The 72089-nt window shown below is 38.4% G+C and overlaps 1 protein-coding gene across 1 annotated transcript; it reads right to left on the reverse strand.

The window, feature by feature from the left end:
* Positions 1-31966: 31966 nt before the first annotated feature.
* Positions 31967-38010, reverse strand: LOC107769368 (uncharacterized). The gene is made up of 3 exons (XM_016588579.2): positions 37402-38010; positions 33652-34067; positions 31967-33034 (listed from the first exon to the last, which is right to left on the reverse strand). The coding sequence occupies exons 1-3, from the start codon at positions 37853-37855 to the stop codon at positions 32084-32086; spliced, it is 1821 nt and encodes a 606-aa protein (XP_016444065.2). The 5' UTR covers positions 37856-38010; the 3' UTR covers positions 31967-32083.
* Between the last annotated feature and the right edge of the window lie 34079 nt (positions 38011-72089).

Here is a 72089-nt window from a genome sequence, read left to right on the forward strand (position 1 = left end):
TTACAGTTATTTTATGACTTACCGAGTTAGTTGGTTCGGGTCCGAAAGAATTTCGGAGCGAAATAAGATACTTAGTCTCTTAATTAAAAACATAAGTTGGAAAAGTTAACCGGATATTGACTTATGTATAAACGACCTCGGATTTTAATTCTGATGATTCCAATAGCTCCGTATGGTGATTTTGGACTTAGGAGCGTGTCCGAAAAATTATTTGGAGGTCCGTAGTGGAATTAGGCTTGAAATGGCGAAAGTCAAATTTTTGGAAAGTTTGACCGGGGGGTTGACTTTTTGATATCGAGGTCGAAATACGATTCTGAAACTTTTAATAGGTCCGTTATGTCATTTATGACTTATGTGCAAAATTTGAGGTCAATCGGACTTGATTTGATAGGTTCCGGCGTCGTTTGTGGAAACTTGAAATTTCAAAGTTCATTAGGCTTGAATTGATGTATGATTCGTGGTCCTAGCATTGTTTGGCATGATTTGAAGTTTTGACTAAGTTCGTATGATATTTTGGGACTTGACGGTATGTTTGATTGAGGTCCCGAGGGCCTTCGGTGAGTTTCGAATGGTTAACGGATCAATTTTGCACTTGGCATTCCAGCTGAAGAATGCTGGTTTTCTGTCACTGGTTTCCTTCTACGCAATCGCATGAGAATGTCCGCGATCGCGTAGGCTTGTTTGAGGCAGTGATGATTTTGTTCTTCGCGATCGCGTAGATATGCGAGTTTGTTATTCGCGAACGCGTGAAGAAGGTCACGTTCGTATAGAATAAGTGAAGCAGAAGTAGAGGTCACGCGTTTTGTGTTTCGCGATCACGTGGACGAGTTCGCCATCGCGTAGGCCTGTGAGAGTGAGTTTCCCGATTGCGTGAAAAAATCCGCGATCGCATAGGGTTAAATCTGGGCAGTGGAAATTTGTGCTTTGCGATCGCGTGTGGTTGTCCGCGATCGCGTAGAGCAAATGACTGGGCAGAGATTTTTACCAATTTGGAGCTCGGAGAGAGAGAAATTTCAAGGAAAACAACGGGGTAAGTGTTCCTAACTTAATATTGGTTAAATTATCCGAATCCATTGTTGTTTTGACATTTAATTAGTGAATTAAGTTGGAAGATTTAGAAAACCCTCTTGGTTTAAATTGAAGATTTGAGGGTCGAGTTGATGTCGGATTTTGGTAAAATTGGTATGGTTAGACTCGTGGTTGAATGGGCTTTCGGGTTTTGTAACTTTTGTCAGATTCCGAGACGTCGGCCCCACAAGCGATTTTTGAGCTAAATTTCAGATTTTGTTGAAAAATTAGTATTTTCTTATGGAATAAATTCCAACAAATTTTATTGACTGAATCAAATTATTTATGGCTAGATTCGAGGCGTTTGGAGGCCAATTCACGAGGAAAAGACATTGCAAAATAAAGAATTGCACGGTTTGAGGTAAGTAACAGTTCTAAATTTGGTCCTGAGGGTATGAAACCCCAGAATATGTATTATGTAATTGATTTTGAGGTGACACACATGCTAGGTGACAGGCGTGCACCGTAGGAATTATGACTTGGTCAATTTTATGGAACTGTGTAGTTGAAAAATCTGTTGATATCCGTACATTTTTCTCCGTATTAGAGAAATTAATCTATGAATCATGTTTAAATCATATGTTTACACTGTGGGTTCCACAGAGGTCGTGTACTTGTGAAATTATTTGCTAAATTACTATTTTGCACTCAGTCACAGTTCTATTTGCACATTTTTACCTCAGTCTCTCTTATTCATTATTGATGCATCATATCATTGTTGTTGGGCTGCTTATCATGATTTCTGAGAGCCCGAGAGACTAGAGAGGTTGATGACTGAGTGAGGCCGAGGGCCTGATTGTGAGGATATTTATGGATCGGGCTGCACGCCGCAGCATGTTTCAATTGACTTATGCCATGATTGGCTAGATATAGAGCTTGGTATGAAGGAGCGTCTGTACACACCCCCAGTGAGCGCAGGTACCTACTGAGTACGAGTGCCGAGTGATGAGTGACTGTGACGAATGAGCGACTATGAGGAAAGAGTGACTGTGAGGAAAGAGTGACTGTGAGGTTGGAGTGAATGGGAAGACTGAATGACTGTTACTCTGAGAAGATGCATTGATTTCATTATTTGCTGCATTTCAGCTGTCATATTTCACTATTTTGGAAATTTTGGAAAAAAAACATTATTTTCTGTTCCGGTCAAACTTGATATGAAATTTCAGTGAAATCTTAAATGTTGAACTTGAGAGCATGCCTACTCTTTTATATTGGAAAGTACTGTATTTGGACTTAGCTGAGAAGCTCGTCACTACTTTCAGTTCTTTATTTATTATTATTACTTACTGAGTTAGTTGTACTCATACTATACCCTATACTTCGTGTGCAGATCCAGGTGATCCCGGATACAGTGGGTGTTGATTCTTTCACACAGTCAATTTTTTGGAGATTCAGAGGTAGCCGCCATGTTTTGCAGACCTTGTCCCTCCTTCCCTATCCTTTTGTTTATTGTATTTGGTCTCAGATTATTATAGACCACATTTTCCAGACTTGTAATGTATAGATGTTCATGTACTCAATGACACCAGATTTTGGGAATGTGTGTATCGGTATTTGCAAGACTTGTGGATTGTGTTTAAATATTATATTTTCAAACTTAAAAGAAATTGTGGCTTATTGAGGTTGTTGGCTTGCCTAGTATCGAGATAGGCGTCAGCACGACAGGTTAGGATTTTGGGTCGTGACATAGAGCTAGTAGAATAATGATTAGCTAGAAGTCTAATGCTTTACTCTTCTTTGGTAGAAGACTTCTAGTTATCTTCAACTTATAACTCTTTCCTTATCTTGGATAGAGTTCTCTTCAAGTAGTGAGTCCTGCTCCTTATTAAATACGCAATCTTTTCATTCAGGGATTATGATTAATAACAACTTATACTTATCCCTTCAATATGCATGCCTTTTGCTTGATTCTGATCGTAACATGTGTGCAGTGTCCATGGACCTGGTTCATGCATGTGTTTCTTTCTCAATCATCAAAACCTATACCGCTTAGGTCAATAATTTTCCCCTTTTTGGTAATGACAAACTATGTGCTTTTCAAAAGCATGGAACATGTTTCAACTCAGCTCAACATCATACACAATGTCATAACACTTTTCATTTAAAGTCACAAAACATCAAGGACCAGGTTCATCAGGTTATAAATATCACAGTCCAAATCAAAAGCATACTTTATCTTCCCCTTTTTGGCATCATCGAAAAGTTACATAATTAATTCAAGTAACCAGATTTCAACAAATATTACTCATGGCCACTGGGCTACTTCAGATGCAATCTTGGATTCAATATTCTCTTTTTCAATCTAAGGATATTAGCTATATAAGAAATATCAACGTCAAACAATTTGAGCAAAAGCATTGAATTTCATTTATTGATAAGATCCTACCACAAAGCATAAGAGAAATTAAAAACATAGAACCATGAGCAAAAAATAGCAAATTCCCACTTGGGTCATAGAAATGGACTGGTTACAACTGGGCTAGGAAGGGTTTAGGACTGGAAAAGACCAGGTTCTTAGCTCTTGGCTTGAAACAGTTTTAACATATCTTGAAGAATACCATCATTCTTTTCTTTCTCCTTTGCAAGCTCAGACTTGAGAGAGTCCCTCTCACCTTCTACTTCAACCAATTATTTCTTTAGCCTTTCAATCTCAACATCCTTAGCCCCGCTCTCCTACTTCAATGCTCTGACATTGTTGTTATTAGGTACCCTCTTGGATGAACCAGGTTCTTTGGGCGTAGTTTGGACCTTGTAGTCACAATCAGTCAATGTTCTGACCCCAAAGTAATCTTTAACATTACATACATCCCATAGGGGATGGCATGAGTCTTGATACCGCAAACAACCCTATGAAGGAGCTGAATTATGAAACCTGGTCAGTTAATCTGCTTCCCACTATCTAGGAACTCCATAAGGACCAGGTCCATAAAGGTAGCCGCATGGCTTCTTTCCTACCTGGGCAGAACCACTTTATTCACAAACTCAAAGAGCACTTTTGTGAAAGGGCTTCATCTCACTTTTGTATACAGCTCTGGGTTCTTGCTCCAAGTCACTATCAGCAAAGTTCTTGGTGATAATCAGTGAGGTGGGAAGATCATTTAGACTAGGCTATTTCAGCTTTGTGTAGTCATTATACCCCTCAGCAGGTATACCTAAAATCTCTCCAAGATCTTTATCATCAAAGATTATTTTCACTCATTTCTCCTCACTGGTGACCCTTCTATTTTAAACCTCACAGTTGGCACAAAATTCCACAATTTCAGCTTTGGCCAACCTTTTTTCCAACTGAAGGACCATGTCTTTCCATCCTTGTAACTCCAATTTTTCTAGCAGCAAGACCATTCCTTCTTCCTCTACATCTAGAAGAAGCCTAACCTTCATAATAGTTCTTTTCTGGAACTTCACCAGCTTATCTTGCTCATTACCAGTCTCTTCTTCACTTTCTTGCTCCAACACTTGAATTTTTTTTGCTTTTGTAGCAGACCTGGTTCTTTTTGAAAAAACAAAGTCTTCTACCGCAGAAGCCTTTTCTTGAGACTTCTTCTGAGAAGTCTTTCTTTTCTTAGCACTAGAGTGGTTACCTATACCTCCTCTATCTCATCCTCATCCTGAAGGTCCAGGTCCATCTCGTTTATTTGAATTGCCTTACTCGTTTCTCCAACTTTCTTCTTCTTCTTGGCAACAACCCTCTTGGCACTTTCAGCTAAGGCTTTTTTCATGTTGGCCTCACTCTGCTTTTTCTGGCTCCTTGTAGTTCTTTCTCTCGTGGGAGGAGTCTCTAAAGGGATAGAAGAGGCAACCTTTCTCTACTTGTCACCCATCTTCTTTCCAAGGGTTTAGCACCAGAACTCTTTTTCTGTTTGGGGTTGTAGCTAGCAGATACTTTCTGTAGCAAGTCATGAAGTGGTTCTTTCCTAGAAGGTACATGTTCTTAGAACTGTTTCCTCAACCTGACCAACCCTTCAACCGCAGTAGTGTCACCAGATCCACTACCTCCTTCCTAAGTCTCCCTTTTAATAATTCCTTCCTCATCAACTTTGTCTTCACTCCATACCATCATTGCCCCAATTTCTTCATCCAACCTAACAGAAGTGGGTGAAGTATATCCAGCCAATCTTTCTTCTTCCCCTCCCCTTACATTTGCTTTAATCCCTCACTCTCTTTTTCTATTTCTTTTTTATTTTTACCACAAATATTTTCAATACCAACAGTTTCTACACCAATAATAGAACCAACCAACACAAACCTGTTTTCAAGATGTTTTATATTTTCTGACCCAACAGTAGAGGATTTAAACCCAGAAGTTACATGTTCAGTTTAAGAAGAAACTGGTTCTTCCCCCTCAGTCGTAGACTGGAAAGAATCATTAGAGTTTTATGGTTCTTCTGCTTGACTAGCCTTCAATATTTCATTCAACTTCTTGTCTTGTTCTCTGCTTGCTACTCTTTTGCATGCCATCATTTTCATATGTTTTTTTATTGAGGGTTTGAGTGGTTGAAGGTGTGGGTGAAAGTTCTTTGGGTGGTGAAGAACGATTCCCAGAATTCTTGGGGTTTTCAGTTGTGTTTGCCATCTAGTTAGTTTAGAGAGTTGAAAGAATCTGAGAAAAATTTAGGGGTTTGGTGTTTTGATCTTTCAAAGGTTTGGAGAGAAGAAGAAGAGAAAGTTGAATCAATTTAAAGAGGGAAGAGTGTATAATGGCATCTTTTGGAGGTTAGAAATCTTTTCGCCTTGGGAGTGTCAGTTTGAAGAGATGTTGGACTCTTCCCCAAATATTTCGGCAATTATGGCGCGTGGGTCATGTAGTGAAACTGGTTCATTTATAACTGATTTATTTAAAAAGAGTTTTAGGATAAACTTGGACTCTTTTTCAGATCATAGTTCATATGCAATTATTTCAACTTATGCGGATTGTAGAATACATACCTTATAAGCTCGATGAACCAGGTTCTTCACTGAAAGTTCTCTTTTTTAAGACTGAATTTTCCAAGAAAGAAAGGGTAATATCATTAGACATCAATGGGACATTTTGGTACATGGCACAAGAGTATAATAATAAAAGTATGAGACTGAGCAATATCAAATCTAATTATTTACAAAATTCATAAATTTCTAACCAATCATTGAGTTAGAATCAGTATCTTTTAGGTGATCTTAATCATCCCTAATTCTAACATGTTCCTTTCAAAGTGATCCCTACTCAAAGCTTTTGTGAAGATGTTAGCAATTTTTTTATTAGTAATATAGAATTCCACAGTGATCAAACCCTTCTCAAAAGTATCCCTTAGAAAATGATGCCTAACATCTATGTTCTTAGTTCTTTTATGATGGACCGAGTTATTGGTCATACTGATTGCACTTGTATTGTCATAAGAGATAGGGATACAACCTACATCAATTCTGAAATCCATTAATTATTGCTTGATCCACAACAATTAAGCACAACATGAGGCAACAGCACTATACTCAGCTTCAGCCGTAGATAATGCCATAGAATTTTGCTTTTTGGTAGCCCAAAATACAAGACATGAGCCAAGAAAATATGTCATACCTGAAGTACTCTTTCTATCCACAAGAAAACCTGTATAATCAGCATCAGTATATCCTACTAAATTAAAATTACTACCTTTTGGATACCATATGCAAAGATCAATTGTGCCTTTTAAGTATCTCAAGATCCTCTTGACAGCCTTCAAGTGAGACTCCTTTGGACTTTCCTGAAACCTAGAACAAAGGCCTACACTGAAAACAATGCCAGGTCTACTAGTAGTGAGATATATAACAAAGAGCCAATCATTCCCCTATATATTTTCTGATCAACAGATGAACCATGTCCATCCAAATCCAATTTTATGGTTGTTGCTATAGGAGTGTCAATTTCTTTTAAATCTTCCATCCTAAACCTTTTGAGCAACTCTTTGACATACTTTTATTGATGGATCATAGTTTTATTTTAATTTTATTTAATTTGTAAGTCTAAAAAGAAATTATGCTCACCCATCATACTTACTTCAAATTCACTCCTCATTAGCTTAGCAAATTCTTTACTTAACCTATCAGTTGTTGCCCCAAAAATTATATCATCAACATATATCTGAACAACCAAGAGATATTTACCTTTTTCTTTAAATAATAAAGTATTATCAATTTTATATCTCTTGTAGCCATCCTCAATCAAAAATTTGGATAATCTTTCATACCATGCTCTTGGAGCATGCTTAAGCTCATAAAGTGCCTTATCAAGCTTGTACACATGCTTAGGACATTCTTTGCTTTCAAATCTAGGAGGTTGCTTGACAAACACTTTTTTCCTTTAGATAACCATTGAGGAAGGCACTCTTGATATCCATATGATAGAGAGTGAATTTCATGTAAGCAGCAAAGGCTATAAGGAGTCTAATTGCTTCCAATCTTACAACTGGAGCAAAAGTCTCACTACAAAACAAAACTGGAATTAGCTACGAACGTCATCGCTAATCTGTTGCTAAAACGCTCGTAGCTAGCAGAATTTTTTGATAATCCATTGCTAATCTGTCGCTAAATGAGATTAGCGACAGATTTTTCTGTTTAGCTACAAAATTTGTCTGTCGCTAAAACCTGATTTTTTTAGTAGTGTCTCGTCATAGTCTATACCCTCCTCTTGACCATATCCTTGAACTACCGATATTGCCTTAATCCTTGTAACTGTTCCTTTTTCATCAAGTTTGTCTTTGAAGACCCACTTAGTGCTAATCATTGTTATGTCGTTGGTCCTTGGTACTAGAAGCCAAAATTGATTTCTAGCAAACTTGGTAAGTTCATCTTGCATTGCATTCACCCTATTTGCATCCTGCAAAGCCTCAGAAATATGTTTAGGTTCAATAAGAGACAAGAAAGCATCAAACCCACAAAGATTCTTTTTTAAAAATTGGGTTTTAATTCCAAAGGTTAGATCAGTAATTAAGTTCCCAGGAGAATGCGAACTTTGATAATTGTAAGGTTTCACAACCAACTTGTTTTCTCTAGATGTTCCGGGATTGTTTTATTGCTGATCAATAGGTTCATAGACAGGTTCCATCGAGGTTTGAGGCTCAGTTCCTCTCTGGTCAGTTCCCCCTGTCAGGTTGCACTGGGTAGAAGGACCTGGTCCATCACATGTTCCTTCTTGTGATGCAGCTCAGGCTAGACTGTGGTTTCATATTTGAGTTTTTTATCATCCCAATCTCTTCATCATCTTGTTCTTGCCTCTCAAAAAGAATCTTAGTTTCATCAAAAATAGCATGTACACTTTCTTCTACACACATAGTTCTTTTATTGTATATCTTATATGCTTTACTATGTGAAGAATATCCCAAGAATACTCCCACATCACATTTTGGATCAAACTTTCCTAGGGAGTCTTTTCCATTATTGTGAACAAAGAACTTGCATCCAAATGCCCTAAGATGGGATATATTTGGCTTTCTCCCTTTAAGTTACTCATCGGGAGTTTTCTAAACAAGAGATCTAGTCATGCACCTATTTATGATGTAGCATGCAATGTTCACAACTTCTGCCTAGAAGCTATAAGGCAACTTACTATCAAGTAACATGGTCCTAGCCATTTCCTCCAAAGTCCTATTCTTTCTTCAACTGCTCCATTTTGTTATGGAGTTATAGAAGCGGAAACATTATGATATATGCCATGCTCATCACGAAATTCAGAAAACTTAGCATTCTCAAACTCAGTACCATGATCAGACCTAATTGATGCAAGCTGATTACCTAGTTGTTTTTGAGTTTTTCTAACAAATGAAGCTAACATGTCAAATGCTTCATCTTTAGATGTTAAAAACAGTATCCAAGTAAATCTAGAGTAATCATCAACAAGCACCACAACATATCTCTTACCATCTCTGCCCATTGTCCTCATTGATACACACATATTCATATGGACCAGTTCCATCGGCCTGGTAGTACTCACCATTTTGTTACTTTTGAAAGAAGATCTTACATGCTTCCCTTTTGCACAAGCCTCGCAATCTTTATCTTCCTTGAGCTTAATATTAGGCAACCCTATCACCAAGTCCTTAGAGACTAGTTTGTTGAGTTTACTTAGCATGTCCAAGTCTTTTATGCCAAACGAGGGGATCAGTAGGGGTGGGCAAATCCAAAATCCAAACCGAAATCTGAATTTTTTGGATTTTTGGTTTGGACTTTCAGATTACGGATTGGATTTTGGATTTAATTTTTAAAATTTTTGGATTTCGGAGTGGATATTGGATTTGGTATTTTGGAATTTTGGATATCAAAAAATCCAAAATTTGTATACTTTATATTTAGTCCATTATCCATATGCCAATAGTAATACGTTTAATACCTAACCATTATATATTATTTCATATATTCAATATTAATTGCTAAGTTACTGTCAGAATGCTTTCTATTTGGACATGATTTTACTATTGCTACATCTTATCGTTGTATTAATGTCTTTGTTGTATTTTTTGATAAATATTTCATTACTTGAATACTTTATTTGGATGATTGCGGCAAGAATGAGGAACTTTTCAGGCAATTTAACATGAGTACTTCATTTGGATATTCTTTTATTGTTAAAAGTAGAAACATCTCAACTTATATGCTCAAAATCAAAAATCCATAATATCTAAAGCGATTAATCTAAAACGAACTTAAAAAATTCGATCTAATCTGAACTTATTTGGATTGGATTTGGATTGTCATTTCTTCAATCCAAAAACTAAAAATCCAAACCAAAATTATCATATCTAATCCGAACTACCCGAATGCCCACCCCTAGGGATCACTGTCCTTGACACTCAAGAAAATGAGTTCATTATCTGAAAGTGTGGACAGATCCACTACATATATATTGTTCATTCTTTTTCCCTGCAAAGCTATATTGTCAATGGTAAGATTAATCACAAAATATTTTATAGAGGTGGAAGCTACCAAGTTTTCTCTATCATACAGTTGTGAGATACTTATCAAGATGTATTTTAGTCCATCTATCAGGTAGACATTTTCAATTGAGTGAGAATCAGATTTTCCTACCTTACCAACTTCAATGATCTCATATTTCTTTCCGTTTCCAAAGGAGATATTACCTCTTTGAAAGGCTGCAAGTGAAAGGAACTGGTTCTTATTCCATGTCATGTGCTTTGAGCAACCACTATCCATGTATCATATTTGGCTTCTCTCCTTCACTTGGACCTAGAAAAGAATATCAAGTATTAGTCTTAGGAACCCAAACTAGTTTTGATCTCTTTCTATAAGCAAAAGGATAAATCAGATTTTTATTTGCCTAACTTGGCAGCTTATTCTTCTCTAGAACAATTTTTTTGTTTGTTAGACTTACTTTTTCTTTTGCTAGATATTCACTCTTATAGTGTTCAGTGTTACCATAGTGAGTGCAAATCTTATTCCCAAGAAGTGTGAGTTACTTCCTTTTGGGATCCCATTTAGAGGAAGAGTTCCCAAAGCCAAGTCTCTTTCTGTTGCTACTATGATGTTCTTGTAGCCATTAAATTGCATCAGATGACTTGTTCTATTTACATACTCGATCAAGCTCATGTTTAACCTTTGCCAAATCCTTTTTCAAAAATCTTACATGTTCATCCTTTTTGTATAGCTCATCTTTTACCTTTCTTAATTCTTCTTCTAGTATGAGTTATGTGACAGTAGTTATTTCTTTACTTGTTCCTAACTTCTATTTAAGATTTTCAGATATAAGTTCTAAGATAGTTATATCAAGTGCATGAACTTGGTTCTTCAAAATAGAATTTTCTTTTTCAGTTTCACAAGCCTTAATTTCTAGGTTTTTGCACTCTGCTTTTAAAATAACACACTCCTTTGATAGTTGTTCCTTTTTCAGTACTTACATCTTCAGACTAATCAATTAACTCCAACAGTAATTAAGATAATCTCTCTTTAGAAAGAAATTTGATCTTATCTTTTAATTGAAGAAAACTTACCTCAGGTTTTTCTTCAGATTCTTCAATATCCATAAGAGCTCGTTCATTATCATCGTCATCCTCATCAGAACCCTCATCTGAGTTATCTTCCTGTAATGACTCGACCGGTCGTTTTGAGCATTTGCACTTCGCTCGGTAGTTTGAGGACATGAGTAACTTCGTATGATGTATTATGATTGGTGTTTATCATCGGTTTTGGTTTTTAGGTGATCCGGGGTTTGATTTTGAAGAATGAATTTCATCGCTAAAGCCTTAAGTTGGAAGAGTTGACCAAGTTTGACTTTTGTGAATTTGACCTCGGAACGGAGTTTTGATAATTCTGTTGGTTATGTGCAAATGGGTTTCGAAGAGTTCTCAATGGTTTTCACCATGGTTGAGATGGATATTTCCTACCGACGTGAGGAGCATGTTGCATATTATGGTTTTCTTCGGGATGGGATCAAATGGAAGGTTTTTGACTGACCGGGTATGTATTCTGCTGGTGACTCAGAGTTGATTATCAGATTTTTGTACTTTTCATATGATGGTATGATAGATGCAGTGTGTTGTGTGGGGTTGAGATTTGTATATGCAAGGTCACTATTCATATTTGGAGGGAAGGTCATGAATTTTGGACAGCATGGATAGTTTCAGATATTTAGATGAATATTATAACTACTTGGTAATTCCTGAGGATGGTGTGCATTTCAGAAGGTACACTGTGTTCAGACTTACGGATACTTCATTGTTATTGAGGTACTCGCCTTGTTGATCGGCTGCTAATATTCAGATTTTGCTATGTGGCACGGAAGAATTATGGAAGTATTCTTCGTAGAATGATCGTGTATGACAGATGGGTCTGATATTCGGGAAGTGGAGTTAGGATTAGATATGGTGATTCATGTGTTTTATGGACTTGGAGACCATGAATTCTCAAAAACAGATTGTTTTGTGGTTGTGAAATTTGAAGATGTGGTCGAAGATAGCCAGATGATAGTATGTGTTATGGTTCAGTCATTGTGTACTTTCGGAGGGTTATTTATCTATTTGTGGGTGACCAGAGTGGATTTTGGGTCCATTAGCATGCCCAATGAGGATGTGTATTCTACACCGGGTCGGATTGATTGACTTTGTACTGATGTTGCTGAGGGATGTGCCATTTGTCTAGAGTTGAGCTTATTCGTGTTCGGAGATGTTCTATGAGTTATTTTTCTATGCTACGAGGGGTTGGGATCCGTTGGTTATAGGCACACATGGTGCGTTCCTATTTGGGCCTTATAGCTGAATTTGATCAAGATGAATATTAGGGTGTTGAATGGTTGATTACGCCTTGGTTATGTTATCTCTGGACTGTGGTATATTGTGCTAGTTGCTTCTCCGTGGTTATGGTCATACACTTCGTGTATTTGATGTCGAATTGTGTGTAGTTGTTGATTTTGAGCATGGTGGCTTGCGGTATTTCATACGGACCAGTGTTTGGATGGGGTCACGCATTGCAGTAGAGTTATGTCGGAATATGATCCTTTGTGTTAGATTCGTGTGTTTTGGTTCTACAGTGTATGATGGGTTCTTAGCATTGCGTTGTAGTGGTACTTGTTGAGCTTGCGGTGTGGTTCTCTCAGTTGAGTCATTTTCCATGATTGAGTACCTTTGAATTGTTGCATATTGGTGCACGGGTTGCACGGTTTGTGGCTCTATGTAGTATTGGTGTGGCATGTTAGTAGAGTATCTTGTATTTGATGAGATAAATCTTTGGACCGGAAGTGATTGCTATCGAATTTGATTACAGTGTGTTTGGAAGAGTGATATCGGAAGTCATCTTAGGATTTGACTTCGTATCTTATGAGTTTCTGCATGTTTCTTTTATCATCGGCAGTGTACGAAGGTTTGGAAGGAGGTTTTACTTGATATGAGGTTTACTACTAGTATTGGGTTTGTTTTGAGCAACTACTATGACCGGTAATTATTGCTACGAGTATGTGAGTTGTGTGGTATATCATGTGATTACACCTTGGGTTATGGATATGACTTAATACAGCTTGTTTAAACTTATACAGTGTGTAGATACGAGATTCGGGTCTTGTAGGAATTCTGGATGTTGGAAATTAGGTTCCGAGGCTTATGAGCTAAGGTTGAATTAAGGTTCTTCAGTTATGATATGTTGTCAGGCTTACATGGATTAGGGTGACGTGGAATCACCCCGGGTATGTGCATGGTAAGGTTACACGATGATTTGATAGCTTTGGAACGACGCTCAGCACGTTCAAGGACGAACGTATGTTTAAGTGGGGGAGGATGTAACGACCCGACCAGTCGTTTTGAGCATTTGCATTTTGCTCGGTTGTTTGAGGGTATGAATAGCTCTGTATGATGTATTATGGCTGGTGTGTATCATCGGTTTTGGTTTTCATGTTATCCGAAGTTTGATTTGGAATAATGAATTTCATCGTTGAAGCCTTAAGTTGGAAGAGTTGACCAAGTTTGACTTTTATAAATTTGACCCTTTAATAGAGTTTGGATAGTTCCGTTAGGTCCGGATGGTGATTTTGGACTCGAGCATGTGCCTGGATTTGCATTTGAATATTTCTAGAAGGATTCGACACTAATTAGCGAAAATTAAAAATTTAAAGGTTTGGAAAGTTCATAACTTTGACCGGGAGTTGACTTTGATGATATCGGGCTCGTATTGTGGTTCCAAGAATTGGAATAGCTTCGTTATGTCACTTGGGACTTGTGTGCAAAATTTGGGTTCATTCCGGGTTGATTTGATATGTTTCGGCGCGAGTTTTGGAAGTTGAAAGATTTTAAGTTCATTATGTTTGATTTGAGGTGCAATTTGTCGTTTCAATATTGTTATGCGTGATTTGAGGCCTCGAGTAGGTTCGCCTTGTGTTATTGGACTATTTAGTATATTCGGACAGGGTCCCGAGTGGCTCGGAAGAGCTTCGGACGAAGTTCAGATTGTTTGCATCAATGTTTTGCTAAGACTGCTGGTGGTAGGATCTGGTGTGATCGCACCTGCGGCTGATTTTTCACAGGTGCGATGGTGGCAGAAGCGATAAAGGAGTCGCAGAAGCGAGGTGAGAGTTGGGTGAGGAAGATCGCCAAAGAAGATATTTTGAGCGCTAGTGCGGATGCACAGGTGCGATGAGTTGGAGCGCAGACACGAAGGTCTCCGCAGAAGCGGAGTTTTATTACCGTAGGTGCGAGGGGGTGCTGAGCCAAGCTGTATTCGCATAAGCGAGGGATTTTGTTGTAGAAGCGAACGTCGTAAAATTGACCTACTGTCGGCAAATGCGAAGAGTGTTGGACAGAATGCTTTAAGTTCGAGGGTTCAATATTTTTACCCATTTTTGGAGCTCGGTTTGGGCGACTTTGAAGAGGAAATTCACCACACTAATTGGGGTAAGCATCCTTAACTCGTTTTTGTCTATATTTCATGAATCTATAGGGTGTCTAAAGTTTCAAAAGGCGAACTTTTGAGTTTTGAACATCGATTCAGAGTCGGATTTGAGTGAAACTAGTATGGTTGAACTCGTAATTGAATGGGTTGTCAGATTTTATAAGTGTTTTCGGGTTCCAAGGTGCGGGCCCAAGTTGGACATTTGGGTTGGTTTTGGGCTTTTGACTAAAGATTCGATCTTTATCGATTGGGTTTATTTTCTTTGGCGTTATTTGATATATTTGAGTTGCTTTTGGCTAGTTTCGAGCCGTTCGGAGGTCGGTACGTGCAGGATGGCATTTTTGGAGCATCGCTTGGCTTGCTCGGTATTGGATTTGTCTTGTTCGAGGTAAGTAACACTTCTAAACTTGGTGTTGAGGGTATAAAACTCTGAATTACGTGTTATGTGATTAATGTTGAAGTGACGTGCATGCTAGGTGACGGGCGCGTGGGTGTGCACTATGTACGTTGTAATTTAGTCGATTCCATGGAACTGTGTAGCTACCATATCTGAACATTTTTACTATACTCTATGTGTTAAAGCACTTGAGCTGTAATGTATGCTAGAAATTATGTTTAGGCTATATGCTGGTACTATTGGGACCCACAGTGGTCGTTCTTTGCTGTTGAGTTATTTGCTTAATTGCAGTTATGTACTCAGTCGCATTCATCATTTCACATCATATCTCAGTCTCTATTATCGTATATTGTCACATCTTGTATCATTGATTAGGGCTGCTTAGCATGAGTGTTGTGAGCCCGAGAGACAAGAGATATTGTTGATTGAGTGAGGCCGAGGGCTTGTTGTGAGTAATGTTTATGGGATCGGGCTGCACACCGCAACATGCTTTATTGATTCATGCCAGGATTTGGCTTATTATAGCGCTTGGGCTGGAAGGAGCCCCTCCGGAGTCTGCACAACCACAGTGGGCGTAATTGCTAGCAATAATTTGTATTGGGTTGGATCTGCCCTGGTTCATTTGCATTGGGCTGGATCTGCCCTGGTTTATTTTCATTTTGGTTCATTTGTATTAGGCTAGATCTGCCCTGGATTATTTGCATCTTTGGGCTGGATCTGCCTTGGTTTATTTGCATTTGGGCTGGATCTGCCCTGTACAGTACAGAGTAACTGAGTGTGTTAAGTATTGAGAATGATGAGTGAGAATACGGGATAATGGGATTGAGTACTCTGAGAGTGTGAGTACATGAATTCATCATTGAGATGCATTTCATTTGACATGCGTACTTGAGATACATGCATAGAGATGCATTTCCTCATCCTACCCAGTTTTGGTAACATTCATGATTTCACTTGTATATTTACATGTAGGCATAGAGACGTATTTTCCTCATGCTCTCTGAAAATGAAACATCTTATTTATTGTTAAAAGGTTTTTGGGAAAAATCACAGTTTACAAACTTATTCATATGTTTTGGTGTTCCGGTGAAAGATTTGGATTTACTGTTATACCTGATAATTTTGCCTATCTTTCCGTAACTGTGACCGAGTTGAGCATCTTACTTCCGAGTCATTTTCATGTCCATTTTATTATTATTGTTATGACTGTTACTGGTTATTGGAGTTGGACTCTGACCTTTTATCCCAGCTCGTCACTACTTTCAACCTAAGGTTAGATTTGTTACTTATTAAGTACATGGGGTCGGTTGTACTCATCACTTCTGCACATTGCATGCAGATGTTGGATGTTGATGTTGCTGCATATGGAGGGAGCTGGATCAGAAGATGTATCCGCATTCCAGTTATGGCTATCACTAGTCCTTGATAGCATTAGATTCGAATTCTGTTCATTTACATTTCAATCAGATATTGTAATTATTTCAATTCAGTTGTTGTAAAGAAATCTAAATCTTAGACGCTCATGATTTGTACTACCAGTCCTTGGGAAATTCTTATATAAAAGCAGTTGTATTATTATTTCTTCTCTTAATAAATCTCATTATATTGGATACTTGTTAATTGGCTTACCTAGCGGGTTGGGTTAGGTGCCATCACGACTAGTTGAATTTTGGGTCGTGACACTTCCCAAGCAGCGACCATTGTTTTGGTTGATCATTTGTTGTTGTTTTTCTTGGGATAGACATGTTCCTTTTTTCATGTTCCTTCGATCATCTATTTTCGTTTTCTATTCGATCTCCCACATATGACAATTCTTGATTATGTGATCAGACTTTCCACATTTGTAGCATCCATCCGTCACTTGCTTTTCTAAAGCTGTGGCTTTGTTGTAGCTTCCACTTCTTGAAGAACCTTTTTCTCTCCTTAGGTACTTCTTAAAATCTTTGGTAATCACTGCCATTTCATCTTCTTCTAAATCAGAACCTTCAGTTATTCTGAGTGCTAGACTCTTTTCCTTCTTAGGTACATCCATCTTCATGGTTTGCCTCCTAAGCTCATAAGCTTTGAGATTTCCAATCAACTCATCCAAGGAAAGTGTAGCAATGTTCTTTGATTCCTGAATGGCAGTGATTTTGCTTTCCCAAGTGACTGTTAAAACCCTAGTTAGGATCTTTTCAACCCTTTCTTTTTCAGATATAGTCCTTCCAAAAGACCTCAATTCATTTGTCAAGGTAGTTAACCTTGTGTACATCTCCTGAATGGTTTATCCATCCTTCATGGCAAAATTTTCAAGTTATGAAAACAACAAAGTTCCTCTGGATCTTTTCACTTGAGTTTTTCCTTCATGGTCCACTTGCAGTATGTCCCATATTTGCTTGGAAGTGGAGCAGCCTTATATTCTGCAGTACTCATCAGGACCAAGTCTACAGACAAGCCACTTATTGGATTTAGCATTTTTCTCCTACTTATTCAAATCCTCAGCAATGCAACCAGCTCTTGTTTTTGGAACATCCTTACCTTCAGCATTCTTCTTGAGTGTTGACAGCGATCCATCATTGATTATATCCAGTAGCTCATAATCTTCTGCCTACAAATAATCTCTCATCCTTACCTTCCATCATGAGTAGTACTGGTCATTGAAGAGTGGTGGCCTAGCAGTGGATTGCCCTTTCCAATTTCCAGATGGTGCACTTATCTAGATCTTTTCCTAAGGTGTTAGCCTCTTCAAGGATAACCTGCTTTGATACCAATTGTTGTTTTATATTTCAATACCACACGGGGGGTGGGGGTTATTTGTGTGGTGTTCAATTTTCGTGTGAATTGGAATTTAGAATGACCTGGTTCTTCTATGCATTCCTTAAACTATAATTGCGGAATAAGTAATGTAGAAAGCAAAGAACACAAGTAGTTTTAAGTGAAAAACACTCAGCTCAGAAGGTAAACAAAAATCACGATCTACTTCCTAGTAGGATTTACTCCAAACACTTCTCTACAACTTTGAGCCAACAACATTGTTTACAAACTCTTGCAAGCCTAAGGATTAACTCTAATCCTTGTAGCAACACGCCACAGACCGTTGCGACTAATTCAAGCTAACTCTAATTTGAAAGATACAACTCGTGTACCTATTACAATTTTTTTCTAAAGAAAGCTGAAAGGTACAACTCAAAAGCTCCTACTACAATTGAACTAGAATTAAAGATAGACACATGGAACTGGTTATTCAATCTGGTTCATGTACCTTCAAGTTTGCACCTTTATAACTCACAAAAATTGCTCACAAAAATGCCTTGCTATTTTGCTCGCAGTTCTTGCTTAAATTCACTATATGTGTGATACCTATAAAAGAGAACAACATTAACATTTATTGAGTTAGTAAAATAAAGATTAACTAGAAGTCCGATGCTTTACTCTTCCTTGGTAGAAGAGTTCTAGTTATCTTCAACTTCTAACTCTTTTTTTATCTGGGATAGAGTTCTCTTCAAGTAAGTAGTTCTTCTCCTTATCAAATATGCAATCTTTTCATTAAGGGATTATCAGAAATAATCACTTATACTTATCCCTTGCACGTGTATGCCTTTTGCTTGATTTTGATCGTAACATATGTACAGTGTCCATAGACCTGCTTCATGCATGTGTTCCTTTGTCAATCATCAAAATCTATACCGCTCAGGTCAATACAAAATTCATTGAAATAGAAGCAACGATAGTGCTTCACCATGCTTCAAATTTCACAAAACTACTAGAAGAATGATAGGCAAAGGCAATAAAGGTACAGGCCATTAGTATCTTGCTATAAATTGTGGACAACTTCTTGATTGCACAACACCTTGCAAGTTGGTCTTATAAATCTTGAGAAAAGTCACAAGTAATTTCTTGGATTTTAGGTCATGTATAAATTGATAAAAATTATGGCATACTTCTCTAAGGAAAGGGGCGCGATAAAACATAGTCTCGAATTGTTTTGCAGTTCTAGAGGATCTTGACAAGAAGAGGAAAGATATCAGATTTGGACATTGCTAAATAGGAAGAGATTATTGAGGATGAGTATTTGGATGAGGAGGGTGATGAGTATGTTTGAGTAAGCTTATAAATTAGTCAAATTAGTTTTTAAATATGTTTTTACATAATGTGTTTAGTAAATAGCAAAAGTTATTATAAACCAAAATTATCTAAAAGTCATAAGTTTCTTACCTCCAATTTATAATATTTCAACTTAGGCACTTTCGTTTTGACCAAGTTTATTCTTAATCTTTTGTCATCCGCTAAATAACTTGAGAAATATATATTTTTAGACACTCCAAAAAATAACAGCTGACAAAATGTATATATATATAGTTACATATATATTTTATACACTTTTTGACTAGCGAATGAAATTGATTTCAATCGACCAGCCAATTTCTATTTTGCTTGAATAACTTTCCCAAAATAAAAGACCTAATTCCAACTTAATTTTATTTCCACCATTCGTACTTTTTCATATAAAGATGCTTTTAAATTTATTTTTTTGTAAAAGCTTTAAGAATACTTCAGTCATTTTAGTATAAAAGTATTTATTATCACCTTTTTAATACAAATACACCAAAATATTTCCAGTTACAATATTTATAGCATGTTTGGCCAAGCTGGAAAAATCAACTTATTTTGAGAAGTACTTTTTTTCAAAAGTGCTTTTCTCAAAAGTACTTTTGATGAGAAGCAATTTGTGTTTGGCTAATTAATTATAAAGCACTACTAAGCAGCAATGTCACGACCCAGAATCCCCACCCTCGGGACCGTGATGGCGCCTAACATTCGGGACCGTGATGGCGCCTAACATTTCACTTTCTAGGCAAGCCAACGTTAGAATAGTTTTTAGCCATTATTAACAAAAAAATTAACTGATACCAATTAAACTGTAATAACTGAAATAGAACTGAAATAAAGTAAGAAAAACCAAAATAACCGCAATATCTAGATACAATCTCAGAACTTGTGTCACCAGCGCACGAGCAATTAGAATAATACAGATAATGGTCTGAATGAAAGTAAACTATCTAAAAAGAAATAAACAACTAGGATAAGGTTGAAGGGGACTTTACGGCTGCGAACGACGAGCAGTTGTACCTCAAGTCTCCATCCGATAGTTAATCCGAGCAATCTACTGAACGCCACTGGGACCAACTCCAAAATTTGCACAAGAAGTGCAGAGTGTAGTATGAGTACAACCGACCCCATGTACTCTGTAAGTGCCGATCCTAACCTCGACGAAGTAGTGACGAGGCTATGGCGGGTCACTTGCAATAACTTGTACACAGTATAATAATGATAACAAGAAAGAGATGCAGAAAGAGTTAGGCAACTAACTTATAAAAATAAACTCAATCCTCGAAATCAGTAACACCAGAAATACCAATCCTTAGAATCTCGTACGAAAGCACTGAATCCAACACAATACAACAAGAAATACAAAACACACAGTCCGTTGCGGTGCGCAACCCGATCCCACCGTACAAACACAATTCTCCCTTATTTCACCTGTTGTAGCGTGCAACCCGATCCCACCGTACAAACATAATCCTCCCTTATTTTACCATATCAATTTCAATAATAACATGTCAAATCCGTTGCGGCGCGCAACCCGATCCCACCATATAATCATATTCAATATCATACTCATCCCTTACTTAGCCATATCAAAATCACATATAAAATTCGTTGCGGCGTGCAACCCGATCCCACCATATCAATATCAATCCTTTCTTATTCTAACTGTTGCGGCGTGCAACCTGATCCATAAGTAAAATCAATAAGTGAATTCAATTTAATAACTCGAATCACATGAATCTCTACGATTAAGGAATATAAAAGCAAAACCATAAAAGAATCTCGTACCAAATCAAGAAATGCTACAATTACTACTGAGCAACAAGACAAGCCAAATATATAATAGTTAAAGTGTATAAGTAAGATAATTAAGGCAAGTAACAGTTAATCATGGAAGCATGGAAGAAACTAATATTTTTAATACGAGAATAATAAATGACAAGTAGCAAGTTAAGACATAAGAAGCAATTGAAACATGTAACAGTTAATACATGGAATAAAATAATTAATGAAATACGGGAAAGCATGGAAACAAGTAATTGACGGTGTACATACATACGTCACCTCGCATATACGCCACTACACATGAAATTTAGATAGCACATAGCTCAAGGGTTCCTATTCCCTCAAATCAAGGTTAGACCCAACACTTACCTTGCTCTGCAAGCAAATCAAAGCTATATCGGGGCCTTTCCTCTAAAATCCACCTCCAAACCAATCGAATCTAACCAAAAATCAACTCAACAACATCAAATAATGCTAGGAAAATCAAATACAAGACATAAAGTTAAGATTTTTATACTTTTCCCCAAAAGTCAACAAAAGTCAATCCTGGGGCCGCTTGCTAAAAACCTGAGATTCGGACCAAAAATCAATTACCCATTCACCCCCGAGCCCGATTATATAATTAGTTTTGAAATCTGACCTCAATGTGAGGTCTAAATCCCAAATTTGCAAAAACCTCAAATTCTTCCCAAATCCCTAATTTTCTACCATGAAAGAACATATATCAAGACTAGAAATTAATGTGTGTTGATGGAAATGGAAAAAAACAAGTCAAAGTACACTAACCTATGAAAGGGTGATGAAATTTCTCCTCCAAATCGCCTCTACGCCGAGATCTAATGAAAAGATGGTGAAAAATGGGTGAAATCCCTATTTTTCGAAGTTTAAATGACTGGGCGTCAGGTGTTCATCACGTTCGCAAGACACCTGACGCGTTCGCGAAGGGCACTGCCTAGTTGGCTTACGCGATCACAAAACACTCTATGCGTTCGTGTAGGCTTAGCCCACCTCGCCTTCGCGTTCACGAGCCTGGGCTCGCGTTCCTGTAGAGTAAGTTCCATTCCCAGCCCCCCTCCTAACACTACGTGATCGCGATAGAGTGGCCGCATTCGCGAAGGGCAGAACCCCCCCCCCCCCCACAACTACTCCGTGTTCGCGTCTAAAACCTCGCGTTCGCGATGAGAAAATCCACCCCAGTCCTAAACTACTCTTCGCGATCGCGGGAGTATCTTCGTGATCGTGAAGAAGCATTCACCAGAAACCAACAGAAACTAAACCAGCATTTTTCCTAAGTTCAACTCATCCGTAGCCTATCCGAAACTCACCCGAGCCCTCGGGGCACCAAACCAAACATGCATTGAAGCCTAACAACATTATACGAACTCACTCGCACATCCGAATAACACCTAGAACCACGAATCAAACACCAAAACAAATGATGAAATTTTCAAAGAAACTTAAGAACTTTCAATTTTTCAACTGGACGTCCGAATCAAGTCAAATCAACTCCGTTTTGCACTAAATTTTGTAAACAAGTCATAAATACTGAATTGAACCTATACCAAGTTCCGGAACCAAAATCCAAACTCGGTAGCAACAAAGTCAATGTACAGTCAAACTTATGAATCCTTTAAACCTTTAAATTGCTAGTTTTCAACAAATTGCGTTAATTCAAGTTAGGGAATTTCGAATTCGATTTCGCGCATACGCCCAAGTCCCAAATCACGATAAGGACCCACAGAGACCGTCAAAATACCGATTTGGGTCTATTTATACAAAACGTTGACCGTAGTTAACTCAAATAAGTTTTATGGCACGATTTCACATTTTCATTAATTTTCTCATAAAAACCTTCTGGAAAAAGGACACGTATTTCACACGCAAATCGAGGAGGGCTAAATGGATTAATTCAAGGTCTTGGAATACAAAAATGAAGGGTAAAACTATTAATGACCTATCGGGTCATCATATTTTCCACCTCTAAAACAAGCGTTCGTCCTCGAACGGACATAGAAAGGTACCTAGACTAGCTAAAAGGTGTGGATATCTACTCTGCATGTCCGACTTGGCTTCCCACGTGGCTGCCTGGATCGGCTGACCTCTCCACTACACTTGAGCTGAAGGATAACTCTTAAACCTCAACTGCAGGACCTGTCGGGCTAGAATATCCACCGGCTCCTCCTCATAAGTCAAATCCTTGTCCAATTGGATTGAGCTAAAATCTAACACAGCGGACGGATCACCGTGATACTTCCATAGCATGGACACATGGAACACTAGATGAACTGTTGATAAACTAAGTGGCAATGCGAATTTGTAGGCCACCTCACCCACTCTCTCAAAAATTCAAAGGGTCTGATATACCTAGGGCTCAACCTGCCCTTCTATCCGAACCTCATCACACCCTTCATGGGTGAAAACTGGAAGAATACCCTCTCTCCAACCATGAATGCAACATCACGAACTCTACGATCGGCATAACTCTACTGTCTAGACTGAATGGTGTGAAGTCGATCTTGAATAATCTTAACCGTGTCCAAGGCATCCTGGACCAAATTTGTACCCAACAAACGAGCCTCCCCCGGCTCGAACCATCCAACTGGCGAACGATACCGCCTCCCATATAATGCCTCATAGAGAGCCATACGAATGCTCGAGCGGTAGCTGTTATTGTAGGCAAACTCTGAAAGTGGCAGGAACTGATCCCAAGAACCCCTAAAATTCATAATGCAAGTGTGAAACATATCCTCCATTATCTGAATAGTGTGTTCGGACTGCCCGTCCGTCTGGGGATGAAATGTTGTACTTAACTCCAGCCGCGTGCCTAACTCACGTTGTACATCCCTCCAGAAGTGTGACGTGAACTGCGTACCTCGATCTGAAATGATAGACACAAGCACACCGTGAAGAAGGACTATCTCGCGAATGTAGATCACATCTAGCTGCTATGAAGAATAGGTAACTGCCACTAGAATGAAATGTGTTGACTTGTTCAACCTGTCCACAATGACCCATACCGCATCAAACTTCTTCTGAATATATGGGAGTCTAACAACAAAATCAATAGTGATACGCTCCCACTTCCACTCAGGAATCTCTAACCTTTAAAGCAAACCACCAGCCTTCTGATGCTCATACTTTACTTGCTGACAATTTAGATATCGAGCTACATATACAACTATATCATTCTTCATCCTCCTCCACCAACAATATTTTCGCAAGTCCTGATACATCTTGGCATCACCCAGATAAATAAAATATCGGGAACTATGGGCCTCATCAAGAATCAACTCACAAAGCCCATCCATATTAGGCACACAAATACGGCCCTGCATCCGCAAAACCCCATCATCTCCAACACTAACCTGCTTGGCACCACTGTGTCGCACTGTGTCCTTAAGGACAAGCAAATGGGGATCATCATACTGACGTTCTTTTATGCGCTCATACAAGAAAGACCGAGCGGTTGTGCAAGCTAGAGCACGACTGGGCTCCGAAACATCTAACCTCACGAACTGATTGGCCAAATCCTGAACATCTGCTGCAAGCGATTTCTCACCAACTGGAATGTACGCAAGGCTACCTATACTCACAGCCTTTCTACTCATGGCATTGGCCACCACATTGGCCTTCCTGGGATGGTACAAAATAGTAATATCATAGTCTTTCAACATCTCCAACTACCTCATCTGCCTCAAGTTAAGATCCTTCTGCTTTAAAAATTATTGTAGACTTCGATGATCTATGAATACCTCGCACGACATGCCGTAAAGATAGTGCCTCCAAATCTTCAGCGCATGAACAATGGCTGCCAACTCTAAGTCATGAACAGGGTAATTCTTCTCGTGAACCTTCAACTGTCGTGATGTGTATGCAATCACCCTGCCATCATGCATCAATATTGCACCGGGCCTAAAAGGAGAGGCATCACAATACACCGTGTAGGATCCTGAACCGGTGGGCAACACTAGCGTTGTAGTCAAAACAGTCTTGAGCTTCTGAAAGCTCAGCTCATACTCAACTGACCATCTGAATGGGGCACCCTTCTGGGTCAATTTAGTCAATGGGGCTACAATGGATGAAAACCCATCCACGAACCGGCGATAATAACCCGCCAAACCCAGAAAACTCTGGATCTCTGTAGCTAAAGTAGGTCTAGGCCAGTTCTGAACTACCTCAATCTTCTTAGGATCTACCTCCATGCCCTCTGCCAATACAATATACCCCAACAAGGGAATTGAGTCCAACCAAAACTCACACTTTGAAAACTTGGAATATAACTGGCTATCTCTCAAAGTTTGAAGTACAATCCGAAGATGTTGCTTATGCTCCTCTCGACAATGAGAGTAGATGAATATATTATCAATGAATACAATCACAAAAGAATCCAAGTAGGGCTTGAACACCTGGTTTATCAAATCCATAAATGTTGTCGGGGCATTTGTCAACCCAAATGACATCATTAGGAACTCATAAAGACCATACCGAGTCTGAAAAGCCGTCTAGGGACATCGAATGCCCTAATCTTCAACTGATGGTAGCTAGACCTCAAATAAATCTTCGAAAACACATTGGCACCCTGAAGCTGATCAAATAAGTCATCAATCCTCAGCAACGGATACTTGTTCTTGATAGTGACCTTATTCAACTGTCGATAGTCTATACACATCCTCATCGACCCATCTTTCTTCTTCACGAACAACACGGGCACACCCTAGGGAAAGACATTAGGTCTATTGAATCCCTTATCTAGAAAATCTTGCAACTGCTCCTTCAATTCCTTCAACTCTAGCGGAGCCATACGGTATGGAGGAATAGAAATGGGCTGAGTGCCCGGACCCAAATTGATACAGAAATCAATATCCCTGTCGGGTGGCATCCCCGGCAGATCTGCAGGAAACACCTCTGCAAACTCACGAAAAATTGGTACTGAATCTATGGAAGGAACTTACGCACTAGAATCACGGACATAGGCCAAATAATCTAGACATCCCTCTCAACCATACATCGAGCCTTCACATAAGAAATAACTCTGCTGGTATAGTGGCCAAGAGTCCCTCTCTACTCTAATCGAGGCAACCCCGGCATGGATAAGGTCACCGACTTGGCGTGACAGTTCAATATAGCATGATAAAGTGACAACCAATACATACCCAAGATAACATCAAAATCTACCATATCAAGAAGTAGAAGATCTACGCTAGTCTCAAGCCTCCCAATAGTAATCACGCACGAGCGATAGACGCGATCAACAACAATAGAATCTCCCATAGCCATGGATACATACATAGGAGCACTCAAAGAATCACGAGGCACAACCAGATATGAAGCAAAGCAGGATGACACGTAGGAATAAGTAGATCCTGGATCAAATAGAACTAAAGCATATCTATACAAACCTGGAACAATCACTGTGATAACGTCGTCAGATGACTCGGCCTTAGGCCTAGTTTGGAAAGCATAACATCAGGGTTGGGGCCCACCTCTCTGAACCACATCTCTGGGACGGCCTCTAGCTGGATGGCTTCCACCTCTAATGGCCTGACCTCCACCTCTAACGGCTTGACCTCCACATCTGGATTCCTGACCCCTGCCTCTAGCTAGCTGAGCGGGCAGTGGAGCAACTGGTGCCGGAACCATGGCACGGGAACTCTGTTGTGGCATGCCGCCCAAAGTCTCGGACAGAACCTTCTGATGTGACCAATGCCACCACACTCAAAATACACATCCTGTTGTTGTGGCTGCTGAAGCTAAAGCTGACCCGAACGGGCCGAATAACTATGGTGATAGCTCTGAATCAGAGGTGCACTAATAGGAGATGATGGTGCACTATAGGCTGGCTACCCAAAATGAGGCACATAAGAACCACGGTTCCCTGAAGCACTATGAGATGCCTGAAGCACTGAATGAAATGGACTGGGATGATGGCCTCTACCAACCTGCCTCCAGATGTGGTACCACTAAAACTGCCAGAATAATAAGGCCTCTTATCTGACACCGGCCCCCTCTCCTGAACACGAATCAACTTGATCCGTCTAGCAATATCTACGGCCATCTAGAAAGAAATATCACTCCCGAACTCCTTGGCAATCTGAAGCCTGAGAGTGAAAGTGAGCTCATCAATAAATCTCATCACTCTCTCCCTCTCAGAAGAAAGCAAGATAGTGGCATGGTGAGCTAGGTCCACAAATCAAGTCTCGTATTGGGTGATAGTCATACCCCCTTGCTGAAGACTCTCAAACTTCATACGGTACTTCTCTCTCAGAGCGACAGGAATGAACTTCTCTAGAAATAGTTATGAGAACTGATCTCAGGTAAGTGCAGGTGAACCAGCTAGTCTAGTCAACATACAATCTCTCCACCATCTTTGGGCGGAACCATTCATTTGAAATGCTACAAAATCGACCCCATTGGTCTCAACTATACCTATGTTGCGCAATACCTCGTGGCAACGGTCCAGGAAATCTTGTGGGTCCTCAGACGATGCACCATTGAAATGAACAGGAAAGAACTTGGTAAACTTATCCAACCTCAACATTGCCTCAGAAGACAAAGCGTGCCTATCACCCGCCCGTGCCGCAACAACCGGCTGAACTACCCCAACTAAAGGTGCTGTTGGAGTCTGATACTGGGGAGCCACCTGCTCCGAGGAATGAGTAGCGGGCATTTGTGCTCCTCCCCCAGCCCGAGAGACAGTTGGTGCCACCGGGAATGTATCGGTTTAGGCCATATGATCCATAAGTCCCACCAAATGGACTAGAGCGTCCTGAATTACTGGAGTGGCTATGAACCCCTCCGGAACATAAGCTGGTCCGACGGGAACAATCTGAGCGGAAACCTCCTCCTTAAAATCCACCTAAGGCTCCACTGCGGGTGCTGCTACTCGAGCTAGGGGTGGGCGTTCGGTCGGTTCGGTTCGATTTCAAGAAATTCGGTTCGGTTATTTGGTTTTCGATTTTGTAAAAGTAGTAACCGAAACCGAACTGAAATAAGTTCGGTTTTCTAATTTTGGTCAGGTTTATTTCTAATCGATTTTCGGTTTGAACATTATTATATTGGTCTCTCTTTATATAATAATTGGACTGACGAATTTGTTAGTTTTCTTTCAAAATTTTGGTAAATTAGACTGAAACCGACCGAAAATTTGTTGGTTTGCTAATAATTTAGTTTTTTGGTTAACCGAACCAAATAAATTAATAACCGAAAACCGAACCAAAAAACTAAAATTTTAAAATTTTAAACTGAAACCGACCGAAAAAACAAAATAACTGAAACTGAAATAAAAATATTTTCGGTTCGGTTCGGTCGGTTTCTTCGGTTCGGACCGAATTATGCCCACCCCTAACTCGAGCTCTAGGCTGAGCTCTGCCTCTGCCTCTAGCATGACCTCGGCGTCGACCTCTTCCCCTAGTCGTAGCTGCCACAAGGGGCTCCGGCTCCTGTTCGGCTGTAGATACAGTGTGTGTTCTCACCATCTGTGAGAGAACAAGGATAAAAGGCTTCAATCATCAATGATAGAATAAAAATCACATGACAGAGTAAGAAATAAGTGACATTCTTCCTAAACTCCATCGCCTCTAGAAAATAAGTATAGACATCTCTGTACCAATCCTCCAGACTCTACTAAGATTGCTTGTGACTCATGAGACCTAGGTAACCTAGTGCTCTGATACCAACTTGTCACGACCCGAAATCCACACCCTTGGGACCGTGATGGAACCTAATATTTCACTTGCTAGGCAAGCCAATGTTAGAATAGTTTTTAGCCATTTTTAACAAACAGATTAATTTATACCACTTAAACTGTAATAACTAAAATAGAATTGAAATAAAATGAGAAAAACTAAAATAACCACAATAATTAGATACAATCCCAGAACTCGTGTCACCAGTGCACAAGCGACTGGAATAATACAGATAATGGTCTGAATGAAAGTAAACTGTCTGAAAAGAAATAAACAACTAGGATAAGGTAGAAGGGGATTTCAGGGCTGCGAACGCCGAGCAGCTGTACCTCAAGTCTCTGTCCAATCGTCAATCCGATCAGTCCACTGAATGCCACTGGGACCGGCCCCAAAATCTGCAAAAGAAGTGAAGAGTGTAGTATGAGTACAACCGAACCCATGTACTCTGTTAGTGTCGAGCCTAACCTCGATGAAGTAGTGACGAGGCAAAGACGGGTCACTTATAATAACATGTATGCAGTATAATAATGATAACAGGAAAGAGATGCAAAAAGAGTCAGGCAACTAACTTATGAAAATAAACTCAATCATCAAAATCAGTAACACCAAAAATACCAATCCTCATAATCTTGTACGAAAGCACTGAAGCCAACACAATACAATAAGGAATACAACACACACAATTCATTGCGGCACGCAACCCGATCCCACCATACAAACACAATCCTCCCTTATTTCACAAGTTACGGCGTGAAACACGATCCCACTATACAAACACAATCCTCCCTTATTTCACCATATGAATTTCAATAATAACATGTCAAATCCATTGCGACACGCAACCTAATCCCACCATATAATCAGAATAAATATCATTTTCCTCCCTTATTTCGCCATATCAAAATCACATATAAAATCTGTTGCGACGAAAAACTCGATCCCACATTATCAATCCTTTCTTATTCTACATGTTGCGTGCGTGCAACCCGATCCATAAATAAAATTAATAAGTGTATTCAATTTAATAACTCGAATCACAAGAATCTCTACGATTAACGAATATAAAAGCAAAACCATAAAAGAATCTCGTACCAAAACAAGAAATGCTACAATTAATACTGAGCAACAAGATAGGCCAAATATATGACAGTTAGACTGTACAAGTAAGACAATTAAGGCAAGTAGCAATTAATCATGAAAGCATGGAAGAAACTAACATTTTTAATACGAGAATAATAAATGACAAGTGGCAAGTTAAGGCATAGAAAGCAATTAAAGTATGCAACAGTTAAAACCTGGAATAAAATAATTAATGAAATACGGAAAAGTATGAAAACAAGTAATTGACGGCGTACATACACTCGTCACCTCGCATATACGCCGCTACACATGAAATTTACATAGCACATAGCTCAAGGGTTCCTATTCCCTCAAATCAAGGTTAAACCCAACACTTACCTCGCTTCGCAAGCAAATCAAAGCTATATCGGGGCCTTTCCTCTAAAATCTGCCTCCAAACCAATCGAATCTAACCAAAAATCGACTCAACAACATCAATTAATGCTAGGAAAATCAATTACAAGATATAAAGTTAAGAGCTTTACACTTTTCTCAAAAAGTCAACAAAAGTCAACCCCGGGTCCGCTTGGTCCCAATTACCCATTCACCCCTGAGCCCGATTATGTAATTAGTTTCGAAATTCGACCTCAATGTGAGTTCTAAATCACAAATTTGCAAAAAAAAAAACAATTCTTCCCAAATCCCTAATTTTCTACCATGAAAGAACATAGATCAAGGTTAGAAATTAATGGGTATTGATGGAAATAGAAAAAAAAACAAGTTAAAGTACACTAACCTATGAAAGGGTGATGAAATTTCTCCTCCAAATCGCCTCTAGGCCGAGCTCTAATAAAAAAATGGTGAAAATGGGTCAAATCCCTATTTTTGGAAGTTTAAGTGACTAGGCGCCAGGTGTTCATCGTGTTCGCAAGACACATGACGTGTTCGCGAAGGGCACTACCCAGTTGGCTTACGTGATCGCGAAACACTCTACGTGTTCGCGTAGGCTTAGCCCACCTCGCCTTCACCTTCGCGAGCCTAGGCTCGTGTTCGCGTAGAGTAAGCTCCATTCCCAGCCCCCGCCTCCTAACACTACGCGTTCGCGATTGAGTAGCCGCGTTCGCAAAGGAAAGACCCCCCACTGCTCCTAGTTTGCGACCAAAACCTCGCTTTCGCGATGAGAAAATCCACCCCAGTTCCAAACTACTCTTCGCGATCACGGGAGTATCTTCGCGATCGTGAATAAGCATTCACCAGAAACCAGCAGAAACTAAACTAGCATTTTTCCTAAGTTCAAATCATTTTTAGCCTATACGAAACTCACTCGAGCCCTCGGGGCTCCAAACCAAACATGCATCGAAGTACAAGAATATCATACGAAATCGCTCGCGCGATCAAAACATCAAAATAACACCTAAAACCACGAATCGGACACCAAAACAAATGAAGTTTTCAAAGAAACTTAAGAACTTTTTAAATTTTCAATCGGACGTCCGTATCATGTCAAATCAACTTCGTTTTGCACCAAATTTTGCAAACAAGTCATAAATACTGAAACGAACCTATACCAAGTTCCGGAACCAAAATCCGAATCCGGTAGTAATAAAATCAACATACGGTCAAACTTATGAATCCTTTAAAGCTTTAAATTACTAGTTTTCAACAAATTGCGTTAATTCAAGTTAGGGACTTTCGAATTCGATTCTGCGCATACCCCTAAGTCCCAAATCACGATACGGATCCACCGGGACCGTCAAAACACTTATTCGGGGTACGTTATCACAAAACATTGATCGTAGTCAACTCAAATGAGTTTTAAGGTACGATTTCACATTTTCATCAATTTTCTCATAGAAACCTTTCGGAAAAAGGACACGGACTACACATGTAAATAGAGGAAGGCTAAACGGAGCTATTCAAGGTCTCGAAACACAAAAATAAAGGGTAAAACTATAAATGACCTATCGGGTCATCACAAGCAATTAGTGTTTGGCCATGCTTTTAAAAGTGCTTCTAAGTGTATTTTTCTCAAAAGTGCTTATGGGAAGAAACTATTTTTTTCTGTTTCTGCTTGAGAATAGATTTTTCCTTTTATGTATAGAAAGATTTTTCGTGTCATCTAATGAATACTAATTCTCCTATTTATAGCGCAATTCAGGGAGACAAGATCCCCAAATTAAGCTGTTCTTTAGTATGAATAAAACCCCTCTTGATGGCTACATAACAGTTGGGCATTAATGTAAAAAATTTTTGTAATAGTTGCTCATTAAATGCTGTCTTTTTCAACCGATATCTTCGTTTTATATTTTCGTCACCGGTTCCAATGCCTTCGGAACTTATTCAGCACCGATCACATATTCATAACCGGTGCCAGCTATTTGCTGACTCATATGTCACTTAACCTTTATTTTCACGTGTCAACTAGTCGAGTATTCATCTGTCGCTCATCAATTTTATACCGTACAACAACAAGATGCACATCTAGAAGATATATACTATGAAAGGATACAAGTCTCTATTAATGGAAAATACTTCAACAAATAAATAGCATCTGTCAACTGATAATATTGTACAAGGAACTAATATACATATGGCTTTTAATTATTCTCTATTAAAAAGAACTGCAGATCATAAGAATCTACAAATGGAGGTAACTAATCATCTATTAATACAAATGATAACCTTGATCTGAGCTATCAACATCTGAGTTGCTGCTACCCTCGTGACTATCTTTCTTCACAACTTTCATTTCTTCAACTGTACTAGTATTACTCTTTGGACTTTCCTCTTTCATCTTCTTATTTTCTCTTCTTTTTCTCCAATCTGTCTTCCTTTGCATTTGTCTAACCAACAAAATTCCCAAACTGAGAAACACAGCCAAAGTGCACCCTCCACCTATAACCACAACCTCACTTAGCACCCAATTAGACCCCTTTCCTTGTGGCATAATTGCCCATATTGCAGCTATATAAGCTGATGCCATAAAAAATGTTGAAATCCACATTACTTTGTGTGTTGCCACCATTAGTTTCATCATTGTCTTTCTCTTGAATGGAATAACACTAACAAGAACATTAACAATTCCAAGGGAAAGGAATAGTGCCACAATGTTACATACCAAGAATACCTTAAATGCTGCACTTTTACCCAATAATGCTTTTCCACTAAGTTGATTAAATCCACCAGGGGGGTTAATTCCAGCAGCAAACGTGACAGTTGCTATTAGCACTGCTACAACTGTTATGGTTTTTCTTGCATTTCTTAGACCTTCACTTTGGAGCTCGATTTTCTTTGCCCTAGTAGCGCGATAACTATTAGTATTGTGCTTCCTTTGATGATTAGAAGAATATTGAGATGAGGAGGATGGAGATTCAAAGGTACTTTTTCTTGGCCAGGGAACCATATTTAGGCCTGGATTTGGTGATGCTAGCTGCTGGATGTCTTGAAAAACAGGAGGTAATTGGTCACATCTTTTAGCACCTGCTTCTTGTAATGCTGGGATGATTGCAAGTGCACCTGAGTTACTTGCATCTGCTTCAACTACATCTAAAGCTGTATATCCTTTTTGATTCAATGCATTTACTTCAATCCCAAGCTTAAGTAGATAAATGACCATCTGAAGAGAGGAATGTACAGAAGAGAACATTTAGTTTTGGGCTTCGTATTTAGAAAATGTAGTCTTTGTGCAACTTGGTGTGCAAGGACAGAAATTGGGATAAAAGGAGTAATATCGTATATATACTAACACTAATTAAAGAGAAAAATCCGTCTGTAATTCGATATATTTAGCGACAGATTATTGATAGATTATCAAGAAATTCTCTAAGCTGCGGCTGATTTAGCAACAAATTAATAGCGAAGTTCGTAGCTAATTTCAATTTTTTTAGTGTAATACATAAAATGAATTTCCACATAACTAGTGTAATTTAACCTGCCGTAGAAAAAAAAAACCTGCTGTAGAAGATTATTTGCCTTGCTTTTCAGGCAACTTAACTGATTATGAACAAGAAAGTTTTCATTACCTTTAAAGTGAGTTATAACTTAAAGTCGCCGAAAAATTAAAGGCTAAATTTGCCGAGCATTAAATCACCTAGGACTAATGTATCATAGGTTTTAAAAGTTTTTTCGTTCTTTCTTGAATTCCATGCACGATCATATACTTTCACATAAAATGGCACGACAAGATATTAACCTAAAACTGAAATAGAAAAAAGTGCAAAAGTAATATGTTACCGTGGTGAGTTTCCTGACAGTTGCCAAATGGAGAATGGTATTTCCATCATTATCTTGAACACTCATGAGATTCGAAACATTAAGACTCTCCATCAAAAACTTAAGCACTTCAAAGTGGTTATTCTTGACAGCCAAATGGAGAATGGTCTCTCCATTTTTGGTTATCATTTCAGCAGATTCAAGACTCACTGAGAGTATCTCATCAATGATACTCACTCGTCCTTTAATTACACCCCAATGAAGTGGTGTTCTGCCTTCATTATCTTGTTGGGCAGAGAGGTCCATGTCCAGCTTTAACAATTCTCTAGTTATATCTAAGTGCCCTTTGCTGCAAGCTATATGTAACGGGTTGCACCCGTTCAAGTCCTTTTTCCAAGCAAAATCTGGTCGCACTTTAACCACTTCCTTCACTATTTCTGCAAATTAATTAGAGAAAGCTAAGAATGATAGTACTTTAATTGGTCTTAATTACACTCTCAGTCCAATAACTTCACGTATATGGTTTTCTGAATTTTCCTACAATAGAGCTTCTTGTTTTAGTGTTGTCTCATTTAGTGTGTCCAAAGAAAATAAAGATCACTATCGCCGTTCTCATGATTTTTGTATGATCAATTATTATATCCACAATAGGACGATTTTTTTATGTCATTAAGGGTGTGTTTCGGATGAAGAGAAATGTTTTCCATGAGTATATTTATCACTTATTTTTTCATGTTTAGTTGGTTAGTGAAAAACTAGAGGTGGTGGGTCGGGGTGGGAGGTGGGGGTTAGGGGTAGTGGTGGGGTGGTGGGTGGGTGAGGGTTGCGGTAGGGGTGGGGTGGGTGAGGGTTGTGGTGGGGTGGTGGGATGGGGAATAGGATAGGGAGATTGGAAAATGTTTTCCCTTTTCTTGATATGGAAAAAATATTTTTCCCCAATTGGAGAAAAATGAGTTCACGAGGAAAATATTTTTCAGAATATTTAAGCCAACCAAACATGAAAAAATTTAAAAATATTTTTCAGAAAATATTTTCCTTCGTATCAAACATATCCTAAATTATACTTATAAATCTAAGTCAAACCTAGCATAAAGAATATACATCTGGTGGTCTTAAAGGGATTTTCTATAGAATCCTTAAACATGATTTAAATTTTATGAAGTCTTGTTGATATACATAGTCATATGGGTCATGAAATAGTTTTATGACAATCTCGAGGTTTCGATGTCATGTATTCCTCCTCATTGCTTCATGCTTCAACATTTTAATTTTTCTCTTTTGGTAACAAGCAAGAAAGTTTATTCGAGTTTAAGTTATATACAATAGATCATATTACAAACAAATTTAGTCGCAGTAATAATCAACATAGACACTTTATTTAATCTATTTCTCTCTCGTAAATGAGTCTTCACTCAGAATTTTATGGATGATTCCTACAGAAAAAAGTAACACTTCCTACTTTTTATACAACTAACTATATTGAGTGGTGCTGAGTTCCTTTGAAAAATAGTGTTGTAAGATGTAAACGCATAAACAAATATATAAAGGTGACTTTATAATAAACTTGGAAAGAGAATTTTTCCTTTTTAGAAAAAAAAGTGACATTTAGCGGCAACAGCTAAAACACAAAGGAAGAAGAGGATAAGGATAGGACACTCGTTCTTAATTAGTCAAGCAATGAGGATCTTGGCCCAGACGTAGACTTTGGCCGTGTGAACATTGGAAAAATAGAGGACCTATGACCGGTGGCGGCCCCAAGAATAGCGGGTTTGAACCCGCTTCATAAAAAAATAATATTGTGTATATGTATAAATTAGGATTAAAGCTGTGTAAATTTTATATAAATATTTTATTTGAACCCACTTGATAACTACTATTTTACTACTAAATTTATATACTTCTAAGATTGAACCCGCTTACACAAAATTTTGGGTCCGGCATTGGGTATGACATAACAGTTGATGTGTACAGAAGTTAAAATGAAGAAGCACATTTACGTATGTGTTCTTTTGGCATGATGAAAAGTATTTTATTATCTTTCACAAATTGTCTGCTTTGATGGCTTTAAAAATTGTTTTGCGAAAACTAATTTTCTTATTTGTCTCTTCTATGAAACTTGCTCTTACCGACACCATCCATCGTTATCATCCTTTATTGCGACCAGTTTCTTATTTATCTTAACAAATTTACTAGATATATACAAATTATTAATTCTAAAATTTAATAACTTAAATGAAATAGAATTTTACCCACAAATTTTAAATCCTGTTTGTGACATGAGTATAATTCCCTCTTACCCCATCCTCAAATCCAACACAACATTGACAAATTGAACTGATTTCAGTTCAAAGACAGATTTTGTCTAAGCTTATTTGAGATAGTAATACTTTTCCTAGACTAAAGATGGTACTAATTTATAGACCTAAATTATTTAGTTTAAAAGCTAACGCAGACATTAATTTGGATGAACTCTTTACTAGTTTAATTTGGTTATAAGGAAATAGGCATAACTTGGTTAAATTTTATTGTCACTACTTTTTGTGCTCGCAAGCTTTCTTAACCAAAGCAAGCTCCCTTTCCTACTATCCAAGACTATGGATAATCCTAAATCGAAGCAAATTTCCATTGTTTGCCTAGTATTTGCAAAATAATCCCTCCATCCCATTTTATGTGATAGCTTTGACTGTGCACCGTGTTTTAAAAAAAAAAAACTTTAAAATTTGTGGTCTAAACAAGCCATCGACATTTGTTTGACTATAATCATCTCATTAAAAGTCAAATGATATGTTTAAAATTAAATTATATTTAAATTTAAAAATATATCTTTTTTTTTAGAACAAACTAAAAATGAACTGTGACACATAAAATAGGACGATGGAAGTAACATTATCATATAGTTCTAGTTTAGCTGTAGATTATAACTCCTTGGTGACTACTAGCTATGTTTCCTTAATAAGTTCACATAGTGAATTTGTGCATGAACGTAACATCAATCCAAGGCATCTTACATTTTTTGCCTTTATGTACATATTTTCCATAAACTTCTGCCGAGCTAGGACACATTTTACACCAAATCATATCTCAATGTAACGGGTTGTTAATATGCAAATGCCAAACAATGTTGAGAGAGTTTAATCTTCGAGTTGCGCCCAAGAGTTTGGCGTAGTAGTAACGTCAAATATTAGGGTTTAAATCTCAGCATATACAAACAAAAAAAACTGTTACTAAATGATTTCTTCTAATCTGTCTAAGTTTTGGTAGAAGGATAACCCGATCAGCATAGGAGATAATAGGTACACACAGAGGTGGCAAAATGGTTAAAAGAAAACAGTTATCCACCCATATTATCCATTAAAAACTAGATTGAATAACGATTTTTTTAATAACGGGTCGAATATGGATAAGAACTATATTATCCACTTAGAAAATAGATAACCAATGGATAACTAATGGGTTAACTTTTACATTTTGAAAGACTCAAATTGGGGTTCCTTTAATTTTGGATATTAGGAATTCTTTAAAAAGTGATCATATTCAAGAAGCCACGGATAATATGAATATTCATATTATCCGCTTATCCGTATTAAATATGAGTCGAGTCAAATAATTTACTTGTTTTGACCCGTTCATATCCTACCCGACCCGACCCGCTCGTTTGACGCCCCCAGGTACACAATTGATGGATTAGTTGAGATGTACCTGTTTAAGCCGGCTTGAACAACACTACATAAGAAGAAGAAAAGGAGACTAATTCGAAGTCTGAACTTTTACCTGTATGGCCGGAAGAAGCTGCAACATGAAGTGAACTAGTCAACATATCAACTTCAAGCATCAATAGCCTTTGGACATTGTTAAGCAAATGCTTAACCACTTCAATTCTACCTCTCTCACATGCTACATAAAGCACACTCTTATCCCACAAATTCGTCTTGTAACCAACCCAAGGATCATTCTCAAGCAGGATTCTCACAATTTCAATCCTTCCTTCTCTGCATGCTTCATGTAGAGGCGTCTCAAGATCTCGGTTTTCGGCCGACGCCATCTCCGGGAACAGTTTCACGATAGCCGTGGCCAATTCTACGTGGCCAAGTCTAGCTGCTAGATGCAATATGGTGTGTAATGATCCTGGAATGGTTTGTTTTATTATGTTTTCATCTTCTTCTATGAGTTTATGAATGGCTGGAATATCTCCCTTGAAAACTGCTTCATAAAGCCGCCGGTCCATTTCTTGAATAATGCTTTGTAACTTTTAGGTTATTTGTAAGCTCGAGTTGTAGATTGTGTCCATTATCTATCGGAATGGGACTATTTATGAAAACTCAAGTCTTTTTCTTCCACATCTGCAGCTGCCAAGAAAATTCCTAAGGGATTTGTATAACGTGTTCTTTTTTCGTTTCATAAATATATGGTGGGCATCTCTTCTAGACAGAACAAAATGGTGAAAGTCAAGTCTTCCGTGAAATAAGTCTTTTGCATGGGTTGGTGAGGAGTGTAGTAACTAGCTAGGCCAAAGGCACTTACCTGAGCCAACTCGGGGCTATGTAGAATGAGACGGGCTCAGTTTAATTTGCTCTATCAGTGTTCAATTAAAGCTCGACTAGGTGGAAGTTCGGGCTTGATCTACTCGGTTCGCTTGGCTCGATTGAGTCGTGTAATTATCACGATAAAGATTAAAATTAATATCCTATAGACGTAAGGAGTAAGAAAATTGGTGATTAACTTAAAATTAATAATTAATACTTCCTCCGTTCCAATTTAAGTGAACATATTTGAGTGAACACGAAATTTAAGAAAGAAATGAAGACTTTTAAAATTTGTAGTCATATATAAGTCATAATATTTGTGTGGTTATAATTCTTTTGAAACTTATATACCAGAGTGTTTCTATGACCATTAAAGTTTCTCATTAAGGGTACAATTGGAAGTTTAAGTTAAATTATTTCAAATTTAGAAAGAGATCATTTTTTTTAAACGGATTAAGAAAATAGGTTCGCCTAAATTAGAACATATGAAGTACTAATAAGTAATTGGGAATTATTAATTATTCTATGTGATGTAATTATATTGTTACCTCTTCTTTTTTTGGTTTTGAAAGTACACTTTTATGTTTTATATTTAACTTAATTGCATTCAGATTTCAGGCCTAATTTCGAATTTCTAATTCGTGTGATTTATTTACCCAAAATATTAGATAGAGTTAAATTTGTATATGGTTTTAAGGATATGTGATATAACTTGGTATGGAATGAAATATAAGGCAGAGAAAAAGGAAATGTTGATGAACAAGGAAAAGTAAATGAGCCCAAAAGTGTTAATCTCTCTGAAGTCGTCCTTTTTACCATCTCCCCCTTATGCTTGCAAGGATTTCGCCCTTTATAGTAGAGGGATCCTACTTTATCTATAAAAAACATATAGTGGAGAACCCATGATGAATTGTCTTTTCCTCGATTCCTGCCAAGATTCTCTCCCCTAGTGCGGTGGCAACGGCTCTTGTCTGTGAGCTCGATACCGGCTCGAGCTCGGTATTGGATCGAGCCCTCGGTCTTGGTTCGAGCTCGACTCTGCCTTGGAGTCTCGATATTCGGGGTGGGTGTTGGTCGGTCTATGCATCTTCGATAATCTCCGCTTTGCCTCGTAGTTCGATTTGGATATGAGCTCAATAATGATACAGAGCTTGTCGTTGATCGGTCTTAGAGCTCGAAGCTCGATGCCCTTACTTCGGACCTCGATCCGTCGTCACGAAGATACCCTTTGATCGAAGTATTATCACCTCGACCAGTTCGTATGGCTGAGTTAATCGGTTTTGACCGTACCCATGATTCAACCGTATTCAAATTCAAACCTCAATTTAAACGGTTAGTTCTTATATTATCTCTCAACCTATCAGTCTATCACTAGAAAATTGTAGACTATGCTGGAAAACATATGTTAACAAGCTGGTTTAGGCTCGTCTCAAGCTTGATTATACTATAATATAGTTCGATTTTGAGCTAAACTTGACACAATATTACTGCAATAAGTCCAGTTGGACTTGACTTTGAGCTCATGAGTCGACGCCCTAATCAATTAGTGGGACTACTAAAACATGTGCTTCTGAGAAAAGTTGTATAAGCACGTATTTTAGAGCCATTTAATGGTTTTATATTCGGAATGGGCAATATATGCATAATCCATAAAAAGTTATATTTACTCTTTGTGTTTCAGTTTCTTGGTATAAATACTTTTACCGTTATACTTTTGAATCATATTTGGCCTCAAATTTTAAATAACTTGGTCTCGTCTTAAAAAGGACATGTTGGCCTGATTGGATAAAAAAGACCCACCAAGATCCATTTTATATTAAATACTGTACTATTTATTTAGAAAGAGAAACAAGCAAATGTAATTACCAATGTCAGTTTTCCGAGAATAAGAATGGGTTTCTCAGTTACTTTTGTTTCTTAGAAGAGATTTGATAGGTAAATTTCTTTTTTATAGCTCAATATACGTGTATATGTAAGTAATAAGGAGTGTAAGTACGTATCATTATCAGTGTGTTAAAAAAAATGGCGTTGGCGGAACAACCGATTACTAGCGCGCGGCAAAAGACTTTAGTAGTGCAGATAACCTTCCCCTTAATTCTGCGTTTATCAAGTGCACAGATTTTTCAATTGAATTTTTGCGAATATGTTTTAACACTTTAAGAGCCAGCTAACGTTGTTTGATCATTAATTATTCCGATCAAAATGGATATACCATTGGAAATGCAATGAAATAGACAAATAGTGAGAGTGGGGATGGTGGTCATGTGGTTGTAGTGACATTCAGATTAATTTTTGCCTTTTTTCTAAAGAAACGAAAATTTATTTATTATGGAATGATTCCATCTCAAAAATAGTTTAAAAGAAAATAGAAGTAATAATTAAATTCGGATGGATTAGATTTGGGGGGAGGGTCTTTTATCCAATCAAGGCCAGCCACGTATTTTTTTTGAAGGATGGGACCAAGCAATTTAATGAGCGAGGAGCAAATATGATCCAAAAGTATAATGGTAAAAGTATTTATGCTAAAAAAAACTGAAATACATGATAAATATAACTTATATTTTATAGTATTGGGGCAAATATAGCCCTTTTCTGTTTTATATTTCCTTATAGTGTCCCAAGTTTACTCCGTACATACTTGTCATATGTAAGAAACTTTGTTCAAAATTATATTTAATGATTTTGTAGATTATAAATCAAGTGTTAAATTTCCACAGTAAATAGATATGGCGTAAATGTGAAAAAGAGTAAACAATAGCGGTGCAAAATGCTAAGTAACCTGATGGTGGTGGACTGGTGGTCTCTTAAGACAAGATGACAAATATTCGTTTTCCCCTTTTAATCGTTTAAACATTGTTTTTGTTTGTTTATGAGTACCAAGTGGAGTGATATTTTTTTCTTCTTCAAAAAAGTTCTTACTCATTTCTTATCTTTTACTTGGAAACTACATACCTCATAATGCACATACTAGGGAGAATCTATCTGACCTCATCACTTGCATCAACATTTGTTCATCGTCTTAGTATTTACTTTTGGCGACTTTAAAGTCGATTACTTTTGTTTTATTCCCACCCAAATCTTTGAGAATCGCCAAAAAGTTCACTCTTGTAGAAGCCGGCGGAAAAAAAGGTACCCAACCCCAACGCCAAAATTTATGGGTTTGAACTTAAATTTTAGTTTTTCTAGGATACAAATATCATAAATTATCTTGAAATTTAAATTTTTAGTTCAAATTTTCAGGACAAAATAAGTAATGGCTAATCCCTAAATAGAAGCCTTAAAATGATTGTTTGTATACTTTCCTCCATTTATGCTATCCGTCAAATAGTACAACCATTTACTGCTTTGCTCGTCACTAATGAGCCGGACCACTTGAGAGTTTTCTCCTTTGACTACGAGCGTGTTTGGATGAGTTGATTAAAAGTACTTATAAATGCTTAAATTAATTTATTATTAAGCAGATACGTATTTACATATAATAGCAGGGTTAATTTCACCCATGGTCATCCAACTTATTATTTATTTCACAAAAGTCACTTATCTATTTTTCATCACTTAAAAGTCACTCAACTTTACCTTTGTAACTTGAAAGTCATTCTAGTTCAAAACATATAAAATATCCAATAAAAAATATGACATGGCATTACATTTAATTAAAAAATCTAACAATAATGCCACATAAGCTTAAATATATCATATCTAAGTTAGACTCATTTTTTCCTCAGCCCGATTTCGAGCAATTTTTTGAATATTAGTTTTAGTTTATTTTATATGAAAAATTCTTAAAAAATAATTTTTGCGGGATTCTAAAATAGTTTCCCATATTTTTGCGCAAAATAAAACCGACCGAAGTCGGTCGGTTTCATAAAAAATCTAAAAAATAAAATATTTTGGAAAACCAACCGACTTCAATCTCACATAACATATAAATGTACCACTAACAAACAAGAACAACAAGCTAATAAGAACTTATTTTCACAAATTACTATTCCATTAAAGTCAAAATATTGGTAAGAAACACCAACAATGAAATTGCATAGTAGAAGTTCACTACTAAAAATTCGGCCAAAACCGACTGCGGCCAACCGACCGAGTTGGTCGGTTTTCCAAACTATATATATATATATATTTACGAAGCCGACCGACTTCGGTTGTTTTTTTTTTTGGCGCAAAAATGCGGGAAACTATTTTAGAATCCTGCAAAATTTATTTTTTAAGAAACCGACCTAAATCTGTCGGTTTTTTATATAAAATAAATTAAAACTAATATTCAAAAACTGCCTGAAATCGGGTTGAGGAAGAAATGGGTCTAACTTAGATATAGTCTATTTAAGCTTATGTGGCATTATTATTAGATTTTTTAATTAAATGTAATGACATGTCATATTTTTATTGGATATTTTGTAGGTTTTGAACTAGAATGACTTTTAAGTTACAAAGGTAAAGTTGAGTGACTTTTAAGTGATGAAAAATAGTTAAGTGACTTTTGTGAAATAAATGATAAGTTGGATGACCATTCAGTGAAATTATGTTTGGCCAAGTTTTTCCAAGCTGAAAAAGCACGAGGCTTGTGTTTTCTTTAAATTTACTTAATTAATTCATTTCTGCTCTTCATTAATTTATATTCTTGGATCAAATTAATTCACGTGTCTATAAACCATGATACAAATTCAACTGTACCGTTTTACGGGTGAATAGTTTGACGCCCATCGTGGGGCATAGACAATTGTATTATTACTTTGATCCATTTATCTGTCACTAACGCAATTTGATGCTTTTCTTTAGTAAAAAAAAAATCAAATATGGCAGTTAACGATTTGAATAACTCTTTTAATGTTGGAACAAACAACGAGCATGAAAATATTTTCCGGCGTGATGATTCAACCAGTGAAACTCACAACGAAGGAGATGAGACAAATCTAGTTCGCGAAGAACGAAATCCTCGTCGTGTGAGAAGTCAAACTCCTGATGACATGAACGATGAACCTGTTGTTGAAACGGTAAAAGTTTTGAGAGCGCAACAAAGAAAAATTATGAATCATCTCTCAAGACAAGACAGTGTGATGACGGAGCTGAAGCAAGCACTTTCGGTTGCTTCCAATAATTCTAATGGAAGAGTTCGAGCCCCTCACGGCGTGCCTGCAAATCAAATAGCGTAAAGAACCGGTAACGTTGCTTTGAGGGAGGAGTTCGGTTTCAATAAAAATCAAGCAGGTAGTGGATCCGGGAGTAATGATAGTACCAATGATCCTTTCAAAACTGAGCTCAAGAGATTCATGAGGGAAATGAACGAACGAATGGATCAAAATGCTAAGGAATTCTATGCACGGATGTGTGAACACCTAATTTTTGACCATGCTTGGATTTTTCCCAACTCCCTCACATCACTTAACACACACCTTACCACCAACACAATTATTTCCTCACAACTCACACTCCCACTCTTCATCTTTAACAACTCACACTCCACTCTTCCTCTTTAACAACTCACACAAACACTTCCCTCACATGATCCCTCTACAAACACATATGGACACTCACAAAAAAGGGAGCTTCATCTCCACCCTAAAGACCAACAAAACACTCTATATAATTGCTGCAAAAATCAGCCATAGGGGGGAGGAGAAAGCAGCAAAAAACGAGCTGCAAATCCAGCCCCAAAACTCCCTCAAAACAGCTCAAAAGCGAGCTGAAAGCAGCCCAAAAAACGAGCTGAAAACCAGTCCACCCACAGCTGCCGATAACCCCCCAAAACAGCCCCTTTTCTCCAGTTAAACACCCCCAAAAACGAGCTTAAAATCCACCCCCAAACCCACTTGAAAACAGCCCCCAAACCAACCTGAAAATAGTCTTGAAACAGCCATGAAAATCAACTGAAACTTCACTCGAACCCACACCTGAAACCAGCCATGAAACCACCAAACTTCAGCCACTAAACAACTCCAAAAACTGCTTTAAACTACCTAAAACTGTTCCCGTCTTCATCGGTCAGGCAAGGCTTCTATGTCGAGGTTCCGGTTCGCAATTTTGGCGTTTTCGTCCAACGATTGTTGATTTGTTATTTCGATTAAGTTGTAAATTTTTAGCTTTATTCATCAATATAAAGGTCCATTCGAATTTATTTTTTTCAGTATTTGTTTACATTTTTAGTATACACTTGCTTTGATATATTAGTATTTCTATCTGCTCGTGATAAATTTCATTTGCTCTATGGAAAATACTTGATCTCTTTCGTATTGTTTGTGTTCAGATTGTATATTATTTGGTTTATATATTGGTTTTAAAGATTAATTCATTTGAGTACATATAAGTTTATTTTGGACGATTTCTGTTAAATATGATATGGACTTTGATTTAGTTTTCTTACTTATATGGTTATGTTACATTTCTTTTGTTTTAGCATGTTGAAGTGGTGATTTAAGTGAGTTTGTTAAATTAGATACATGGAAAATTAAAGTTGTTTCTTTCTTGGCAAGGAATTAGAATAGGATATGAGTGGTGTTAAGTCAGAAGAATGTATAACTCTTAAGCATCACAATAATCCCAAACTTAGGAAAATAATTTTTGAGTACGTTAGAGTGCTTTAAGCGCGCCATAAATTAATCAAATCATCGTATGTTATGTATACGTTCGCGTGACATAATTACGATTTCCAAAATTAAAACTGAAATACGTATTCGCACAACTTTGGCCAAAATAATCTTAATATAATAAAATGCTATTAATTATGTACACGTACACGTGACATAATTTTTGGCACAATAAAAATCGGATTCACACACGTGATTCGTTTCAAAGATAATTTCATATTTGAATAATTAAAAGTGATTAGATAAAATATGAAAATCAATAAATCATAATTTATCCAAAATTAATTTAAGCCAAGTTGTAGTCAATAAAGCAACCGTTCTAGAACCACGGAACTCGGGAAATGCCTTACACCTTCTTTCCGGTCAACAAAATTCCTTACCCGGACTTTGTTTTCACATACCAATAGAGTCAAACCTTCCTTTGACTAGGGATTCAAATAAAAGGTGACTTGGAACACCCCAAAACTCAATTTCAAGTGGCGACTCTGTAAGTAAAATAATCCCTACTTAAGTTTGTCACTTTAATTGGAAAAACTCTTTAACCCAACATATATAAACACGCATATATCTTCTGGGGTAGAAAAGGGGTGTGACAGCTCTGGCGACTCTGCTGGGGAACTTCAATAATTCGAGCTTGTACATTGATTTTATTTGGCTTTATTAATTTTTATATATATTTTGATTTATTTGGGCCTTGTTACTTGTCTAGTTTTTACCGTTTTGATATTGTTGAACTGTACATATAAATTGTATCCTCTCTCGCATCCCTCTGAGTCTTCTGATAATTAGTTATGTTGTGTTCGCATACCAGCATCACAAAATATATGTCTTGAGATAAAGCCAGCTAGCCTACCAGCTTCTGGTGAAGGATTTAGTCACACATGTTTAGGCGGGAGAGCCGTTAGCTAGCTAGTGTTGTTCTACTACTGGTGACGCTTGACGCTCCTCGGCTCGGGTTGTCCGTCCGGGTAAGCCAAGTCTAGATACCATCTCCTTTAGAATTTACAAACTTAGAAGAACAAGCCACAAGCAATGAATATCCCTAGTAGGCTACGTTTTATTTGCATCATGTGCATTTGACTTAGCAGCACTCGACATAGGGGTCGAGTTTTGTTTTAGGACAGGTCTTGTTGAGACTATTATATCATGTTATGTGCTACTTGTTGCATTATTTGGGAGGCTTGCATGTCAACCGACTTTAGCATAAATCAGTTGAACGAAGAGAAAAAAAAATGATGTGGTCTAGTGCATATGGTTTTTAAAGATTATTTTTCATATAAAAAAAAAAGAAAAACATAGTCGTTTTTTACCAAACTACGCAGGTCTGATTCTCACCGGATGTAAGATACGTAGACAAATCTCATCGGTTCCGGCCCCCAATTTTCAAAAATCCAAAAAAAAAATTTGTTTAATTCCTTCTTTAGAAGCCTTTATTTGAGACGTCAAATCCAAAATTCCAAAAATATTTTCTTCCTTTTTAAAAAAAAAAAGATCTTTCTCCCAAAATTCAAAAAAAAAATCAAAATCCAAAAAAATATTTTCTGTCTTTTTAAATTTACCAAAAAAAAATTAAATATTTTCTTTCTTTTTTTAAAAATTATTTCTTTTGAAGATTCCAAAAAATAAAACTGTGATTATTTGTATATGAGTAAAAAAAAGAGTTACTTTATTTTACTTTATTCTTGATTTTTCCTGAACTACGTAATTATTTGATTCATGCGGTGTCATGATACGTAGGCAATCCACATCGAATTCGATCATAGCCATAAATAAATTGAGTGAAAAAATAAATCGAAAAAAACAGAACAAAAAAAAATTGAGTGAAAAAGAAAAGAGTGACAAAAAATAACAGAGAAAAATAAAGAGCGAAAAACAACAAAAAGAGAAAGGAAAAAAATCAAAAAACAAATTCAAAAAAAAAAGAAAAAAAGAGAGCCCCCCGAGATGGAATCAGTTCACCCCTGTTGGTGAATCATACTCAAGTTTGTTCTAAAGCTAGTCAGGCTAGGTCTACTGTAGCCAATAGCCCTGAACCGCCCAAACTCTGAGTCTCTCTCGCACCGGCTAATGCTAGATGTGAATACCACTCTGGAGTAGTGGTATTTGGACTCTTACGAGAGCAGTAAAAGACCTCATCGAGGTCAAGGCAATAATGCTTAGGGATGAAGAGGCCCCTAATATGATGAACAATCATCTGCCTACTCACACCAATGGGCCAGTAGTCGGAATGATCTGTGAAGATGATGAATTTGATCCGGCACTAAAGGCCATTACAACCATTGCCGAGATAGAAGAAAAGCCAAAAAAACGATCGCCAAGCCTGAAAGTCCCCCATCAGACGGGAGTCTCGGTAGCCAGTCTTGCTATCCTTTCTGTGTTCGGATTATCTCAGGTTGTGATCCGGATATTTTACTTTATTGTTTTACTTTCTGATGTAAACCCTTCTATCTTTAATTTTTTTTTAAAAAAAACAAAAAAATCAAATTAAATGAAATTAATATTTCATTGAATGTTTCTTTTCTTAATCTTGTCACCTTTCTTATTCTTTTTTCAGTTCTATCAATGCAGATTTTAATAACATGACATGCTTGCGGATTTCATGCCTAGATCCTAAAATGTTGTCAGACCTCAAAATAATGAATCAAGAAGCAGAATGTGTTGAAGATAAGGCTTGTGAGAAAATAAACAAAGAATTGGAATAGTAGGCCTAGGCCATGTCCGAATGAAATCAGAAGAAGTTGAAATTCCTTCTCTTCGGATCATTGTTGAAGCCGAGATTGAGGATAAAGATTGGGTCAAGAATCGATTGGAACAATTGACACTGATTGATGAAAAGCGATTGGCCGTAGTTTGTCACGGGCAGTTGTACCAACAAAGAATGGCTAGTGCCTACAACAAGAAAGTGCGGCCCAGGAAATTTGAAGTGGAGCAACTCGTTTTGAGATGTATCCTCCCGCATCATGAAGAAGCTAAAGGAAATTGGCTCCTAATTGATGCAGTCAAAAAGGTACTATGTTTGACCCTTCACGCACCTTTAATGCTCTTTGATTTTGATGACGAAGGCTTTCATTCTCGCTACCCAAACACCATTAACCCTTTTTGCCTACCCTTTGAGCCGGTTACCTTTCTTTGATTGCCCTATTTGGAACCTAAAGGAGTTATTGAAAAGAAAAAGAAAAAAAAAGAAAAAAAAAAGGAAAAGGAAATAGAAAGAAAATAAAACAGACAGAAAGACAAAAGAAAAAAAATAGTTCATGTTACCTTGAACTACGTTCGACTTGATTCCGAAAGGATACGTAGGCAGCCTCTTTCTAGGGTTCAGTCACACCAAAATAAAAATCCACATTCCCTAAAAAAAAAAAATTGAAACAGGGGCAGATGTTACAATGGTTTAGCGGTGGTTTCGCGTGAAAGGTTCCATAGTTGTAATTCAATCCAAATCCTTTTTACCCAAATCCTTTTCAAGTCCTTTCAATCAATCAATGAGAATGTTAAAGAATTGGAGGATACAGTCATTTGGATCTGATGCGACCAAAATGAGAGAAATAAAATGAGAGAGTCTTATTAGTGAAAACCCTCACGGGCACCATAGGGCGATGACAAGCAGAGAAAATGAAAATGAGAGAGTCTTGTGGTGAAAACTCGCAAAGAGCACTACAAGGCAATGATGAGAAGTGAAATGAGAGAGGCCAGCTGGTGAAAACCCGCAAAGGGCACTATTGATCAAAAAGAGGATCCTCCCAGTCACTAGCATCGACACAATCCCAAGCAAGGTTTCTCGGTTTCGAAGCAAAAGTTGTGATGAATATTTAAGGGTCGGACGGTTTACAATAATCAGGCGTCCAGTCCAAGGTATGTCATGTTCATTGAAGTCTGCATGTACTCCAGATAAGTCCTTATTTCCTTTCTCCGAAAGGGATACCTCTTGTCTAAATTCATTGTCCATTCCATTATTTGTTGTTCTTTGAATCCCTTTAGGTCCAACTTTGTTCCAAAAACTAAGGTAAAGAAGGGATGGCAAGACTGATTTACAAGGCTCTCGTTTGATACAAGCTAATATGCAAAAAAGGCACCCAGCCTCGGCAAGGGCATCAAGTCGACCTCGACTGGCCATGGTGGCCAATACTTCAAAATCAAAAACTCTTGTAAGGAGGAAATCAAATTGAAAGTGCCTACAAGGCCAAAATGAAGTTGAAAAGGTTAAGTCCCAAGTGACTAACAGTTTTGGCAAAGTTTGAAAAGCCAAAGACTCTCTGGAGCCAGAAATGCAAGTGGCATTCAGGAAACATCTAGTGGCAGGTTGAAATCATCATCAAAAGAAAATGGGCACAAAGCCAAGCTGCCAAAGACATCAAGGCCACACACAAACCACCAGTTTTTAAAAACTCACAATTTTTCTTTGTTTGCAGCAAGAACAAAGCAGTACAGAATGGTGATTCCTAAAGGACGATGTCACCAAAGGTAAGTTTCCTTAAAATCTCCAATTTTCCTTTATTTTTAGCATGCATCACTACTGTTCATACCTCTCATTTTTCATAGCTTAACCCAGGTAGAACCTTTTTGCCTAGGGGGATCCAGCTCATAGTTCCGGGTAGAAGTACTCTTCGCCCAGGTTATTTTTCGTAGCTTAACCCAGGTAGAACCTTTTCGCCTAGGGGGATCCAGCTCACAGTTCCGGTAGAAGTACTCTTCGCCCAGGTTGTTTTTTGTAGCTTAACTCAAGTAGAACCTTTTCTCCTAAGGGGATCCAGCTCATAGTTCCGGGTAGAAGTACTCTTCGCCCAGGCTTGTTTTTCGTAGCTTAACCCAGGTAAAATCTTTTTGCCTAGGGGGATCCAGCTCATAGTTCCGGGTAGAAGTACTCTTCGCCCAGGTTGTTTTACGTAACTTAACCCAGGTAGAACCTTTTCGCCTAGGGGGATCCAGCTCATAGCTCCAGGTAGAAGTACTCTTTGCCGAGGCTTGTTTAAATAGCTTAATCCAGGTAGAATCTTTTCGCCTAGGGGGATCCAGCTCATAGTTCCGGGTGGATGTACTCTTCGCCCAGGCTGTTTTTCGTAGCTTAACCCAGGTAGAACCTTTGTGCCTATGGGAGATCCAACTCATAGTTCCGAGTAGAAGTACTCTTCGCTCAGGTTGTTTTACGTAGCTTAACCCAAGTAGAACCTTTTTTGCCTAGGGGGATCTAGCTCATATTTCCGAGTAGAAGTACTCTTCACCCAAGCTTTTGTTTTTTCGTAGCTTAACCCGAGTAGAACCTTTTCGCCTAGGGGGATCCAGCTCATATTTTCGGGTAGAACTACTCTTCGCCCAGGCTTATTTTTCGTAGCTTAACCCAGGTAGAATATTTTCGCCTAGGGAGATCCAGCCCATAGTTCTGGGTAGAAGTACTCTTCGCCCATGCTGTTTTACGTAGTTTAACCCAGGTAGAACCTTTTCGCCTAGGGGGATCCAGCTCATATTTCTGGGTAGAAGTACACTATTCCCTAGTTGATTTGATCTTAAATGTAGGGTACACCACTCTCTGATATCATTGCCAATATAGGGTATACCATTCCCTGGCCATATTTTCTCAACATGATCTTTTTGGGGTACACTATTCCCGATCTTTTATTGCTTTCAATAAAGAAGTAGTTTAGAATTTTGTTACAATAACTCACGAAATTTTTCTAGTGAAAACGGGGGCAGAAAATTTCGTTCGTTTGTTTGTTCTGGTGTCTGGGCAGGTTTTACCTCGAGGCACAAGGTTCAAGATAACCAAAAGAAGAATTCGCAATCCAGAAAAGAAAAGGAAAAGAAGTGAATCCAAATGCAGAAGCATATGGAAAAGATGCGGATTGCTCAAGACATGACTGAAGTCACAAGCATTGCACTTTCCATTTTTATTAGAAGAAGCTGTAGCAAGCATCAAGGTTCAGATCAGAGTCTGCATGAACAACCAGTCAAGACTCAAGATCAAGCTTCAAAAGACTTATAGATAGGAATCTTGTAACTCATAGCTGATAGGCTTGTTTAGTTTTGTTTGATTTTGATGTAATAGCAGGACCACGAACCGGAGTCTTAACGGAACCTCACTCGACTCTCCAACTCATCATTCTATAATTTTCCTTGAACTACACACGACCTGATTCCCCTATGATCCGGGATATGTAGGTTGTCTAAAATCGGGACTCGGATGCACTCTTTTCTCTTAACTCTTCCTTTTTGAATAATGGTATGGCCATATATTAGTCATATCGCTCATCTTTTCTTTGCCTGAAAACTCTTAATGTTTCCAAGCAAAGAGGGGCATGCTGTGAACACCTAATATTTTACCATGCTTGGATTTTTTCCAACTCCCTCACATCACTTAACACACACCTTACCACCAACACAATTATTCCCTCACACTCCCACTCTTCATCTTTAACACACACTCCACTCTTCCTCTTTAACAACTCACACAAACACTTCCCTCACATGATCCTTCCACAAACACACATGGACACTCACAAAAAAGGGAGCTTCATCTCCACCCTAAATACCAATAAAACACTCTATATAATTGCTGAAAAAATCAGCCATAGGGGGGAGGAGAAACCAGCAAAAACATAGCTGCAAATCCAGCCCCAAAACTCCCTCAACAGCTCAAAAACTAGCTGAAAACAGCCCAAAAAACGAGCTGAAAACCAGTCCACCCACAGCTGTCGATAACCCCCTCCAAAACAGCCACTTTTCTCTAGTTAAACACCCCCAAAAATGAGCTAGAAATCCACCCCCATACCCACCTGAAAACAGCCTTGAAACAGCAATGAAAACCAACTGAAACTTCACTCGAACCCACACCTGAAACCAGCCATGAAACCACCAAACTTCAGCCACTAAACAACTCCAAAAACAGCTTTAAACTACCTAAAATTTTTCCCATCTTCATCAGTCAGGCAAGGCTTCTATGTCGAGGTTCTAGTTCGTAATTTCGGCGTTTCCGTCCAACGATTGTTGATTTGTTATTTCGATTGAGTTGCAAATTTTCAGCTTTATTCATCAATATAAAGGTCCACTCGAATCCATTTTTTTCAGTATTTGTTTACATTTTTAGTATACACTTGCTTTGATATATTAGTGTTTCTATCTGCTCGTGATGAATTTCATTTGCTCTATGGAAAATACTTGATCTCTTTCGTATTGTTTGTGTTCAGATTGCATATTATTTGGTTTATATATTGGTTTTAAAGATTAATTCGTTTGAGTACATGTAGGTTTGTTTTGGACGATTTCTGTTAAATATGATATGGACTTTGATTTAGTTTTCTTACTTTTATAGTTATATTACATTTCTTTTGTTTTAGCATGTTGAAGTGGTGATTTAAGTGAGTTTGTTAAATTGGATACATGGAAAATTAAAGTTATTTCTTTCTTGGCAAGGAATTAGAATAGGCCATGAGTGGTGTTAAGTCGGAAGAATGTATAACTCTTAAGCATTACAATAATCCTAAACTTAGAAAAACAATTTTTGAGTACGTTAGAGTACTTTAAGCGTGCCCTAAATTAATCAAATCATCGTGTGTTATGTATACGTTCGCGTGACATAATTATAATTTTCAAAATTAAAACCGAAGTACGTGTTCGCGAACTTTGGGCCAAAATAATCTTAATATAATAAAATGCTATTAATTGTGTACACGTACGCGTGACATGATTTTGGCACAATAAAAAATGAATTCACACACGTGATTTGTTTCAAAGATAATTTCATATTTGAATAATTAAAAGTGATTAGATAAAACATGGAAACCAATAAATTATAATTTATCTAAAATTAATTCAAGCCAAGTTGTAGTCAATGAAGCGACCGTACTAGAACCACGGGACTCGGGGAATGCCTTACACCTTCTTCCCGGTCAACAGAATTCCTTATCCGGACTTTGTTTTCGCAGACCAATAGAGTCAAACCTTCCTTTGACTAGGGATTCAAATAAAAGGTGACTTGAAACACCCCAAAACTCAATTCCAAGTGGCGACTCTGTAAGTAAAATAATCCCTACTCACGTTATTCACTTTAATTGGAAATACTCTTTAACCCAACCCATATAAACATGCATATATCTTCTGGGGTAGAAAAGGGGTATGACAGAATGGATCAGATCCCGGGAGCACCATCAGTGTTGAAGGGGCCGAATTTAAAGAAGTACACACAGTTGCCGTTCAAACCAAGTGTAGCCCTGGAGTTGATTCCAAAAAGATTCAAGCTGCCCGATATTCTGAAGTATGACGAAACTTTGGATCCACAAGAGCATATAACAACTTACACTACAGATGTAAAGGGGAATAATTTGGGCCCGTATTAGACCGAATCTGTCTTGATGAAGAAATTCGGTGAAACCCTAACAAATGGTACTTTAACATGGGACTCTCTTTTACCTGAACATTCGATTGAGTCTCTTGAAATGCATGTAGATTTTTTTATTAAGGCTCATGCTGGGGAGAGGAAAGTTCAAGCTAGAAAAGCTGATATATTCAGAATTTCTTAAGGAGAATCTGAATTGTTGCAAAAGTTCATGATCAGATTTCAAAAGAAGAGGATGTTGGTGCCGGCGGAACCGGATGAGTGGGCAGCTGAAGCGTTCACCAAATGCCTCAATCCATTAAGCTCCAATGCCTCCAGGAAATTAAAGAAAAGCATGTTGGAGTTTTAGGAAACCACATGGGCAGACGTTCATAATTGTTATAAATCAAAAATCAGAATTAAAGATGATCAATTGAGTTCTTCGGTGTCTTCCAAAGGTCGCAATCGTGATCGGAATCGGAAAAAGTTCAAAATTGATTTTGATGCAGACCATAGGCCTTCCAGGAGTCGTTTTCAACCTTAGGAAAGAGCTGGTGGGCGAGGAAATAAAGGTTTTCAATTATCGGACAGGTTTGTATCGGATAGAAGTGCAGATCGTGGTCGGAGTAACAAAACTTTATAGGAGAAGGAACCATCGGGGTCCCGGGATTTAGCATATCCTCGGTTGTCTGATTACACCTTCAATATTAGCTTGGTATAACAAGTTTTAGCTATGATAAACATCAAGGAAGCTAGATTTTCGAAGTCAATTTGGTCATATCCTAGTCAAAGGGATCCTAATCTATAGTGTGAATTTTACGGAACGCATAGCAACGGAACTGGGGAGTGTCGGCATTTTCATGAAGAGGTTGCAGCACTATTAAATAATGGTAATCTTAGAGAATTTTTTAGTGACCGGGCTAAGAACAACTATGGGAGAAATCGGGATGCTACGGAACTAGCCAAACCAGCTACAGGGTCACCTCGTCTAACAATAAATATGATTTTTGGTGGAGTTGAAGTAAATGGGGTGACGTTTTCGATAGAAAAAAAGACAAAGATATCAATAACTCATGGCAAGAGAATGCGAGAAGCATCAGGAGATGATGAAATCATTTTCACGGAAGAATATGTTGATGGCCTTCTTTTACCACACAAAAACTCTCTGGTAATATTACTTAATGTTTTAGATTTTAAAATTAAACGTGTATTGGTTGATCCAGGTAGTTCAGCCAATATCATCTAGTTGAGAATTTTGGAACAAGCAAAGTTAATTGAAAACATAGTTCCGGTAACAAAGCTTCAGGCCGAGTTCAACCTAACAAGTGTAAAAACCTGAGGGAAGATTTTACTACCCCACACATACCGAAGGTGTAACGAAAACCCTTTGTTTGAAGTGGTTGATGGTGATATGGGATATAACGTGATTCTTGATAGGCCATGGATTCATGAAATGAAGGTTATGCTATCGACTTATCATCATTTGTTGAAGTTCCCAATAATGGAGGGGATCAAAGCAGATCAAAGGTGATCATCCTGCACCAAGGAAAATGAATACAGTAACTCTATCTAGAAGCAAGGTGGAAGGAACGAGCAAATAGCAACTACAAAAATCGGTGCCCGCTTCCATTCCGATTGAATGTGATGGAGAAGAAGAGTCATTGGATTTTTATCAGGTACCTAGATCTTTCCAGGTACTGGAAGAAAAAGATGCAACGAAGCCAAACACAGAGGACCTCGAACAAGGCGCTTTGTTATCAGAATTCTTGGAAAGGAAGTTCCATTTGGGAATAGGGTTGAGTCTCGAATTAAGACTTAAGATTATTGATTTTTGTAAATGTTACATCCCACACCTACATAAAGTGTGATAAGTGTGACTTATAGCGTGGCTAATCAGCTGGTGACACGTTTGGGCTAGAATGTGGTCACACATTCCAGTGAATTTGAGCCAAATATCTCACCGGACGCTTCAATCGGGGCGGGGCGACCCATTTTGCATGTGAAGTGGCAGAAATTCCTATGCTTGGTAATAGTATAAAAGGATAGTGAGGTTCATTATCTTTCATTCTAGAAGATATCACCAAAATAAGCCCTCTCAAATACTCTCAACACCCCTTTAGAATTTCCAAGCAAATCAAGGCAACGTCAAAGGTGAATCTGAATCTAGCAGGATTTAGCTTGAAGAAACTTGGAATCGTTGTTGTAACACCTATTGTCTGGTGATATTGATTCTGAAATTTTATTAAAGTCAAATTTAACCACCATAGAAGTAAATTTAGCTCTTCAATAAAGTATGGAGGGCAACCTTCCTTCTTGACATGAATTAGCGTAAGTCACTCATTCTTTCTAAATGATTCAGGTACTGTAAGGTATGGTAAGTTCTAAGTTCTCTCAATGATGTTATCATGTTCTTGTGTGTTCTTGCTGGTAGCATTTCTTTCAAAGCTCATATTCTTTTCATTTGGTATCATGTGGTCGGAGACGGAGAGTATGATCCATTCTGAGTTTAAACTTATTATCTCTTGAAACTGGTACTGCAATGCACATATATATATGTATCTATTTTACTCTATCGAGTCGCACTATAGTCGGTCGGGTACGACACCTATTATGTAACCATTGATTAGTTGGGTATGATGAGACATGATATGAGGCATTATCGAGCCCTTGTGTGCCCGGGTATGATGCTGTGTGAATATGAGGCTACCGAGTCCTCTTGAGGCTGGCTACACTGAGTTCTGTTGAGATCGCATACAGCCGAGGCCTCCTGAGGCCGGGTATGACCAAGTCCTCTACGAGGTCGGGTATGGAGTGATGTATGAAGTGAGGTTACCGAGCCCTCCTAAGTACGACTAAGTCCTCTATGAGACCGGGTATGGAGTGATAAAATGTTCCCCAAAGAATGGCTGAAGCTACATATATATATATATATATATATATATATATATATATATATATATATATATATATATATATATATATATATATATATATTATAATTAATGCATGGCTCCAATGAGTGGCTTTATTTTACAAAAGTTCGCAAGGATTTATGACCCATGGTGTATTGTTTCCACAATTTGTCCTCGATATTCAAGTTGGAATCACGTACTCACATCTCTTATGCTATGACTCTAATTTATTTGTTTTTCTTAGTCTTGCATACTCAGTATATTATCCGTATTGACATCCCTTTTCTTTTGAGCGTTGTGTTCATGCCTACATGTACAGATAGACCCGGTGGCGTTCCTCCTCAGTAGGTGCACGATTTAGCTGTTGGTTGTTACTCTCAACTTCCTCGAAGTAGTTGTTCAGAAGTCAATAGGTACTGAAATAGATGTTATAAATATTTTGGGTATGGTAGGACCCGTCCCGACCAAGTTGTGTAAATATATATTTTTTGTGGTACTCTTAGAGGTTTGCAGACAATAGCTAGTGTACAGTTGCATGTAAAGGTTGGGTATGACTATGTTGATGGCAGTGATGATCATATATAAAAGGCCAATATTTCTTTTGTTAATCAGTTGTACTCATTTTAAATTTTGATGATTATTACTTGGAGGCCTCAATGCTCAGACTTTATGAATAAAAAGATGTAAGAGCACGCGTCGATTCGCACGGACCTTCGAGAATCGTGCCGGTCGCACCTCCCAAGGTTGGGGTATGATAGTAAAATTAACATTGATTGTTTTGCATGGTCGCATTCAAATATGACAAGTATTTTGTTAGAAGTAGTTGTCCACAAGTTAAGTTTGGACCCTAACTTCCCTCCGATAAAGCAGAATAAATGGCCAATAGCTGAGGTCAGGAACAGATTTTTTAAAGAAGAGGTAACCCGGTTGTTGAATATAGGTTCAATTCGAGAGGTAAATTATCTTGATTGACTAACTAAGGTAGTGATTGTTCACAAGAAGAAGAATAAATTTAGAATATGTATAGATTATAAGGATTTAAATAAGATATGCCATAAATATTCTTTCTCGTTGCCAAATATTGACCAAATAATCGATGCTACGACCGAGCATGAATTGATGAGTTTTCTTAATGCGTATTCCGGCTATCATCAAATTAGAATGCACCCGGAGGATCAAGAAAAACCTCGTTTATCACAAATTTTGGATATATTGCTATAATGTGATGTCTTTTGGGCTTAAAAACACTGGAGCCACTTATCAAAGGCTCGTTAATAAGATGTTCAAATATTAAATTGGTAAAATCATGGAAGTTTATATTGATGATATATTAGTTAAGTCTCTTAATGCAGGGGATCATTTGGCTCATCTACAAGAGACATTTGATATTCTGAGAAAATACAACATGAATCTCAATCCTGAAAAATGCGCTTTTAGAGATAGTTCCGGGAAGTTTCTTGGCTTCTTGGTCTCACAACAAGGAATTAAAGTGAATCCTGACAAGCTTAAGGCCATAGAAGATATCCTTGATCATTTGACAAGTATAAAGAAAGTGCAAAGATTGACTGGTAGGTTGGTGACCCTTAGTAGATTCATATCAAGGTCCTTGGAGAAATGCCATTATTTTTTTCGCTTTTAAAGATAAAAAATGATTTCATATGGACTTCAGAATGTCAGCAAACATTTGAAAGACCTAAAAAGGTACTTATCTATACTCCGCTAATGTCCAAACCGAAAGAGGGAGGATAATTATTAATTTATTTAGTAGTATTGGAAGTGGCGGTGAGTGTAGTCCTGGTCCGAGATGAGGAAGGTACACAATTTTTTATTTTTTATGTTAGTAAAATTTTATCGGGAGCGGAGACATGTTATCCGCACCTAGAGAAGTTGGATCTAGCTCTCGTAGTCGCCTCTCGGAAGCTTAGACCCTACTTTCAATGTCACCACATGACCGTTGTGATGACTTTTTCCTTGAGGGGCGTCCTTCATAAGCCTGAATTATCGGGTCGATTAGATAACTAGGCGGTTGAAGTTAGTGAATTCAACATCGAGTATAAACCTTAGATTGTAATTAAGTCATAAGATTTGGCTGACTTTGTGACTGATTATAGTCTCGGTATGATATCTTTAATTGCTAAGAAAGCAGCTTTCGTATCGGAAACGAGTTCTGGTGTATTGACTTTATTTACAGATGGAGCCCTAATGTAAAAGGTTCCGATCTCGGGATAGTACTAATCACTCCTTCGGGAGAAATCCTGAGACAGGCCATTAGAACTGTTTCTTTGATTAACAATGAATCTTAGTATGAAGCTTTAGTTGCAGGACATGAATTAGCTCTGGGACTAGGCTCCGAGGTGATTGAAGTAAAATGCGATTCCCAGCTAGTAGTGAACCAGATATATGGAATCTTTGATACCAAAGAGGAGCGCATGCAACAATACTTGAATAAAGTTCAAGTATTAACTTCCCGACTTAGGGAGTGGACGATAATTCATATCCCAAGGAAGAGAATGTGGAGGCAAACGCGTTGGCCAATTTAGGGTCGTCTACAAAAATAAAAGGAGATAATTTTGGTGCAGTTGTTCAGCTATTGCATTCGGTACTAGACGTGGATGAATATTGTGAAGTTAACTCGACCAACTTAATTTGGGGTAGGAGAAATGAGTTTATAGAATATTTAAGGCATGGAAAATTGCCTGAAGATCCTAAAACTTCCCGAGCACTACGAACTAAAGTTGCTCGTTATTGCCTTGTTGATGGTCAATTATACCGAAGGCCATTTCAAAGACCATTGGCTTGGTGTTTAGGGACATCAGAGGTTGATTATGTGATGAGAGAAGTTCACGAAAGAGGTTTGCAGAAATCATTTCGGTGATTTGTTGGTGTTAAGTTGGTAATGGCCAGTTACTATTGGCCCCTGATGGAACAAGACGTGAAGGTATTTGTACAAAAATATGATAAGTGTCAAAGTCATACGTAATTAGTGCATCAGTCGACAGAGCTCCTACATTCGGTGGTGTCAACGTGGTCATTCATGAAATGGGCAATGGACATAGATGGTCCTTTGTTTCAAGGGCCCGAGCAGGTAAAGTTTCTTTTAATTCTAACTGATTATTTCAATAAATGGGTTGAAGCAAGTGCTTTTGAAAAGATTGGGGAGCTAAAAGTGAATGATTTCATTTGGGATCATATCATTTGCCGATTTGGGGTACCAAAAGAAGTTTCTTGTGACAATAGGCCACAACTCAAAGGTCCCAAAGTCACAAAACTTTTGGAAGGATTAAATATCAAAAGAATCACATCTTCCCCAATCATCCAAGCGCTAACGGTCAAGCAGAGTCAACCAATAAGGTCATAATTGAAAACCTCAAAAACAATAAGAGGATGCTAAAGGCAATTGGCCAGAAGAGCTACCAGGAGTATTATGGGCATATCGAACAACAGCGAAGTCAAGCATGGGAGAAACAACCTTTTCACTTATGTACGGTGCAAAAGCATTGATACTGGTAGAAGTCAGGGAACCGACCATAAGGTATTCCCAGGAAAGCGAGGAGGCGAATAATGAAGCAATGTTTATTAAGCTGGATTTGCTTGAGAAGCGTCAGAATTGAGCATATATAAGTATGGTGGCACAAAAGCAAAGGATGAAAAGAAACTATAACCGTAGAGCAAATCTTCGATACTTTAAAGTTGGAAATTTGGTTTTGCGAAAAGTAACTAAAAGTACCCGAGAAGTCAATGTTGAAAAGCTAGGACTGACGTGGGAGGAACCTTACCAGATTTCAGCTATAACAAGTAAAGGTTAATATTAGTTGAAAATTAAGATGGAGTAAATTACCAAGCAATTGGAACTTGATTCACCTCCAAAGGTATTGTTGTTGAAGATATTTGTTGATACTGAAAGTATGTGCTGCACTCTTTTTTCCTTCATCCAGTTTTTGTCCCAATTGGATTTTTCTGGCAAGGTTTTTAATGAGGAAGCAACGTAAAGCATACTACGAAGAAGGATCATCAGCAATAGCAAAAACTCAGTATTCAAATTCTCATACTTAGCATTCGAACAGGGGAGGGGAAACTATTGTATATCAAAGCATTAAAAGTGTCATGAAGACCGGAGACTGATAGAACCAGAAGTTATATCTTATCAATATCGAGGACAGAATGATCAATCTCGTAAAGCTAAGTAGTGCAAGTTATCCACATGTATTGATACCTTTATTTACTTAAGCAAATAAATATTTATAAAAATGTACTTTTAGAAATGGAAGGAATAAATTGGCGTCCTTTTATTTTTATCTTATTTCTTGTCCAAGTTATATATTAAGACTTCTCTCATTTGAGAGTAAGTTAAACTTCAAATGCTTATGCCTAATGAACATAAGACGTCCTCTTCAAGAGCACCGTAAATATAAGGGTCCTTTCTTATGAAATCCTCATAGTTAAAGGGTAAACACCAGAAGTACGAATACCCAGAATCAAAGTTATCATATGTAAAAAAATTTCCGAACTTTATCAAATAGAAAAAATGTTTTGCAAGGAAATTAGGCAAAATATCTTTTATTTCTTAAAATGTCAAACTCAATAGAAGTTTCGACATAGTTACAAGAAAAATATATATTACATCAATTGGTTTTTCCTGTGGAGTCCGAGGGAAGAGAAATATCTTCTATATCTCTTGCAGATGAAGGTTGTTATGCATCCGTTCAGTACCTTCATCCTTATCTTCTTTTTCAGCTTCCTCTTCGGTTCCCAAGTACTTAGTACTTGTGCTCGAGAAGCTTGAAGTAGTGGGCCGAGCAGGAATGTTATTAAAGGCAGTTGTCTCCAATTCAAGAGCTTCAGCGATGCAACCATCCATACTTTAATGTCTTCTTTGGCCTCCTCCAAAGTCTTCCTCCTCAAGTGGTAATTCACATAAGTTTTCTCGAGGAGGAAGGAGTCTTCTTGATCTTGGAGTTTGGTTCGAAGCTTTTTGCTTTTGGAATGCAACTGTTCGTTTTCATCCCTCATGGTGCCATAGGTTCGGTTAAGGTTAGTATTTATCCTTATATTTTTGCGGTTCTGCTCAATGACCTTTTTGAATCTTTCCTTCATTCTGACTCTCTTCTTCTTAGCAACAGTAGCCTCCTCGATTTTGGAATGCAAGCTTGCTTTCAGATTATGGATTTGCTCTATGGAATCATACTCATGTACTTCTGCTATAGTCACAGTGTCATGTAGCTCAACCCACTTGGTTTTTAACTTCTCAAGTTCTTCGTGTGATTGTGCATCCTCTCGGCTATGAGCTATCTTTTCTTTCTCAGATTTCTCTAATCGGGCTTCAAGTACACCCATTGTAGCAAGACTTCCTTCTAAAGCCGGGAGACGCTTAGCAAGTTGATTTCGTTCAACAGTGATCTGATCCCATTCAGTAGGAAGTTCTTCTTTAGCCTGGATCTTCTTTTGCAAGCTCTCGAAGGCAAGGAAGTTAGCCTGAAAAGTTAAAAATTGAAGTTGTTAAGGGCTATATCTAGTAAGAGAAAAGGGAAGAATGAAGTATAAGATGATACCTGAGCCGAAAAGTGTATGTTTTTATTGATCAGGCACTCCGCAGAAAGAATTTTCATCTTCCGCCGGTCCTTATTCAAAGCCAAGGCCTTCAAGTAGTCAGCAACTTCCACCGGCTTAGAGAGTAAATGACACTCATTCGAAATCGAGAGAGTGACGCTATGTTTTCCATCAGGGTTTCGAATAAATGCCGGTAAAATATTATCAATGTTCCCATAATTAGGTGACCGAGGGGAATCGACATTTTCTATTCGTTCAGTTAGAGCCAGTGGCGAGGCAGGAGCTGCTGCTGCTGCAATTGGTGTTGAAGTATAAGGTGGAGGAATATCAGAGACAGAATTCCTCTTATCAAAATCAACAGATGGAGCACGAAAACAAGACTCTGCATTTTCAAATACTTTTATTTTTGTGAAGAGTCCTTGAATTTTATTCGGTTAGGCATCAGGTTGAGCAAGGGGGATTTTCTTCTTTTCCTCTAAAGAGAAGTTGCTTCATAGTCATCGGTTTCTTCTTCATCAAGGACCATTGTGGTTGGTCCAATTGGAGCTTCTTTTGTTGAAGGCTTCTCCTTAGTCTCAGTCGTGGAGGTAAGTCTTCTTTTTGGTTTATTATCCTTAGCTTGGGGACTCAAGGAACATGGACTTTCATCGAAAGTAAGAGCGGCATCACAAGCCCTCTTATGGTCAAGGATGACTTGAATTTGTTGATGGGCCACCGTTGGGTCATGAGAGATCTCAATAATGGGGTAAATAGAAGACCTATTCGGAAGGCCTGCGCATTATGAAGGAGAGTTAGCAAATTCGTACTTCGTCATGTTGGAGATTGAAAAGGGAAAAGAGAAGTTTTACTTACCATGATTATTGGCCTTTCAATTAAACTTGGATGAAATTTCGTTCCACTTACGGGAGTGCGAGATGGAAACATCTAATATCCTTTGTACCCATTGGGTTAGGTTTCGAACTGATGGTAGAACCCAACGGGTAGCTAAAATAAGAAGAAAAAAATTAGCCAAATAAGGGATTTTATTTAACGCAATAGAAAAAAATATCTGAAAAACTTACGAGCAAAGTTCCAAGATACATGGATAGAGGGTGCTGTCGTCGGAAGGGTGTCCCCGGTGGCGATGACAACGAACCTTTCTATCCAACCACAGTCATTATTATCATCGATATTTGTAAAGATGGCACGGTGACCGTGTTTGCTGAGTTTGATCATGCATCCACAAAAATTCTTAGGGGAGTAGTGGTTGATCAAATGAGCAAGGGTGAGGGTTTCTCTGGCCGGAAGTATAATACCCGAAGGCAAACCGCCATATGCTATAGTAATGGGCTTACATGAGCCGAGTAGATTTGATAGTGGTGGGCAAAACTCTAAATAATGGGATTAATGTCTTGGCACATTCTTAAAGTAAAAGGATATGTATAAACATACATGAACCCTTGTTTGTTAAAGGTGACCCTTTCCACTTCATTGGGGGCTAAGATCTCAATTTGTTCCAGTCGCAATCTTCCTTCACAACAGGAATACTAGCAGAGTGGATGAAAGAAGGATATCTATTGATAGGCAAATTTCTATCATTTTTGGGGTTAATAGGTTCCTTTTGTACTTGAAGATCCGTTTCAAAGTTTAGTTGAGAGGGTATGATTGTGTTGGTGATAGGAAGACCGACATCGACTTTCTTGGTTTTGTTCTTCTTAGGAAGGTCACTGATGACGTCCAAAGCACACCTTAAAAGAGATATGAAATAGTAGTATGCAATAATAGAAACCCAACTAAGAGTCGGGGTCGAATCCACAGGGAGGTAAGATGGGAGTTAGGGGTATATATTCCAATTTGAGCAATTGGATTATCTAGATTGCACTTCCACAACAAGGATTTGTTTTGTATTTCTAATGTTACACTAATGATTGCAAAATAAAGAAAGAAGACTAGAGATAATTGTTTTAAGATTTTTTCAAATAGCTAAAAAGCCTAGGGTTGTGACCATGACCTAGGTGTTTTCCTAATAGGATAAAGACTTTAATACTTATTTTATCGATTGGGGTGTATTATAGCTCTCAACTCTAAATTACCCACTCAATATCTCTCGGTCAGAGAGTGGTTTTGCCCCATTTGCCTTTCTCAAGACCAAATGGGTATCACCCAAAACAGTTAATAAGAGCTCAAGTCGGGTTATTACTATATCTAGGTTGAACCATTTACTTGGGTTAATCAATCTCTTAATTGACCTAATTCCTTGTTAGCCTAGTTGTCCTAGACTGGGGCCCTCTTTCTCAAGTAAAGACTAAGTCAAATAGGTATGAATTAATATTTGTAACCAATAATTCTACAATTAAAGCATGAACTAAGCTAAATAATCAACACTCAATCATAAACAAGCATTAAATTAGATACCCATAAGGTTTACACACTAGAGTTGGGTCACAACCCTAGTAAAAGTCTAGCTACTCATAATGGGGTTTCAAGAAAATAAGGAAGAAAAAACTAATTAAACTCATAATGGAAGCTTAAAATGATTAAATCTGTTGTAAATATACCAAAGCAATATAAAACTTCCTACAGTAGTAAAGAAAAATGGCTACAATAACTTCAGAGGTTCAAACTTAACCTAATTTTGTGAAACTCGTCTATTTATACAAGGGTGAAAATCTTGGACAAAAATGTCCCTCGGGAGGTTCTATGGCCGCACAATTCCATGTGCGGTCCGCAGATTTCTTCATCTGGTAGGAACTGGAGTTCTGCGGCCGTACATTTCTGAACTGCGGCCGCGAGGCATTCTTCTGCGGCTGCACATTCCTAGACTGCGGCCACAAGGCAACACTTTTGCGGTCCACATAATTAGGACTGCATCCGCAAGGCACTCTTCTGCGGCCGCACAAATCTTGTACGATCCGCAATTCACAGAAGCTCCTGGACTTGGTCTTTTTGCATATTCTCTGATCTTCGACTCATAGCCCAGCTTTGCGGCCGCACAATTCATGTACGGTCCGCACTTTGCGCAAATGTCTGCTAGATTTTTCCTTTTTGCTTGCTGCCGTAGATGGAATTCTGCGGTCCGTAATTTCTTCTGCCACTGCAGAATTCCTTCTGCAGACCACATATTTGTGCTTCTGCACCCTTGATTGCTTTGTGCTTCAAATTACTCCTTTTTGAGTTGAATTTTATCTCGGGAGACCAACTTCCAGCATTCCTATAATTTTGCACAATTTCATTAGTTTTGGGAACACAATTCAATGCTTGTAGACTAAAACAAAAACTAAATGCGCTAATAAGCCGTCAAAAATCTCACTTATCAACTCCCCCAAACTTAAGTCTTTACTTGTCCTCAAGTAAATAAATTAGTTCCCATCTCCAAAAGTTAAGTATCATTCCAGCGACTCAAAGGTAAGCCATCCACTCATCAGTCGGGACCATCAATTACCCACATTACTCATGTATTATCAACAAGGCGACAAGTTAAACATTCATGCACATATATTTCTAATGTGACATTGGGCTTCAAGAATTGACTTTACTCATCAAGGACTCTTCCTATATCATATAAGTCATGGTGGACTCCAAACTCTTGATTTATGAAAGGTTCACTCATCTCTCTCAAGAGAATGTCGCAAGTATGGCTTCAAGTACCATAGGCTTGCCCCTTATGTATATTGCCACTAATGTAAGCTCACTCAGCTTGAAATCAAGTAGGACTTCTTTCGGGATGTAATGAAGGCTTTTGGATTAGGTACACCTTTCCTTAAGCACTCCATTCTTCATTTCTCAGCTCACACTTTGCCAATTCTATGAGGCACTTTCTTTTCCTTGGGGGAGTAGAAAGACTTAACATCACTCTTTCTTGATCATTACATTCATTTTCTCCCTCTTTGATTTCTCCATGTTTGGGAACATTACCTCCCTTTGAATCCCCTCAACTCTTCCACTTGTTTGCATTTTTCGTTTTGTTCTTTTTATTTTTTTTTTGCCTTTCCTTCTCATCATTTCTTTTCTCTTTTTGTGCCTCGATACCTTTTTCAAGTTCCTCGTCTCTCCCCCAAATTTTGTTTTTAGCCATCTGTTTCTCAAGAGTATTAAGAAAAGCTCGGGTGCCAAGAGAAGGTCATGACAAAACGGGTAAAGGCTTGTAACATGGTCATCAAATGAGAAAGGCTCGAGGCTCAAAGGGGTTGACTAGGGATAATGACATTGGTTGGCAATAGAAAACTCAAACAGGCCAAGGAGGGCCTACAATCACTTTTCAAACCAAGCAAAACTTAGGATTTTGTCTTGAAACACATCCAGGGCAAGTTCTAGACCCTTCGCATGGATACTTGGACTAGCAACAATTCATTTCAGCCCTCACGCAACCGGATTGTTAAAGAGGACAGAGTCGAGGGCCCACAACGACCATATTCAAGTTTGAAAATCACCATGGTTCAATTAAACCACTCGATGGTTGCCAAAGCCAACAAAAGAGTCACTAACTAGAGTTATTTCTTTTAAAAACCTTATTTCTAACCATAAGCACGTAGTTAAGTGTGTTGGTACCAATTGAAGCATGTTTGACTCTTCGAGCATGACTAAATTAGGTTTTTTTTATTCATTACTACTACTATTATTATCTAAACACCAAATAAAATGGACTTATTCCCTTAAGAAGGTTGTCACGCCATCCATCGTTGGGACAAGTCACCCGGTTCACACAGCAACTACCTTTGGAAAGAACTGCGACATTAAGAAAACCAAAGGCTTATTATCTACTAAAACATAAAAAGAAGATATTAAAACATAAAAATAATCTACTAAAGCAAACAAAGAAGCTACTAACTCAAACTAAGAACTAACAAAAGAACAAAAATAAAAGAAGCTAATAAACAAAAACTATTGAATACACATAATGAGAGAAAAATAGAGAATATATACAAAATAAAAAAGAAAAAGAAAATAATATCAAGTTATTACAGGCCAAATGTTTCAGAATGTACCAAATATGAGTCCACCCCCTCATCCCCGAATAAAGATAAGCATTGTCCCCAATGCTTAACAAAATAAGAGTAAATTAGGGGAAAGAGTGAAGAAAACTCCCTATGGCTCCTTGGACATCTCTGTGTCCCCAGCAATGTCACCGCCCTCAGTCTCATCCAGCTGAATCTCATCATCCTCAACTCTGGGTGTGACTGGGTTGGTGAACATCTAACGCACTGCCTCAGTAGTGTCACCAGCAGAGTCTGGCTCCTTAGATTGGCCAGCTGGTGCCACCGGTGCTGATGGTGCTGCAGGGTCTGGGCCTGAAGGGTGTGGGTCAATCAACATGTTAAAGGAGATATCTCCGGCTGCAGCAAGATTGGTCACCTGTCTCCAGAGCTTGTCCACTGACTTCTTGTTGGCCTGGGACTTTCTCATCTTCTTTACTTCTTTTCCCAACTCTTCTATTACTGACTTGTGTTGTACTAAGGTAGACATGATGGTGTCGGGGGAAACTGAGGTGCCTGAATAGTAGACTGTTCTACAACAGTACTGGATAAGTCAGACTGCTTTGCAGTTGCTGTCTGCATCTAATTGTTAAGGCTCGCCAATGTCTAGGAGACTCGTAGTGCAAAAAGTGAAGTAGTAGGTATAGGCACCGACTTCAAAGCTGAGGTGGAAGTTATGGTAGGACCTGCAGTAGGGACTGAAGATGATGGTGCAGGCATAGTTGTGGCACTAGAGGATGGCTTGGTCGTAGTGGATGGAACATCAACTACCTCCGCAATTACCACAACTGGCTCATCAGACTGGCATGTGGTGGTAGACGACTGACCTTTTCTCTTTGGGTTGTTCGCATCCATAAGTGAGTACCATGAGAAAGTCTTTTTCTGCCTCACCTTTGTATCAAAATCCCTTGATTCCGCCCCTGCATCCGTAAGATACTCCGTAATGGTGTTGGGGATATCTATAGAAAGAGTCATCCTGCCGGGCGATCACTGAGATATTGGGCGACATCACGGCACCCATATTGATAGGGTACCCGGCCATAATAGAGGCAACTAAGACTGCCCGAGGAATCGGCAAGTGAGTCTCATTTTGACTCGGGTCCAGTCTGTTATAGACAAATGATTGCCACCCTTTTTTGCTTCAAAGCATAGTGTGCTCCTTTGGATAGGAACCCTAGCGGTGATCCATAGTGGTGGTTGTCCTGGTGCAGCTAGATTCTCCGCTAACCACGGACGAACTGCATCCCCAAGTGCACACTTTTCCAAGTATTCTTTTGGCTCGACATCATCAAAGCCCAAGTATGTGTTCAGTGTGTGCTGATCAAATTGCACTTTGAGGTTTTGCACTTTTTTCACCTTTGTCCCATTTTTGATATGCGCCACATTGGCGTCGAATTTCCGGAAAAGATATTCTTTAGCATCTGCCACACTGTAGGTAAACCATATCTACCCTTTGCATTCTCTAAACTACCTCAGCGCGGCTGGGTTGTACCTCTCTAAATCTGTCAGTAAGAACTGTCGCTCAAGTGTTAGCGACCTCACCGGCCACCATGTGCAGAAACTAGTGAAAGCTGCTAGGCTGACAAATCTGTCCTCCCAAACCTCTTTCTTCTTTGTTCTTTCAATCCCAGCAGTTGTGGCATCTCCCCCTCTACCATCATCGGGTATGTCCTGAATGGGTGTATCCTGTGTCATAGGGACTAGTGCTGCTGAAGGCTCAGAAGCCTGACTAGCACTTTCCGATCCCTCTGAAGTGTTGTGGGATGAGGACGGCTCGTCCCTAAGTTGAAGTCTCCCTGGCGGCCTGGACTATATTGCCGGTTATTCCTGAACAGAGGCTGAGTTGTCGTCTGATACGTCCCTAGACGGGGCGTATAAACTCGTCTCGGAGAGATCTGCACCTCTCCCTCTCCCGGATGTTGTCTTTTTTCTGATTTACTTCTTTTGGGCAAGAGGTAAAGCTCTCTTGCCTCATCCCCGAGAAGGTTCACCCCTCCTTTTGAAAGTGTCACCTCTGCCTCTAGATCGAACCATTGTCTGTATCAAGCAAAGGCAGTTGTTAGTTGCAATTCAATATTCAGGAATACATAGGAGATATGCAAGAATACACCAGAAAACACAGCGAAGGTCACAAACACAGTATGCTTGCATGGTAAGGATCTGCGATCCACATAATTTTCTTACGGCCGCATATGAGGCTTTGCGGACCGCACAATTAAGCTTTGCGACCGCAAAAGTAAAGTACGGTCCACACAATTTCACTTGCGGCTGCATCTCAGAAACCCAAAATGTGCCAACTTTCTGATGAGAGAAAATTGGTTGATGTGCAGCCGCAACATGATTTCTGCAGTTTGCACAATTAAACCTGCCGCCACACATTGGAGTCACAAAGTGTAGACTCTCTGATGACAATGAAAGGGTTGTTCTACGGCTGCAATGGGAATTCTGCATTTCGCACAATTTTCTTACGGCCGAAGACCCCTTCTTCACCAATGATACCCTAGATCACTTTCTGCGGACCGCACAATTAAACATACGGCCGCAAAATTCAAAAAGACACGAACAATCCAGTATTTCTATCTAGGTTTTGCAATTCCTATGCAAATTTTGACATGGTAACATTATAAAGGCATGAAAAGACATTGACCCAGTCCCCATAGAACATGTACTAGTTAACCCACTACAGATTTACTCCCACATGAATGCACAATTGAATTCTATTGACAAAAGGCCTAAAATGATTAAAACTCTACAAATTAAAAGAAAAGATTAACAAGAAATTGAAGAATTCCAGATGAATAAGTGTGAAGAGTGACTGATCAAAGATGTTGTATGTGTGTACATACAGATTAACCAAGAAATTTCAAGAGAGTACTGTGTTTGTGGTCGGAGAGGGGAAAAAAACGTAACAGTTGCCCTTAGCCCTCTATTTATACTACTTGGTTTTCTAAGGGAAAGAGGGGTGAGTGTGGCAGCACAATTTAATGTGCGGTCCGCACTCAGTTAGCTAGGGATTCATTTTTGGTGCTCCATCTGCCGTCCGCAAAATTCTACGTGTGGCCACAGATTTCTTATTGCGACTGCAGATTTCCTCTTACGGTAGCACATTGACCTTTTCTCTGACAGACTAACTTCAGAGAGTATGCATTTTGAATCCTCCATTTGTGCGGTCCGTAAGGTAATTATGCGGCCGTAGTGTTTTTTTTCTACAGCACTCCAAATTGTGTGATCCGCACAAATCAACTGCGGTCCACACTTCTTTCAATACTTAGCCTCATTTTTTCCCACAGTTCCTGGAAGTCACACTCAGCCCTGTAGCACACTTCAAATCAAGTTAGCACAAAAATAATACCTAACTACAAAAGAAAAACAGCCGAAAGGAAAAGAAACATGGGTTGCCTCCCAAGAAGCGCCTGATTTAACATCGCTACACGACGCAGAATACCACTAATTGAAATGTATGACCACCACGACTTGGCCATCTCCAACTCTTCCCAAATGGTGCTTTACTCGGTGACCATTGACTCGGAATACTTCATTGTTTTTGTTTTTCAAGTCCAATACACCAAAAGGTGTCATACCCATAATTTCAAAGGGACGACTCCATTTAGACTTTAGCTTTCCGGGAAACATCCTCAACCTTGAGTTGAACAACAATACGAGATCGCCCACCTTGAACTCTTTGTTCCAAATATATTTGTCATGAAGATATTTCATCTTTTTTTTGTACAAGGACGAACTTGTGTAGGCATGCTACCAAAATTCATCCAATTCATTCAAATGTGCAACCCTCAAGTTAGCGGCTACATCACAATCAAGATTCAACTTCTTTAGATCCCATATAGCCTTATGCTCAAGTTCCACTGGAAGATGACAAGCATTTCTGAACATCAACCGGTACGGCGACATTCCGATAGGTATTTTGTAAGTCGTCAGATAAGCCCATAATGCATCATCAAACTTCTTGGACCAATCCATCCGGTTGGCATTCACTGTTTTGGATAAAATACTCTTTATCTCCCGGTTGGAGACCTCCACTTGACCGCTAGCTTGTGGATGATAGGGAGGTGTGACTTTATGAGTAACACCATACTTGATAAGTAAAGTGTCAAAAGTCTTGTTGCAAAAATGTGATCCCTCATCGCTTATAATAGCCCGCGGAGTACCAAACCTTGTGAAAATATTCTTCTTCAAAAATGCCACCACACTTCTCGCTTCATTGTTGGGTAGAGCAACGGCCTCCACCCATTTGGACACATAATCCACCGCGACCAAGATGTAGGTGTTTCGACAAGAACTCATAAAAGGACCCATGAAGTCAATACCCCACACATCGAAAAGATCAATCTCCAAAATGGTGGTGAGGGGTATTTTATTTTTCTTTGAGATTCCACCGGTCCTTTGACATTCATCATAACTTTTCACTAAATCACTTGCATCCTTGTAAAGGGTTGGCCAATAGAAACCACAACTAAGCACTTTGGTTGCCATTATCGCTCCACCATGATGACCGCCATATGGCGAAGAATGACAAGCCCCCAAGAATTTCACCTTGCTCTTCTTCGGTACACATCTTCTAATCACCACATCCGTACAAATCCGGAAAAGATATGGTTCATCCTAATAATAACCTTGACAATCCCGTTTGAGCTTCTTTCTTTGGTTTGAAGAGAAATCATCCGTGATGATACTACTCACAAGGAAATTTGCTAGATCTGCAAGCCATGGCACCTCTTTCATTGAAATAGCCAAGAGTTGCTCATCGGGGAAGGAGTCATTGATTTCAAGGCCATCATGCGGCCTCCCCTCCTCTTCCAATCGAGACAAGTGGTCCGCCACTTGGTTTTCACTCATGTTTCTATCTTGGATGTAAATATCAAAATCTTGCAACAAAAGCACACATCTCATCAACCGAGCTTTGGAATATTTCTTTCTCATAAGATATCAAAGTACCGCATAATCTGTATGGACAATAATTTTTGCACCCATCAATTACGGTCGAACTTCTCAATTACAAACACAATGGCAAGGAGATCTTTCTCCATAACGGTGTAGTTGACTTGGGCACTATTCATGGTCTTACTATCATTGTAGACTGGGTGAAAAATCTTATTGATGCGTTACCCCAAAACAGCCCCAACCGCTACGTCACTTGCATTACACATGAGTTCAAAAGGGACACTCCAATTTGGAGCGGTGATGATGGGAGTAGTTGTCAAATTGAACTTTAATAATTCAAAACCTCTAATGCAATCATCATCGAAGTTGAACTTAGTATCCTTCTCAAGAATTTTGCACAACGGGTTCACCACCTTAGAGAAATCTTTGATGAAACACCAGTAAAACCTCGTGTGGCCTAAGAAACTCCGCACACCCTTCACCAAAGATGGAGGTGGAAGTTTAGAAATCACCTCTATCTTTGCCTTGTCAACTTCAATTCCATTTTTTGAGATTTTGTGGCCAAGGACAATGCCTTCCTCGACCATGAAATGACACTTCTCTCAATTATGCACCAAATTTGTTTCTTCACATCTTGCCAACACTTTATCTAAATTTTCAAGACAATCATCAAAAGAATCTCCAACCACCGAGAAGTCATCCATAAAAACTTCAAGGTAGTCCTCCACCAT

This window comes from Nicotiana tabacum, chromosome 23, assembly GCF_000715075.1.
Source record: "Nicotiana tabacum cultivar K326 chromosome 23, ASM71507v2, whole genome shotgun sequence".
Classification (NCBI taxonomy): domain Eukaryota; kingdom Viridiplantae; phylum Streptophyta; class Magnoliopsida; order Solanales; family Solanaceae; genus Nicotiana; species Nicotiana tabacum.

What these genes read in the sequence shown, in the direction of transcription:
- LOC107769368 (XM_016588579.2), bottom strand. Translation starts at nt 37,855, where the DNA reads ATGGACCGGCGGCTTTATGAAGCAGTTTTCAAGGGAGATATTCCAGCC. An exon ending in AGCTTCTTCCGGCCATACAG is followed by an intron (nt 34,068 to 37,401) that starts GTAAAAGTTCAG and finishes ATTAATTTGCAG; the next exon opens with AAATAGTGAAGGAAGTGGTT. An exon ending in CTGTCAGGAAACTCACCACG is followed by an intron (nt 33,035 to 33,651) that starts GTAACATATTAC and finishes TCCTCTCTTCAG; the next exon opens with ATGGTCATTTATCTACTTAA.